Source organism: Pezoporus wallicus, unplaced genomic scaffold, assembly GCF_028554395.1.
Source record: "Pezoporus wallicus isolate ANWC-B61680 ecotype Strahan unplaced genomic scaffold, APGP_CSIRO_Pwel_v1 contig_4191, whole genome shotgun sequence".
NCBI lineage: Eukaryota > Metazoa > Chordata > Aves > Psittaciformes > Psittacidae > Pezoporus > Pezoporus wallicus.
Genome location: NW_026641383.1, coordinates 7,041,599 through 7,112,743, shown reverse-complemented (window position 1 = coordinate 7,112,743; position 71,145 = coordinate 7,041,599). Strand labels below are relative to the sequence as shown.

The window sequence follows — 71,145 nt, the reverse complement described above, 5'->3', positions numbered from 1 at the left end:
CCTGGTCACCAACTGTGCACCTACCTCGGAACTGGGAGGTGTGATTGCAGTGCAGATAATCAAACAACAACCAGCTTTAATCTTCCCAGGGCTCAGGGCAGGCTGGACAAGCCTGCCTGGGATGCGGCATGCATATTCAAGAGCTGGTGCCTGAACATTGTTTCTCCACTGCTTAAGGTATCCAAAGCAGCTAGATTGAAACTGGTCACTATGTTGCTGTCCTGCTTTCGGCTGCAAGGTGGACGAAGGTGGTGTAAGATCACTTGAGCAGTAGGTGTTCTCCATCCCGAATTACAATGGAGATGCTCCCAGTTGCGCACAAACCTCAGATGCCATTGCTGTCACTGCTGGGCAGACAGGCTGCTAACCCAACTCTAGTTCCTGCAGGACCTTCAGTCTGAATGTGCAGGACCTCTCTCTGTACAGGCAGAGATGGATCTGACAGTGGCGTGACTTCTTCATGGCCCCAAGGCCAAAATGATCTGGAAACTTAGGCCAAATTGCCAGTCCAGACCCATAATAACAAGTCGTTTTCCCTAGATCATTAATTCATAGCTGGGATCTGGTTATAGCCCTGTGTTACAAAAGGGCATGAAATACAGAGGACTTGGTCATGGAGAAAAGCAAAGCCGGGGAAGGGTGAAAAACATCTGAAACTTGAGACAACAAAGGAGAGAAGTCTGAAGTGTTAAGATGTAAATACAGATGATGTGTACACAGATACGCCTGGAACAGGGAACTGTGTCTGTGATTGCACAGTACCAGAGGGAGAACATAGTCATAAAGAACATGAAGCTTTCAAACAAGCCCCTGTAACAAGTCAGAACTAACCCTTGGAGTGAGATTGGAGGGAAATCAGCATTGTAGAAACCTAGAGAGCCAGTTAGTAAAGGGTTGTGTAATTAAACCTCGACTCCAGTGGCAGCAGAGTCCTGCATGAAATCATGACTCCACTGATATCAGTGGCAAAAATCCCAGTGATGTCAGTGGAGCAGCTCCTGGCATTCACCCACAGCAATCTCTTCTGGTTCTGCTCATGAGCTGTGCGGCTGTACGTGGTACTGTAATCTATATGAAGAGCAAAGGCTCTTCTTGAAAACCTCTTTCAGAAACCTGGCTTTTTGTTAGGTGCCTTTCTTTAGGAAGTGCCTCTGTCACGTCAAAACATACAGCTCCCGAAAAGCAGTGAGGTTTCCATCCAGGATAACATAATTCATCTCCAGAACCTAACCTGTATAGCCAAAGGGAAGCACGATTTCCTTTCCAATGGGATGCCAGAGACACCATCTGAAATCACAATCCTAAGGGGTTGGCTGGAGTGCTGCAGTGATGTTTTACCTCCCCATCACGTCTTTCAGCACAAAACCCCATTTTGTGCTGTTTTGTGAGCAATGCAGAAGCTGAACTCGGAGGCCTGCTTGGACAAAACCCTGTTTGTCCAGCTGCTACGCAGGGAAAATCAGCTGCTTCCCAGGATAAGCCAGCATCTCGCTGCCTCTCAGAAGGTGCATTGTCACTTCTCCAAGGGTAACAGCACCCCAGGCTGAGTCCCTGGATGCAGGAATCGGCCCCGGGACGAGCTCTTGTAGTCAGTAGAGGGGGACAGAGAGCCGCAGTGGGAGCCGAGCCCGCCCTGGGCTTTGCAGCTTTGTTCGGAGCTGTGGAAGAAATGGCATTTTCGTTCTGTGTTTGTACAGTGAGTGATGTGCTGCAGCGCTGGTCTGGGAGCAGAGACCCTGCAGGCGTTGCTAATACAGATGGAGAATAATAGTCCAACAAAGGAGCATTGTCAGATAAATCCAACTTAAAATAAAGGCTGGTTTTGCAAAGCAAATCCAAAGCCGCAAGAGGCAAAGACTCGCTTCATTTTATCGGCTGCTAAAAGGAAGATGCTTAAGGGCCTGTCTCTAAAAGGCAAAACATGTGCTCATTTAATTGCATCTTTTCTGGCAAGGGGAGAGTGCATCATTATTATTATTATTATTATTATTATTATTATTATTATTTATTAGTAGTAGTATTGTTAGACATATTAGAAAGAGCTGCGTGCTCTAATATCCTTCATCACAACCACATTGATTAGCACTGAGAATGTAGTATAATATTAACAGGAGGCACATAGGACTCGTTTGGCCTGTCCTGTTTGTTACTTAATTAGGCATGTATAAAGTAAGAGGCACAGCACCTGTAGAGGTTCCCAGCACCTCCTGTGTGAAGCTGGGGCAGGAGCTGCAGTGGATGGGAGCAGTAACCAAATCCTGCAAGCATGTTTACATTTTGAACTTCCCAAATCTTCCCAAGTGGAATGCAGGGTCCGGTTTCAGCCAAGGAACTGTTAGCAGTGAGTGAGAGTTAATGGATCAATCTGCTGTCTCTTGTCAGTGCTTTTACTGTTGACTTCTGGAATGTGTTTGATGAAAAGAAAGCAACTTCTTGAGACAGAAGATACAGATGTAGCATGTTAAGGTTGGGACCTACATGAACAATAAAGCAATGTTATCAGTGTTTCGCTTCCCCAGTGCTGCTTGCCAAAACTGACAAAGGAATAGCAGCAAAGCAGTTCTTTTTTTAACTTAACCATAACTGCACATTAACCATTTGCTCTGATTCTTTGGGGGGGACACAGTTGTAGCAGTGTTAGAAGTGAAAGATGGCAGATACGTAAACGTGAGCATGCTGCACAGCACCCTGCTGCCTTTCTGTGGCTGGTGGAAGCTGCTTTGCAAAAAGCTGAATTAAAATGGAATTTGAGGGATCATTCACTCAAACCAAGCCTGCTGGCTCGGGGTGCTTTATGTGCTGCCCACCAGCACAGTGCCTGGTTACCATGTGAATTTCATGGGGTGCACTCATTCTTGGACTCTTCATTAGGGACTGTAGTGACAGGACAAGGGGTAATGGGTTAAAACTTAAACAGGGGAAGTTTAGATTGGATATAAGGAAGAAATTCTTTACTGCAAGGGTGGTGAGGCACTGGAATGGGTTGCCCAGGGAAGCTGTGAATGCTCCATCCCCGGCTGTGTTCAAGGCCAGGTTGGACAGAGCCTTGGGTGAGATGGTTTAGTGTGAGGTGTCCCTGCCCGTGGCAGGGGGTTGTAACTGAATGATCTTAAGGTCCTTTCCAACCCAAACCATTCTGTGATTCTATGATTCTCCCTGCATCCCATCTCCTCTGGGTAGCAGGCAAACTGCTACCCAGATTGCAGCATCATTTTGAGGCACGTGGGCTGAAGCCACGTGGCAGAACACAGTTCTGTATGGAGATACCCAGGCTAGCTGGGAATGCTGTGGTGAGAGCTCTCCACAACCAGATTATATTCCACTCTTGGCTGAAGAGTAGACCAGCACCAGGATATTGCTCTTCCACTGGAGCCAGGCTGTTAAGAGTTACTCTGAGGTGCCCACTTGGTACTATGGATACCCTTGTGCTGTGTAGACATAACCATAGAGGCTAAAACTCCATCGAGGTATTTAGGCTTTTAACTCTCACTGAAATGAACAGGAGTTAAAAGCCTAAATACCTTTGGGGATTTGGGCCTAAGTGGCTTACAGAAAGCCTGTGGCACAGCAGAGACTCAGGTATTTTGACTCAGAGGCTAGTGCCTCCGATCTGAAATCATTCTTCCCCCCTACATCTGGTAGCAGTTTGCATTCACATTTCCCAGCTCGGGCCATCAAAAATATGCCCATGCTTAGGACAGGAGGTGAAGAATAATTTAGGTAATTGAAACTACAGCAGGAATGTGGTTCTGTCAGAGGGCTGTTGCCTGACCTGGAATTTAACCAGACAAGTAGGGATTGGGGAAACAGCACGCCAGCTCTCGCCTTTCAGGTGCACTGAAGGCAGTGAGTTTCTCTGCTACAAGGGGGATAAATAGTTGAGCTTATGTGTCTGCTGTAAAGGAGCCCATATTGCTAAGAATGAAAGCAGGAGCCTTGCCAAACACTTGCCTTGTTATCCTCATGACTGTTTATCGGTTATAACCAGAGCTGAGCCAATAATTCTTAATGGGTAATTCATCTGATGCGTATCTCCCCCTTCCACTGTGTTTGAATGGTGGATGAACCAGCCATTTCTTACAAATATTTATTTACTAGTCACAATTATTTGTTTAATCCTGTGAATAATTCCTGGCTTGTGGAATGTTTTCAGGCAGTAGCCGATGCCCAGGCTCTTTTCATTGGGCAGAGGAGTAAATGTCGCCTTTTTCTGATTACGCCAGTGTTAACTGAGGATAACTTGAAGTCAAAAGGCTGGATCCTCCACTGATGTCATTTGGCTTAGCTCCATGTATTTGCAGTCGATTTCAAACGGCCAGTGTTAATTCACACCAACTTACTCGATGGTCCTGAAAAGAAGGATTGTAAGTAGGAAGAATGACTCTCACACCATATTGTCCCAGGACTGGCTAAGTGTACTGCATTTACAGCCACCTCTCTTCATTAAAATCATCCTAGGTATCGATTCACAAGTTACCTCCAAAAACAGCCTTCGATATTAATATCTGAGTTGCTTGTCAGTGAGTAGCTTTGCAGTAAATTGTGCTTGTGTGATTGTACACACAAAGTGCCAAGTTTTGCAGAGACCGTCCAGGTTCATCTGTAGTTGTAGGGCAGGGGGGAAACTGCTTCGAGGACAAATGTGTGGCTTGTGTTGAGGTGAACCTGAAAAACTTCCTTGTTCAGCGTGCAGGACTTTTCAGTTCCAGTCTTACCATTACAAAATCTTCCCTTATATAAGTCTCACTGACGTCAGTGCAGCTTTGCCACTTGTATTTGCCTTATCAGATTTCCAGTCCTTAAAGCTATTTTAGAAGACGTTTTTAACAGCACTCTCTGTGGTACCCAGCTAATGATGGGAAAAAGTAGAGCAGGGGATTGTGTTGGATTGTGTCTCTGCGATTCTTGCATCTGTGGTCTCTAAGGGTTCTAAGTCAGAAGGATTTTGTTGTAATACCTCATGCCTCGATTGTATCCTGATCTGTCCCTCCCAGTTCCCTTCGTTACAATAGCAAATTATACCTGGTGATACCACCAAGAGAACCAGGAAGGGATTAAAGGCTTGGTCCCAAAAAGTAGATTTCTAGGTCCAGATTTCCAGAGCAGCACTTGAGTCTGGCAGTCAATATTGCTGCAAACTCCCTACCTGAATCCCTGCATATGTGTTCTTCTTTAGTATTTCTTGTTCTGCTCCCAAGGAACAAGGGATGGGACAAGAGGAAACAGCCTCAAGCTGCACCAGGACAGGTTTAGATGGAGCTGAGGAACAATTCCTTCCCCAGAGGGTGCTCAGGCATTGGAACAGGCTGCCCAGGGCAGGGCTGCAGTAACCGTCCCTGCAAGTGTTCGCACACCGTGGAGACAAGGCCTCAGTGCCATGGGTTAGTGGTGGCCTTGGCAGTGCTGGGGTGAAGGTTGGACTTGATGAGCTTCAAGGTCTTTTCCAACCCCACTGATTCTATGACTCTGTGCTGCCATTCAGATTGCCATCGTAACGTGGCTGTGGTCCAGGCCACAGGATCTTTGTGTTATTAGCAAACTGCTTCATGGGAAGAAGTCTTGTGCTTTTCTTCCTTCTCTTTCATCCTTGCTTTTTGGTACTTCTGCTCCACCAATGAGGTGGCTCCTAGAAGTACTAAAGCATCAAGAAAAAAATCACATTGCTTTGGCTGGAGTAGCATAACCAATTTGAATGTTAACGAAGCTCCTCAGACTGAATGTCCAGGTGTGTATCATTGCTCACTACACGTCATTTACTAATGAGTGGATCCAGACAAACAAACTGTGGATCCAGCATGCCCTCTGGCTGCCTGTAAAACCGAGGAGAGATAATGAAGTGATGTGAATCAGGGCCTTTCTGTAGCAGTGAGGCATGAAAAAACTGGAACATACAACAGCTTCTGCTGTCAGGTACCAAATATTACCCTAACATTGGTTCTATAACCAACCATGGGGGCAAATGGGCTTCACCAATGTTATTAGATGAGCACAGTAATATTGGTCATGTCTCAGGTTTCACATTTTTGGATGTCAAAGGAAGTTTCCATTGTGAAATTCGCATAGATTTGGGTTTTGGATGCGCAAAGGTAAGCATGGTTCTCCGAAAGGTGCAGCCACTGACCTTTCTTTAATTACAAGCAAATGCAGGGGGTTGATGGATATTGCCATCCTGTTGGGCTCTTCTGTTGAGTGAACATTGCTGAGCAGCCTCCTGAAAAACAGTGGTGTCTTTGTGCTGCAGGCTGCAGCTCGCTAGGAACACACCTGATTACACCAAGCTCTTTTTAAGCAGAGCCCTGCACAGTGTCAGAGGAAAATGTTTTATTGTATGTGTAGGGAAGAGCAGATGCATAGAAGAAAGGTCAAAGAAGAAGAGAAGCAATTGACCTGCTAAAACAGAGCATCTTTGGGGATTTCTTAGCAGAAAACCTCTTTGTCTTCCAGTCACTGTGATAGTGCAAGCTTCAATCAGGAAGAACTGCAGTGACCTGAAATATATGGTACCCTTTTGTATAAAGACCTTGCAGCCAGTTCAAAGGCTGTAGTTCTTCTTCAGCCATGTACTGTCATTGCAACTGTTTCCTGGACTGTGATTCAGGGCTCAGCCCTGCAAACACTTGGTTTCCCATTTGTATTTATATTTGTATGACTCTCTCTTCCTGAAGCACAGTCCTCAGAGACACAGGCTTGTACAATTGTCCTTATTGACAGAGGGAGTGCTGGAGATGAAGAGCGCACGCACACCGCACAGGGGAGCTGGCTGCCCGTGCGTTGGTACAGCCACACAGAGCCCTGCTGTCAGGGGACACGTGTGTCACCCAGGGCAGAACTGCATCAGGGTTGTGTTATGCTGCTTCAGCAGGACAAAATAGCTTGGGTGTAGCATCACACTGGCTTGGTTGTATTGCTGCAACGCTGCTTCTATAGTGACCTCAGGAGATGCTTGCACAGGAATCTCTGAAGCTTTGGGTGGTCTGCAGTATGTGTGTACCTGTGGACACTTGCCCATGCCCTCTAAAGGTGGGACTGGTATTTTATTTGAGGTCAGCCGTGTGCTTCTGAAATGAGTTTCCCAGTGATCCCCACTTAACTGCACATTCATGTCATGGAGGGCATGAGTAGGATTCCTCTGGGATGACACTGAACTGGTGGATGTGCTTCAGGACTGCATCTGTAGTGGGACAGCTCATGCTGGTTGCTACTGCTGCTACACTGCAGCTGGTCTGAAGTAAAGCGCGTACAGAATGGAGAGGCACAGTGGGGATGTCAAGTCCTGGGCACCAGTTTTTCTCTCTATGTATCCACTCCTCTTATTTTTCATTGTTTTCTATTATAGATGTGGTCAGAGATGCCTCAGTACATTGACGCTTCATCCCCTCCCTGGGCTGGGCCATTCAGGCCATTTTCAATATGAAGGTAAGACTTTGGGAAATCAGGTTGACTTTGATAAAACTTCCTGTATGTGCACAGTGATTCCTGTATGTGAATTCCTTGCTGAACAGGGACTAGTGGGTCAGAGCGGGCAGCAGAAAGCCCAGACCTCTTATACAGCTGCAAAGTTATAAGGTGTTTAAGGGGCAAAGGGTGAACTTCTTTTTTTCTCCCCTTGTTGTATGGTATCTGATCACATCTCGTGATAGTCCCCTTCCCCTTACTTGCACTCATATAATTACCAAACACTGCTCTTTCGTGCTGCCTCTGGAGACTGACACTGTTGAAGCATGTAGTTGAAGTCTCCTATTGACCCTCTGGGGGAAAGATAGGAAGAAACACTGAAATTAAACGTAGGTGGGGTAGCAATGATAATTATGTTGGATCATAACTTCCACTGATCTAATTAATGCCACCTAAGTTGTGGCTTGTGCAACTGCCTTGATTTATTGGTTATATCCACAGTTCACAGAATGACGTTTCTGAAGGCCCGTGGCTCTGATACATGGAGCGATAGAAGCTGTATTTCGTGAACATCACATTGTATAGTTACAGGATGTGTAACAGTTTGAATGCTGCCTGCTCTGTGATGCTCTTTAGAGGCACTGTAAGTTGGTGATCCAGGTAGGATTCAATAATGTAAGCTGTACAGCCCAATTAATTTGTTTCCAGCCCAAAGCCCTTCATGCTGCTCATAAACTGATGTTTTCCTGTTGAATCTCGTATAACAAGCTCTAGGTGTTCCCAGCATTAAGTGACAGTAAAAGATGACTCTCACCTAAGCTCCGGTTTATGTATTTGTTTTATTACTCAGGATATGTCTGGATTTTACAGCTGAGTATGTTAGGAATTTAGTTACAAGTTGAAACCACTTTATAATGCGTGGCTATAAAGATCAAAGGTTGCAAAACCAACATTGGAGAGCCAGGTCCTGCTCTTCCAAGGCTCATCAATCACGACTTAGTTCTGGCCCATCTCACATAATTTTCCACCATGTGCTGTCACTGGGACAAATGTTTACCCATAGCAGTAGACCAGAGACTCCCACAACTCTTAGGCTAAGTGTTGCTGTTCCTTGACAGCACTTCTCTGTTTCTATTTACCTGCTATCTCTTTTTCCGCCTCAGTTTTCTCTCCTTTATCTCACAGTTGATAATTTGAGGTATGTGGTTCCTGCTCATGGCACGCTGGGAGTTCTCCTTCGTTCCAGGAGGACAAAAATCAAGATCAATATAAGATCAAGATCTGCCTTGTTTTCCCCATTGGAACTTGCTGAAGTTTTGCCAGCCCGTGAAGCAGGATTAAGGCAGGAGAAACTAATATAAAGGCTTTATCCAGCGAGTCTGATCATATACTTATATCAGGTCACTAGTGGAAGAGTTGAGGTGAACAAGACTCTTTCTGCACTGCTGCCATCAGTGTGCTCAATAGCACTGGTCATTACTTTTGGTTGCCCATCATTGTTTCTCCTTCTGTCGTGAGCCCCTCAAGTAAGGGGCAGTCTTATGAAGAATGGGGGACCCACAAGCCACGGTATTAAGAGGCCTCTTGATGCCTCTGTAGTAGGGAAAATGATGCAGTTCATCATCCCAGCTTAGCCTGGGAAAACTGGAACTCCTGTTATGAGTTTTCTTATGAAAGATTCCTTGGTGGGAGATAAAAGAACAACTGGTAGGCACAGGCAAGTCTGGGGGCCTTTTAGGTGTTCCTAAATGACCTTTTAATTCATTTATTTCAAAAACTAAAGGGAATTTAAAAGTAAAACAACTTTCTGAGTGGAGAAATTCAGACTTTTCTCCAGCAATATCTAAATTAAATATCTAAATAAAAATGAGCATCTGTACAACAGAGCTCACATCAAAATGTAACACCCATTAACTTTAGGTTTAGTTTTGCCTACTTTGGTGACAGAGATTGAGAAAGCCAGCAGCACAAAATGCGTTCTAGTATATTTGAGACCTGACAGTTTTCCCTCCTTCTGTTCCTGAATGAACTGCTTGTGGAACTCCAAGGAGCAGATTGAGTTTCTGGTCAGTTGTCATGTAAGGTACGGGGTTAGAAATGAGAATTAATGTGAACGGCTGCTCGAATAACTCATTTGTTTCCTTTCTGAAATGCCTGTTCCTGTAGATCCAGCTTCCCTTTTCTCCCCCCATGCTGCCCATTGCTTGTCAGGACTGCTGGGAAGAGTAATGATTGATGGAATTTGCTTGGTAGTGTGGCTGACACCGCTGCGGCTGGAGGGTCAGATGCATCTGTAATAGTGAAAATCCAGATTTCAGAAGCCATCGTTGAGTCCAGGTACTTGTTTTTTCCCCTGTCTGGTCTTTGGATATGTGAAAGGAGCTCTGAGCATTGAGCTTTAATCTTGTCAGGTGCCTGAGAAAGGAGTCGCAGGTAGGACTGTTTCCTGTTCTACTTTGTGCCTTTGAGGGGGCAAGAAAGATGCATCAAAAGGGAAAGCAGCAAAAACTGGGAACAGGGAAGCAGGGCTGCATTCTCATCCTGAGGAAGCATTTTTATGCAAACGCATGTAACAGTTACCATAAAGCTCATGTTATGTTGCCTTTGCCTTTTGTAACTGTCGGGGTGTGACAGGATTTCAACTTTTCATGGCATGCCAAAAATGTTTCTTAACATCAGGTTACTTTGCCTAGCGAATCTCATTATGTACATTACTCACAGGGGCTCCATTTTGTCCTGTGCTTTGTCTTATTAATGTACTTACTGCTAGCAGGAGCTGGGGCCAGTGTTGATACCAGCCTTCAGATGTCCAACCCTGAAGAGTCTGCTGGCGGTTTCATGGAGGAGGACAGGCAGCTGGCTCGCTTGAGGCCTGGGAATGACAGGAGCTCCCTGTGGGATAGGGTAGAGCTGGAGGTAGAGGTAGGATTTGAGCTGGGGCTGATGCAGAGTTGAGGTGGAAGCTGGGAGAAGCCCCAGTGGACCCATAAACTCTGTCTCCAGCTGGAAGGAGCCCTGTGAATTGACACTGGATGGGGCTGGCTTGAATGGGGAACAGGTCTGTGCTGGTCCTGAAGCCAGGGAAAATGAGCCTGGGCCCCAGTGGCAACTCAGAGAGGCAGAAAGAGCATGGTGATGCTTTCATAGGCCTGCTCCTTCCTACTACAGAAATTAAACAATAAATTGATGGATCGGTAGCTGAGTCTTGCTGAGGCTTGGGTAACATGGTTTAGTGTGAGGCATCCCTGCCCATAGCAGGGGGTTGGAACTGGATGATCTTAAAGTCCTTTCCAACCCAAAGCATTCTGTGATTCTATAGTTCCTTCCCCAGCTGTCTTAATTCAAGAGATCTGATCCAACCTAGGAATACTGATTGTCCTCAGGCATAAGGTCTGGAACTGGTGCTAGGATAAGCTCATGTTTGGCAACAGTGGGCTCCTCTGCCTGGATTTCTGCTGGGATTTGGGTTAGGATTTGGTTGTTTAGCTGGTTTCATTGAGGATTAGGTTGTATAGCATCACGTAGGATTTTTAAAGACGCTCATCTAAACATCCTTTACCTTGCAAAAGGGCCAAGTTATTTCTCCCATTGGTCCCTACAACTTTGAAGGAAGCTGTTTTCCTGTCCTCTCAAGGCAGAGCCCCCATGTCCAGGATGCACATCCCCTGTGAGCACACGGGTGCACCTCTCCCTGCCCTCCTGGGCCAGGGTATGGGCAAGATGCAGAGACCTAGAGCCTCGAGTTGATTTAATCTGTACCTGCCTCTGTGACTACGTCTGGCTTCCTCTGACCCAAATTACCTAACTCAGCTGGTATTTCCTTCCTCATATTCCTTCCCTTACATCTACGCATCTCACCTGCTATAGTTTAACTGGCCGCAGCGGGGGAGCTGGGGGAAAGCGTGTGCTAACGCTGCGCCCACCCCTGCCCTTCTCCCCGCCTGGCTTAGAGAGAGACACTGTGTGGATGGAATTTTTAACATCAAAAGTTTCAATTACAGCAGGAAATGTCAGGCCGACAGAGTGCGACTGTTCCAGCTTTCCCATAAGGAATACTCCCACCCTTACTATTTACCCATATGGAAAAAACAACCTCGGATGGTATTTTTTTAAGTTCTCAGGTAAACGGAGCTGAATGGTATCATCACATAAGACGGCAGGCTTGCTGCAGGAGATGAAAAAGTGTAAATCATAGCACAGGGTCCAGAGCCTTTACAGTGCCTTTTTCATGAAAGAAAATCCCGGGATACGGGCTAAGTGGGATGGGGGCTGTTTGAGAGGCAGCTTAACCTCGAGCAAGTTAGCTAAGGGGAAAGAGGAATGGAACAGGATGGAAACACTGACCTCAGAGCAGGAGATGGTGTGGAAAGCAGCATACAGAGTAGCACGTACGCATAATGCAGTGGTCATACTATGACCAGCAGAGCTGTGCACCTCAAAAAGAGCCTGGCTTTGTCATCTTGATACTGTCTCTGAGGTAGCTGAGACAGGAATACGGGCCCCCCTTCATCTTCTCTTCTTGAGGCTGGCTGAATCTAATGCTCTCACAGCCTCTCCTTGGTGGTCATCATGAGCTCCAGCTCCTCATCATCTTAGAATCATAGAATCATAGACTGGTTTGGGTTGGAAAGGACCTTAAGATCATGTGTTTCCAACCCTTCTGCCATGGGTAGGGATGCTTCACACTAGAAGTTGCTCTTTGTTGATGTAAGATCTTGGTTGCTCTCTCCTTGATTCATCCAGAAAATGCATCCCAACATGTGTTATGGGCAGCATCAAATGTAAGACTTCTGTCATGGCCTCAGACATCTCCAGTGGTCTTGGGTCCTGCTCCCTCATATAGAAGCACTGCTGAGACAGATGATACAGCCACTTAATTCATTGCCACTCCTGCAGGGACTCCATCATTTGCCTTAAGCAGGAACAGGTCATGCTTTTAATGACAGCGTTCAACCTGTGGGATTGTCTTGGACATACTGGTTCCTGAAATCGCAACCGGGGCTTCCAAAAAAGCCCGGAGAACTTCAGTGGTCAAATTAAATCAGTAAGCGTGGTAAGGAATTTGGCACTTAAGTCACCTGGCTCTTCAGGATAATTCAGTGCATCCCAAAATCAGGCTCAGTCAGCATATTGCCCAGCAGAAGAGTTGTTACTGTTGAGTTTTCAGCTCTTAGCCTGCTCAGCAAACTGCTTCCTAATGGGAAGTGTTTGTCTCCACGTGTGCTCTAGGTATAGACTGGCACTTATTTACTGGAGGGAAGTTTTGTGTGAAACCTCGCTGTGTTCCTTGCAGGACAGCCCAAGATCATAGCACAACACAGTGTTTTGCAGACGTGGTGGTACAGTGCTTCTGGTTAGGGCAAGTGGGGACACAAGGATTTCATTTAATGGAAAATGGTGAGGTTTCAAATATGTTTCTATGCCACAGGAAGATGAAAGCAAGGCCTCTGAAATGGTGCATGAAATGAAAATGAAAGGGAAGGAGAACTTTGTAAAACAGCTATTAGCTTGCTGGTTGAGGAATTCGCCTGGGCAAAGGGAGCTGTGCATTGGACTTGCTGCCCTCTATGAAGCAGAGCAGGAATTTTTACCTACATCCCGTATGTGAGAGCCTAGGTGCTAGTGAAGAGAGCCCTGTGCTAAGTGGGACTCAGGGATGGGTTATATTCACAGTGCTAGCTGGGGAGAGGGAAAGGGAACATTGCTGTGTGTCAGCAAGCATATCCAACTGTGGGCACATCCATGGCCACTGTCCTCAGCAGCTCAGCTCTGGCTCACATGGCACTGGGAGGACCCTCTAATAACCAGAGGAGCAGGATGAGGAACATGAGATAGAGTGGGAGAAGGCATCCTCTGAAATCCTTATCTCCAAATACAAGTGTAAGGGATGTCCAGGGTATTTGATTTTCTTAATTTTAAGAAGCTTATTAGCTATGGAGAATAATGTAGCACTATTCCCCATGATGCAAATCTGTATAGATTTAAATTGATGGGAGAGATTTGCAACCTGTGTAAACAACTCTGTGAAGTCAATGGGGTCACACCAAATTGTATCAGCTGAGGCTATAACCCATCATGCTTCCATGTAAGAAAAGGCAAGGAAATAGGGCTATGAGGAGAAAATGAACTAAAAACCACAGCACAGGGCTTACAGGGTTTACAGAATCTTGGCCATCACTTTTCTCAGCCTCTGCATGGAAAACATGTGCATGTTACAAAGCACTTTGATGTCCACCGTACAAGCTGTGGGCTCTCCTGCCTGCTGAATGGTCCATTGCTCCTCTGATGTCAGCCGTCCTCACTGGGAACAGGCAAGAAGAATATTGCTCTGAGCAGCTGAACATACACCACCCGCTGGTTCCAGTGAGTTCATTCCACTTGTCTGCAAGTATGAAGTATTAAAGGGTTGCAATTATTGTTCCTTTGGCGATATTAAAGTTTAGAAGCTGCCTCTAATGACTGATGTATAGCAGTCGAACGTAGTCTTTCCGTGGAAACTTGATGGCTACTACAAGATAAACCTTGTGTGGGTAACATAAATAACATCTTTCTCTTAGGAGCTAATGCATGATGTTTGGTTAAGCAGTGGTGCCAAATCCAAAGGGAATATACCTGTAATTATAGCAGGGAACCATGTAACTGGGTGAAACACTGACCGGGAGACCAGCAGAGATGTTTGCAAAGGTCCCTGTTGGGGCTTTATGTCTACATGTAAGAACTTGGCTAACCAGTTCTGCTTCAAGCCTCAGTGCTGGAGCAGCACCGCCTGTGCACACGTGGCGGTCTTCATGTTCTTGTTGCTTATTGGAGGTGTAGGAACAGCAGCAGGTTCCATCTCCTAGGGTCAGCCATAAAAGGCAGCTTAGAACAAGGCAAAAGAGGTGGGCATGGAGCAAAGGATGCACACAAGGACAGTGTACGTGTGTAAAACAACTGTGCTTTTAACTTGTTACAGCAGCTCAGCATCTGACCACTCGCTTGGGATGGGATTCCTCTGGCTCTGTGTGGACGTGTACATAGATCTAGAGGTAAATGGTCTTCGCAGCTGTCAGGGAGCGATACTGATCTTATCCTAAGGGAGGCATCTGCTGTAGGCCAGGTGATTTACTCCCCAGAAGTGCCTACTCACTCCATTAACTCTGGTGGGAGGTGAATGTGGCTGAGCAGATGGAGATACCGACATTGGTGGGAGGTAGGTGAGAAAAAACCCATCCTTTGCTGCAAGGCAAGTGGTGATCAAGCTTTCCAAGGGAAAAACAGCAGGTCAGTGTGTGAAGGGTCAGTCAGACAGGTCTGGGTGACCTCTCTCCAGCCTAGCCTGGTACGTAACTGAATTGTGCATGGGAGAACTGGTCCTGAAATACTCAGGTACCTTTCCCCAGTGTCACACCAAGGCAGTGACATTGTTTATAGGTTGTGTTTGGAGGCAGTTGTGTTGGAAAAAGGCAAAGGCAGCGTCTTGGTATGGTTTGAAATGGTCATCTGTGAAAAATCCTCTTCACTGCTCCACACCAATCCCCATCTCTGCAGCAGAGCCAATTTCAGCAATGACATCAGTGGCAACGTGCATGAAGTGCCATTAAAGCAAGAGCTAGCACCAGGGATGGACTTGTCCCACAGGGAGAACGTTCCCTTTTGATCTGCTCTGCAGATCCTTTGCCTTCAATGAGTGGATCTGTACACCTCGCTCCTTCCACACACTGACATCAGTGGAAACTCTGTGTTTAGGCAGGTGCAAAATAGGCCGTGCTTAGATGCATCACAGCGATAAGGGCTCTGAACTGCCAATCCTGGAGGAAAATTCCCAGTCCTGTTTAATTTTGGGTTACCTCTCCTGAGATCACTGAGTTTTCTGTATGGTGAGACTCACCATCCCAGTGTGAGTCATTTAAAGAGTTCAATTAGTAATTGATGAAACAAATTAGCAAGATATTAAGGGCCTAGTGCAGTGACGTGCTCCTAAAGTGATCTGAGGAAGGACTTGGAATGCAAACTGACGTTTCAGATAGGCAATAATAAAGCAAACTGGTTCATTCAGGAGAAAATAGGCATTCTGTGGTTACCATCCTCTGCTGAAAATACGGCATGGTGGCAGGGCAGTAAGTGAGCAAAAGCAAAGGGGTTCTTTGTGGGCATGGCAATAGTTTGTAGGTTGCAATTAGGAATGTATTAGGGTCCTACTTCTGTGTAGCTGTGAAGTTCTGCAGAGCTCTTAAGGCTGCACCCGGACTGCAGCTGGGTCAGAGGATCCCAGTGCAAGTCACTGTGCCTGGGCTAGCTTTAAATTCCAGATTTTGGGTGCCAAGGCTACTTGTACCATCAAAGGAATGCCCACATTGTCCAGCAGATATGGCCAGGTCCGTTTGTGAGCCCTCCTCAGCCTGAGTTTGGAGAGAGGCATGGGAATACAGGAAGGGAGAGAAGTGCAGTTAATGTCCTGATACATTTGGCCAAATCTTTCCTTCCTCCAGGTTGCCTGACTTAGACATGGGTGCAGGCTACGGTGCACTTCAGTCTGAGGCAGTGTTCCAAACTGGTCCTGAGCTCAGCTCTTCCTCAGTGTGATACTGAGACTTCAGGCCCCAACAGCAGCCAGGCTATGAGCCAGAAATGTGGACAGAAAGCAGGTAAGTCCCAGGCCTGGGCACAGTTGAACTGTTTTGGATCCCACTCATTACACAGTGATGTAGAAATAGGCTTGGATTATGTTTTAAAACTGTTTAGCCCTGACCCACAGCCCAGTGAAGTCAATGGGATGTTGCCAGTGACTTAAATGGGCTCTAGAACAGGCCTGCAATGTTACTAGTGCCTTCAAATACTTCCTTCACCTGTAGGATGAAAGTCCTTCTCCTGAGTCAATGGGCCTCCTTACTTCTTCCTCCCCTCTCAGTTTCCATGGGCCCCTAGCATGGGAAACTCAGCCTTATTCATCTTTGTATTTCCATGTCTCTGAATCAGGCAGGTTCTGGGTATGTTCCACATAGAAGCCTGTTATCTTTTCGAATGGCAAAAAAGAGGGGATTTTTCCATAGTCACATAGTTTTTCCACAGAAATGTATTCATGAGAGTTAAACTTGCCCAAACTATGTTAATGTATGTGGTTGGCTTCTGTGCCAATTTTCATTGTGAATAAGACGCAAAATAAAAGGGCTCTTGTGTCTCCCTTTCCTCCTCCCTCAATCCCTCCCATAATTTTGGAGTTCATAAGCCCATTTTGTATGCGAATCAGATCAGGAGAGGAAAGGCAGGGGGGTTACTTTTGCTTTTAAACTATGCCTTTGCTTTAAACCACTGGTAGACACATGGAAGTTCTGCCTGAACCAAGCAGAGGTCAATGCAATGGGGCTGGCCCTTACAGTTGGTGTAAATTGGGATAACTCCATTTGTCCCGAGTGAACCATGCTGATTTACACCAAGGAAGGACACAGTTCATTGCTGTGGTGTTATTCTAATGCATTTGCATCTGACAAGAGAAATAGTGTCTCTTTTTAATACAGATGTTAGGACTTCTGCAGAACAGTCTCCTTCCTGAGCATGCACCGTGGGTTACTGCAGTGCACACAGCACATCAGTTGAGTTCAGGCAGCTCTGTTAGCCAGATGGCTATGAAACATTCATAATAGAAGCTGTAGCTATTATGAGCCATTTCTCTTTGGTGCATGTCCTGACAAGCTGCTGTTATTAAGTTTCAGTGTATTTCTGTTAATGTTACCTACCTATTTTCATTCCTGTATGCTGTCACACGGAGCTGGTTGGCGTGGTCTTGGGAACTGGGCTTCAAGGCTCCTCCCTGTGAAAGTTGCCAGCTCATTTATTTGTTTCTTTCCAGTGGTTCAAGCTGGTGCGTTATTCAGAAACTTCTGAAAGAGAGGGGTTGGGTAAACCTCTGATTCAGTTCGTTTGGAAGCAGCCTTGAAGTCCTCCTCCACATCTCGCCCTCCTGCGGCTCTGAAATAGGCTTCGACGAGGCTCATTTGGAGCCCGTTTCTGAGAAATCATCAGTGCTTCTGGTGGAAAGGTCCCTCAAGTTGAAGGTTTCCATCCTTTCTTGTAGAGCTGTGGTACTTCTTTGGGGCCTGACTCTCCCTGCCTTTTGTTTCTCAGAGCAGGAGGAGAGGGGTTCAAACACAACATGCGCTGTGAGGTGTTAAGGTAGGGTGGCAAGAAGATCACTTCTGTTTTATCCTTATCCCAGCATCCTTCTGCAGGGGCAGTGGTCACCGGTCCAAGTTATGTTCTCCTGCTGGCTGCAAAGCCTCTTAGCTGCAAAGGATATGAGAGTCTTAAGGGAGCTCTGAGTGCTCACTGCTGTTGCCTCCCTGCGTTTAGCCACAGAAAGAGCTGTGATGCAGGATATGCTCTAGGCTGCTGGCTGGTGGTATGAACCTTCTGGTACAGGCTGTGTTAGATGAGGTGGTTTGATAGCTGTAGGCTCTCCTCAGCCCAGTAGAAAAGCTGCCAGTGCTGCTGCAGCTACACAGGAGCCTGCACACAGCCAACAGCATAGACCATGAGCTGGTGTCTGTATGGATGGAGCACATCTCTACATGCCTGGGCTGAAAGGGCAGTGACAGCAATGAGCTAAGCAGTTACATGCAACTGGAAATACCTGGGATCTAAGTGTCATTCCTGACAAGATACTCAGTTTTGGGGTGTCATGTGCACCTTGTAAGATTAACAGATGGACTAAGGAAGCTCTTTGTAGAACATACTTTCAGCAAACCAGTTCAGTTGGTTTGTTGGTGTATAGCACTTCTATGAACCACCTGCAGACTGGGAGCTGTTTCTTTTTCATATGACAGTAGTGGTCATGTTAGTATCCAAAAAAGTGAAATCTTGAGATTGGCTTAGAAATCCTGAGATTTTAGTACACAGAGCTGGGCAGAAGTTGCCTTCTGGTTTTTGTATCGAAGGTGCTCAGGTCCTTGCATTCACAGAGGGTAAAAACTGACTTTAAATAGGATATGAGGTTCTTAGCTATGAAAATCATTGTAGTGGAAAGTCACGATCTGTAGTACTACCCACTGTAACAGTGTAGGAGTTGGCCATTGTGGAGAATTGGACAATAGCTTCTACTTGAAGAAAGTATTCACAATACAAGGAGAGCCTTTTGTTCATGTGCACCTGAATATATAGCAGACAGCTCTAAATTACTCTCTGCAAATGTCTTGTTACAGTGGTGGGTACAAGACCCTGATGGGATGGATACCACAAAAGTAAGAGGGCACCCGCAAGCTCTTTGATTGCAGTAGCTTCCAGAAGCATCCCCAGGATTTCCTCTGTGTCTTGACTACGTGAGCCAAGGGGCAATGTCCAAAGGGCAAGAGTTCCCCTTGGCAGATCTTGGTGGGTCTCATTTCAGCTGGTGCCTTTAGGAGGGGAGCTGAGAGGGGTGAATGCACGGTGGCTGTTGTGTAATGGGTAGCCTGAGAAATTCCCATCACAGTTGCAATCTGCTTAGGTGGACCCATGTTCTCCTTTCCCAGCCTATGAAGAGAAACAAAAACATCTGGCAGGCAACAACTGGATTGTTTCAGAAACTCCCTGCTCTCCTTTCAAGGAAGTGCTTTTTGCTGTGGTACTGGACTACCCAGTCCTGCAGACATTCCCTGGCTCTAATATCCAGTATTCCTGTGCTTTCCTGGGAGGGGGCCTTCTTTTGCATCTCAGATGTATATACCGAGGTCAGCCAGGTATTCATCCAAAGGAACCAGTGTCTTGGGCTCTGACCCTGAGCTGCATCCAGAATGGCCTCAGGGAGCCACTCACCTACCTCCGGGTGTTCAGGAACTATGACAAGGCTTCGAGTAGGGTGTTTACAGTAAGTACATTTTCCAGCTGCAAAGGGAGAAGGGTTTTCTTTGCAGTTGTATATAAATTGTGGAAATGGAGAGTAATAGTCCTCTTGTTTCAAGAATTGTCACGAATGCTTGGTTTTGAGGCCAACCATTCAGCTCCTCTTATCTCTAGATGCTAATCTGTCTAAATGATTGCAGTGTGTCTCAGGTATTTGAAGGTGGGAGAAAGAAAGAAAGAATCAATCTTTGTTTCCCAAACTATCAAAAGCTTATTAGCCTCAGGCAGATCTTTTTATCTGCAAGGAATAAAGCAGATACGTCCAGATCCTCAGCCAGTATAAATCAGTTTAATGCCCTTGACCCATTAATTTTTCTTTTGCACTTTGTCTTGAGTGGGATTTAGGCTGTGTTTAAGCATCTCCTTTTCTTCCAAGTGTCCAGTTTGAAGCTTAGCAGAACAGCCATTAGCCCTGGCTCTTGGAGAGCTTGCACTGGATCATAGAATCATGGGATGGTTTAGGTTGGAAAGGGCCTTAAAATCATCCAGCTCCAACCCCCTGCCATGGGCAGGGACATCTTACGCTAAATCATATCACCCAAGGCCTCGTCCAACCTGGCCTTGAACACTGGCAGGGATGGGGCAGCCACAGCTTCTCTGGGCACCCTGTGCCAGTGCCTCAGCGCCCTCACAGTAAAGAACTTCTTCCTTATATCTAACCTGAACTTCCCCTGTTTCAGTTTGAACCCGTTACCCCTTGTCCTATCACTACAGTCTCTAATGAAGAGTCCCTCTCCAGCATCCTTATAGGCCCCCTTCAGATACTCGAAGCTGCTTTGAGGTCTCCACGCAGCTTCTCTTCTCCAGGCTGAACAGCCCCATCTTTCTTATGATGCCACTCTGGTCTCCAGTGCCTACAGAGCTGATGGTATGAGGTTATGGGCCTTTTGTCAAGTAGCCAAGCAAGACAATTGCTTTGCAAGGTCAGTGGAGAAATGTGAGCTCAAAAGGTGAAGAAGGTGGTGGAGCTGAGTTCAGGTGACCCCAGGTAGAAGCAGCACACATATGTGTGCCTCTCTGCAAGCCTGATGCAGTTTTATCTGATGTTTAGGCAGAGCTTCCCCTAAGGCAGTGGGTGCCCTGGGGGGCTGATGAAGGTTTAGGCTTCCAGGATTCCCTGCTTCCCAGCTGAATTGTCTGTGCTCTGCAAAGGGGAGAATGTCTCCAGGAAATCTAGTTGCCACATGAAATGGGCAATGTTTTCCTCCCAGAGTAAAACCTACAGCTGCCACTTGGTTAGATTGAGGGACAGAGAGTTGGAAATTATAATGTTCATAGAGATTCTTGTGCCAAGATTCATGTCGAGAAGAGGGTAAGAGCAGTAAATAAGGCGAGATCGTGCTGTTTTGGTGTTACTGGCAGAGCAGAGCCCTCTTCCCCTAACAGCTATGTTAGCCAGGAGCAGTGATGACACCAGGAAATGAGGTGAGGATGGGGGCATCACAGAACCCCTGTGCATCCCCCAAGCAGGACCCTTTCTTAAAGCGAGGGGAAACCCTCCAGTACCCTCAGGTGATTTCTTTGGGGATGGAGGTATCAAACCAAAGCAGGTTATCCCTTCTGTCCGAGAAGGTCAGGTTCCTGCAGTTCTCCCCCCGGCCTTTTTCCTTTTCTATTTTAAGGGTGTGGTATATTTGGTAAGTTTTATGTTTATCAAGAAGTTGATTGTGTAAATAAAATTGCGGCCTTGTGTGCCAAATAGCTGGGTTATGCTTTCCTGGAGGAGAGCCGAGGTGGTGTGTGGGAGCATGCCAGTGTTAATATGTTCACTTTGCTATGAAACACGGCATGTGTGAGGCAGTGATGCTCTTGGAGCCGTGGTGCTGCTTAACCCTTCCCTGGCACAGTCATCTCCATGCTCTGCTGGGCTTCCCCTCCTGTGCTTCATAAACATTCACCAGCAGAAGGGGCTGAGGCTCTCGTGGACTTAACTGGAGCCTGGCCAGATCAACAAGGAACTTCCCAAGGCTCGGGATCCCACCCTGCATTCCCCTCCCATGGCAGGATCCTGGCGTTTCCTACAGCTGGCGTGTGAAGGCCTCAGAGAGAGGGCAGGTCAGGCACGTGCCTGGGGATGCCAGGGCAGGGAAAAGAGCCCTGGGCTAAAAGAGAATAAACTCTTGAGCTCTAATGACTTTATTCCCTATTTACTGTTAAGTGCTACCCAAAGTTTACCTTGTTTCTACCCTGCAGAGGCAGCCAAAGTTTTATTCCGGTGGCTGTTTGAATAGCAGCCCAATCACCGAACAGTTTGGGAGTGTTTTGTACATGGGATGGTGCTGCAGAGCTGCAGCCTCATGTCACTGAAGGCTTTGGAAGCACCAGAATTGTTCTCTGGTTGCTTGTTTTGTTACTTTTCCCCTACAAATCACGCAGTCTCTATCTCGGAGCAGCTCCTCTCATCCTTAGGTCATTACATTCGGGAAGTGCTGGAAACAAATGAATAGAGAAAATGTAACCTCTTGCTTGCCACCAAAGAGGAAATCATGAGTCGGCTACTTCTGCAGACAAAGCGAAAGTCCCAAGGATGCATGAAAGGCCTTCATTTTGCCAAGCAGCAGGGAGCAGAGTTAGCTGTGGTACAGTGGGAGGGGAGCCTGTGTGCGGGGGAATTCTTGCAACTCAGACAAAAATAGTGACTTCCATTATTTCCCTTCCTAAGCCGGAAACCTGCTTGCATTGCAGGCATTTATTGTAATTCCTCACATAGCTGGGGATGATAAGCCCCGCTAACTAGTCATTGCATGCTGGCTGAAAATGATAGTTAATGTACACCGTCCACCCAAACAGCTTCCCTCCTTAACCCTTTCAAAGTGGCTGCGTTTGGGTTGGTTTTGTTTTGAGATGATGTTGCTGCTGATCAGCCTCACCTCAACCCTCCGTCTTCATTAAACTCAGTGTAGTGGGGACTCTTTGATGCAGTCTAATCTATATGGGAGACTTCTCGGAGCAGTTCACACGTCTAAGATACACTGACAGTTATGGCTCAAATTTCAAAGGAATCAAAGGGAGCCGTTTGGCCGACTTCCACTAAATGTCACTGAAATTTGGATGCATAACTCCTATGTGTTCCTTGAGCAGGCTGGATACTGTGGGTTTGAGCCTACTAATGATCCTGAGCCCTAGCCTGCTGCAGACAGTGGAATTCTCTTTGTGCACTAGTTTGTACTATCTGGTGTTCAGACACTGTGTCGATGAGGCCCTCAGTGACATGGTTTAGTGGTGGTCTTGGCAGTCCTGGCATAATGGTTGGGACTTGATGATCTTAAAGGTCTTTTCCAACCTAGTTGAGTCTATGATTCTATGAGACCTCAGAGCAGCTTACAGTGCCTGAAGGGGGCTTACAAGGGAGGGACTCTTTGTTAGGGACTGCAGTGATAGGACAAGGGGTAACGGGTTAAAACTTAAACAGGGGAAGTTTAGATTGGATATAAGGAGGAAGTTCTTTCCTGTGAGAGTGGTGAGGCACTGGAATGGGTTGCCCAAGGAAGCTGTGAATGCTCCATCCCTGGCAGTGTTCAAGGCCAGGTTGGACAGAGCCTTGGGTGACATGGTTTAGTGTGAGGCGTCCCTGTCCATGGCAGGGGGTTGTAACTGAATGATCTTCAGGTGCTTTCCAACCCAAACCATTCTATGATTCTATGATTCTGTTCTATGATCTAGGCCTAAATGCCGAGGAGGTGAAAGAGCTTTGCTCTCAGGGGAGCAAATGAGAGAGGAAGCACCCACCTAAGGGTTACAATTTGGGCAAGGGGAGCTTACCTTTTCCATCTGTGCTTGTGCACGTATCCATGTCTTCCTGCAGTTATTCCATCATAGCTTTGCTGTGTGCTGGAGTGCGCTCAGCTGTCCGGTGCCCTGTCCAACATGGGCTGTCCTCTCAGCATCATGCAGCACTGATGTGCCCATGGGCTTGGTGTGGCACTCCGAGCTCTACACCTGAGGTCAGTGCTGAAATGCCTGATGGAAACATCGATTTCAGTTCTTGGGGGAAGAGAGGGAAGGAGTTTGTATTTGGGCTCCTGCCCAATGCTGTTTGCACCGGGATGGGGCACCACATGACTCCCAGCAGGCTATTGTCTTGGGATGTGGCAACATCCAAGGTACAAGGTGCACGTTGATGTTTGGTACCAACGTTATATAAATGCTGCTTGTGCAAGCCCAGCAGCTGATTTTACAAGACATGGGGAAAGACGCATCTTTATCCAAGGGCAGGATTTAGCCCTAACTGCAACATCTTCCCAGGTATGATACAATAACAATACTTAGCAGGCATGTAGTTCTTAACATCATCAAAGCAATGTACAAGCAGCAACTAATTAATCCTCACAACACCCCTGTGAGGCAAGTATTACCATCCCCATTTCACAGATTGGGATGATGTGACTTTGGAAGGTCAAATGACTTGTCCAGAGCTAAACAGTCTGCAGTGGAGCTCATTAGTTCCTGGCTCACAGCCACCACTCAGTGTACTTGCCCAGCCTATTACTGTATTTTATTATGCAAATCCCCATGGAAATTAGAAGCCCAGAGCAACCCACAGATCTAAACATGGTGCTTAGATCTAAATGCTGGATCCATTTGGTTTGAAATTGGTTCCAGAGACCTGCCAGTAATTTCACTGGATTTTGGGTGGCAATGGAATAAAACAGTGACTGTCATAGAATCACAGACTGGTTTGGGTTGAAAAGGACCTCAAGATCATCCATTTCCAGCCCCCTGCCATGGGCCAGGACACCTCCTGCTAAACCAGTGGCGTTCCCTGTCATGCCTGGAAGTCTCCAAGACAAAAACAGAGGTCATGGAGACGTGTATTGATGACTGTCCAGCTTCACCCTTGTTTGCACAGGCTCTTCTGAGGCCACCAAATAGTCCCAAGCTAGACAGGGTGTCACCAAGGTGAGCAAAATGACAGAGTTCAGCCTCAGTTCCTGCAGGTGTATTGCAAGCAGTGCATGGAGACGTGTCTGCCTAGTCACTGGAAGACTCTTTGGCTACAAGGTTATAGCTGGTTATAGAGACAACTCAGGAAAGCCAGCAAAAAGCAGCGAGCTGGGGTCTAGTTCAGGTATACATGGTTTTCTTCAGTATTGGCAAGCTTTGCTCAAAAGCTGATGCTGTCCATGCAAACTGGCACTGTTTTGGTGAATCAGAAAATCAGCCAAACCCTGTCTGGCTTGCACAACTGCGGTTCTTGTGGAAATCACCATGGCTTTTGTGTGTGCAAGGAAAGGAAAGGATATTCACCGTGTAACGTTGGATCAGGACTGGTTCTTGGCTCCTTATTTCATGGGCTGACAAGTGCACTGCTAGATTTCATGAGGGTGTCATCATACCACTGAAAGCTATTTACACTAAGTCACCCTCCAGGAACTGGGTCACAACTTCTTCTTTCATGAGACTTGGCAGTGATCTCAGGGTTTTACTAGGAGCTGAAGAGAGGATGTCTATGTGCAACGCCAAAACCAACTGAGATGCAAAGGGAGCTGGGCCCCGTGCCACTGATCAGTGCGTGGCACATCAGGCTCTGAAGGCAATGGGATGGGACTTCGCTGCTTTGCAGGTCCAGCGGTTGCTGATGGTTGCCTTTTGCACTCTGAACAGGTGTAAATGACTACCCAGAGGCAAAGCAGGGCAGAATCAGGGCCAGATCTTCAGCTAGTGTCAATCAGTGCCTCGGCTTCAATGGGGCTGCATCAATTTGCCTTAGGAGAGGGTGTAATGTGGGAAACAGAGATAAGGGAACTCATGTTCTAGCACCCTATATCCTATATAATTGCTTAAGTATGAGCACAGCCCAAAATGGGTTTGCCAGATGCTGGGGTGGTGCAGAAGCCATCCCATGGTTTACGGGCAGGGTTATACACCCAAGTGGAGGAAGCCTGTGGCCAGGATGGGCTCACTTCCTGCTTGCTTCAGGTGAGTCCATCCTGGGCTTGGGTACCAGCTGGTGGGAAGGATGTGTTTACATAGACATATAGGAGGCCTTACATTCTGGATGCTGGGCTGTACTCAGGCCATGCCTCCATATCAGCTGTGCTCCTATGACCCACAGTAGCTGGAGTGAAGCCAGCGCAGGTCTGTGAGATGGAGCAACAATCATACCTTTGTTTTGCAGGGCAGATGAATAGATAGATAACAACGAGGTAATGGACAGCAGCCCCTTCCCCCCACAAACATCAGTCCTATCACTCACCTCCTCCCCCAGCAAAACGAGGCCTCAGGGACAGAGAAAGAGCACAGAGATTAAAAACGAACCCCTTGCTTTGGAACTCCTCAGCGAAAGGGGCTGATAAGAGGAGGGCTGAGATCAGGCATCAGATTTCAGGGGTGAACAACCACAGAACGGAAGGATGCCGAAAGGGTTGTCGGAAGGGAGCGAGATGCTGAGCACGTCCCAACAGCTTCTCTTCTGACAAAAACAAGAGCAAAGGTGTTTCTCTCGTAGCAGCAACAGACACAAAGAGCTGTTCAGACACTTTATACCCATTAAGAACCCCGGAGAGACGTAAGAGCATCCCAGAGTGAAGGTTTGTAAGCTGTTAGTCAGGTTCTGTTTCAATGCTGGCAGATTCCTGGGAGCTGTAAGCTGTAAGGTTCTGTGCTCTCAATGGGAAGCGATCAGCACTGGAAAGACTTGGGTGTAGTCAGGGCTCATGGAGCAGGCTGTGCCTCAGGCTGGGCAATGTAGTTTCAATTTTGGAGCTGTCCCCTCAAAAGCCTTCATAAAAGCAGCCTGAACATAAAAGACCATGTTCTTACAGCTTGAAACATCAGGAAGACTGTGTCCCCCCCTGCCTAGAGAGGAGCAATATTCAGCAGCGGAGGCTTCGCTGAAGTGCTGCAAAGGTAAAGTTCACATCTCTGCATCTTCACATCTCACAAGAAAGATGTTGGAGTCACTGTGTGATCCAAGTAGTGCATTGCCCCTGCTGAGACATGGGCCTTTCGTGTATTCTTTGCACAGGATAAGTTGTTCTTATCGTATGAAGACAGGCTGAAAGAGTTGGGCTGTTCAGCCTGGAGAAGAGAAGCTGCATGGAGACCTCAGGGCAGCTTCCACTGTCTGAAGAGGCCTACAAGAAATCTGGAGAGGGACTTTTTACAAGGGCCTGCGATGAGAGGACAAGGGGGAATGGCTTTAACCTGAAAAGGGGAGATTTAGATTAGACAGAAAGAAATTCTTTACTATGATGGTGGTGAGGCGCTGGCACAGGGTACCCGGAGAAGCTGTGGCTGCCCCATCTCTGGCAGTGCTCAAGGCCAGGTTGGATGGGGTTTGGAGCAAGCTGCTCTAGTGGAAGGTGTCCCTGCCCGTGACTTGCTGTCTTGCACTCCAGTGGAGTGTGCAGGGGGTTGTTCAATTTGGAGGAGGAGTCTTTGGGCCAGGCAGCTATGGCAAGGTGTCAGGGTTGCTCCAGCAAGCACACGGTTAGCAGGTTTCTGCCCATTATCTGAGTGATCTGATCGAAGCTATGAAAGAGGCTAAAACCAGGCAAGGAAGATCCTGGGGCCTTGACCCTCTGGCTGGCGTGGGATGACCTGAGCTGGTTTGGATTGTGTCTTTAAAACTAAAGGTAAGCCTGAGGAAAGGGAGGAGGAGGAATTTTCCTTTGGGAATTTGTTTCCCCATTCCCAGTGGGTGAGCCCGTTTACTTACTCACTGGGGCACATAGTAGTTAATACAATTTTCTTGATAATAATAGTTTGGGGGCTCTGTAAAGCCAGCAGGTGGGAGCCAGATAAACCAGTTGTGAAGGTGAACACTGACAGCTCTTCCGATGGCCCAAGCCATCTCCAGCAAGGCTGAGGCAGACTCATATCTGACTGCTCTCAGAGCCTGTGAGCTCCCTTGGGGCAGCACCAAAGCAACATCATCGTGGTCAGCCTCTACATGTGTCCTTTAGCTGCCCACTTGAGTGGTGAATAGGCCACAATTATGGTCTTTTCCTTCGTCTGAAGTTCTGGATTTGGAGCCCACATCAGTCCCCTGGTTTTGCACCTTCAGCGTTGCTGGGTTTAAGTGTATTTAGGCAGGCCCCAAGGCTGGTTGGTGCCGTGGCAAGGACAGGGGGGTTAAAAGCAATACTGGGTACCTTAAGATTTGGGGAAGAGTTGGAATATTAGACAGTTTTCCTGGCTGCTACTCTAAAAACCACTTATAGGCCTGGCTTACATGAAATTCATTACAGTGAGGGTGGTAAAACACTGGCACAGGTTGCCCAGAGAAGTGCTGGATGCTCCATCCCTGGAGACATTCAAGGCCAGGCTGGATGTGGTTCTGCGCAACCTGATCTAGTTGGAGATGTCCCTGCTCAATGCAGTGGGTTTGGGCTAGATGGTCTCTTCCCACCCAAACTATTCCATGATTCTACGATTCTATGAAATGGAACATGATACAATATTTCTATTATAATTCTATATTGATGTTTTTACCACTGGTTATGTGGGCCAAGACCTCACATGAATGCAGTTATTTTGAAATCAGAGGCTTACGCCATACAACTCTTCTTTCCAGCAAGAGCTGTAGTACCTTGACTGTTCTCACTACATTCACTATTCCCATACACTGAAAGATGCACTACCTTTGGATGTAGATGAGATGTTAATGGCAGAGACTTCATTGCAGCACAGCGAGGGTGAGCAGGAAGGTAATTATAGTCTTGCTTTTTATTGTTCTTACATAAAGCTGCTGTGGCTATTTTCCATCCCAGCTGTGCCTCCCAGCCTGCCCAGTCTTACTTTCCATTGCGGTGTGGATTTTGGATCCCACACATTCAGGGATACATGGCAAGATCCCACAGAATGGCTCATGACCACGGAGGTGCAGAGGCAGACCTGTGCTTGCAGATTTTGTCTGTGCATGGAGCCAGGGATACTGTCCTGCTTTTTTTTCCTAGTGGTTTTTCTAGAACCAAGGAAGGGCCTGACCCCAAAGCTGGATTCTTAAAGCAGCAGATTTTTAAGGATACTTGAAACCTGAACCTGGATTTCACCCCAAATCTTGTGAGCAGCTTTTGCACTTATGATGAATGAGATCTGTATTCTGTGGTCAAGAATCATAGACAGAGTAACAGATTGATACCTCAAGTGCTTGCAGGTGAGATATCCAAGCAGGGAAATCAAGGGTAGAAAACAAGACATACAACAGCTTTTCATAGGCTGTGTGTTATCCTGCCTGGGAGTTCTCGACAAGCTCTGCAAAATGACTTTATGAAACCTTTCCAAGGTGAGAGTATTCATGCAGAAATCTCTACAAGGTCCTACAAGGCCCTTCACACCTGATGAAGTACTAGGGAATATGAAACCAGCACCCATTCTTTAGGGTTTCATCCCATGTCCAGCAGAGATCCCATCAGGAATCTTCCACCTGAACAATCCTCATGGTTGCACATTTAGATCTTCCTTTATTCCTCGGGGACATAACAAGGGTTAATAGCACACATCCCATGAATAGCTAGGGCTATCAAACTTCTCGTCTCACCACCTCTGTGATGCTGGGTCACAAATCCTTTTGTTATATGCATGTAGAAGAACTAGCATGTTGGAACCTGTTAGCACTAACAATGGCTTTATTAGTGGCATTACTCCTATGAACACCGCTACTGTTGCTAATATGTTAATGAGTCATATCATTAATAGATTAAGAATGAATTATGTACTGAGGTAATGTATGTTACACTTTGATTTCAAGTGAAGGTCGTTTGCAGATGTCATGCATGCCTTGCTATGGGGATGTATTGCCCTGCTTAGGAACTCCAGTGCTAGAAAAACATTTGGCATTGCTCCTCTTTTCCTAGAAGTTTTCCACAGCATTGCTGTTTATTAAATGGTGTTATTTCTCCTGCTCTTGCTTTTGTTGATGAAGTAAGAAAGAACCTAATTCTGTATTTTTTGAGGCCCAGCATTTCCTGATAGTTTTGAAAAGAGCAAGGAAGAAAAGGAAAAACACAGGGAGCTGGTGTTCAAATGTGCTCTTTGAGGTAGGAGGTAAGAGACAGTGAAGCAAGCTCCTTGGGGCTGTTCAGCCTGGAGAAGAGAAGGCTGCGTGGAGACCTCACAGCAGCCTTCCAGTATCTGAAGGGGGCCTATAGGGATGCTGGGGAGGGACTCTTCATTAGGGACTGTAGGGACAGGACAAGGGGTGATGGGTTAAAACTTACACAGGGGAAGTTTAGATTGGATATAAGGAAGAAGTTCTTTACTGCAAGGGTGGTGAAGCACTGGAATGGGTTGCCCAGGGAGGTTGTGAATGCTCCATCCCTGGCAGTGTTCAAGGCCAGGCTGGACAGAGCCTGGATGAGATGGTTTGGTGTGAGGTGTCCCTGCCCATGGCAGGGGGTTGGAACTGGATGATCTTAAGGTCCTTTCCAACCCAAACCATTCTGTGATTCTATGATTCTATGATTCTGACTACTGTGATTTCAGAGGAGATTCCCAAAGAACCTCCTTTGGCACCGTAATATCTGTAATCTACCTACCGTGGCCAGGACAACGCTTCAGCATCATGCATCACACAAAGGAATATTCCTCAGTGTCGGCAGGACGATATTTGATTTATATTTGGGGGTTTGAAATTTGATGCTGTGATTTAATTTTTGGAGGAACTCTGTTCCCTTCCAGGGGAAATTCTTGTTTGAGAAAGAAAGGAAGGAAGAAAGGAAGGGGGTGGGGGAAGCAAAAAAGAGAAAGGAGGGAGAATGATAGAGGTTACAATAGTATTACGTTACCGATCGGATAAACTGACAAAACAGCCCACTGTGACTCGGAGAGCTTAATTTTGTGCATTTTGGCAACTTCTTAAAGCAGAAAATGAGAGCACGACTGTCAACAGGGCTTTTGATATTTCTCAGTGTTTATACTAGAGATGAAAGTGCATTCTGAATTAGGGTGGAAGGCAGCAGGCCAGATTCTGACTTCGGCGACAAGAGGTGATAAACGCTGCAGATCTAACCCCCCTGTAACAGCGGGTAGGAAATGGCTCTCCTGTTGCACAAGGTGTTGTGAGGTTTCAAGGTTTTTCCATTCTGCTTGAAAGGCACAGGGGCTGTAAAGGGGTTTGGGGTCTTTCTTTTTACTGCAGTAAACCAGCAGATAGCCAAGTCGCTTGGTGTATGGGAGACCCAGCATCATGTTCCTGCTCTTTCTGGTTCAGTGTCTTGGCCTCTGGGCTTACAGAATTGGTCTTGATGTTACATACATCCAATCTGAAATGACTCCTACAGGAAAGCAGCATCCATGAATGGCCTCTTGCCTGAGGGTTATGATATCCCTCTTGGATTTAGAAGATCCAAGTTCAACAACCTCATCTGTATCAGGCCTTCCAATGTATGTCTTCTGCGCTCCAGATGAATGCTGAAGCCCTTGGCTGCTTTAGGCAGTTTGTTTGTGTGTGTTTTGACCAGAAGTTTCCTCCTGGACCAGAGACCTTTTCCCAGTGGAAGTTTTGCTGAAGCTGATACGTATAAATAACCAGAGAGACATACTGGCGTGTGTGTGTGTGAAAAACTATCAATTCTGTGAACAAACATGGGTTAAGACATGTTTGCCAGGGATTCAAATTAGTGTCTGTGCCATTATGTCCTTTTGCTGGGATTTAATGGAAAGAGCTATAAATTGTGGTTATGATTAGCCAGCAAGAAAGGTATCTGTCAGGCAAGTTCTGCCACCCTTACTCATGTGCAGTATTTCATTTCACAGGTTGTCTTGGCTATTTTGCTGGACCATCCTCTCTGCCTCCAGCGGTGCTATTAAAGGAAGGAGGGAGCTATGAATTCCCGCAGTCTTTGGTAAGCTACAACTTCCTTCCTTGCTCACAATTAATGAGAAAGCTTCACCTCTTCTCCAAACCTTCATGGCTGTTTATTTATAGAGGCCAGCATCCAGACAGTATGGGTAATACTTCAAACCAGACTTGGACCTGGGATGTAGGCTGATCCAGCTTAGCTACACAGTAGAGTTTTTGTTGGGTGGAGGCATCTTAGTGTCCTGCTTGGGACATAATATCTCACCTCTAAATAAATGGCCTGCCCTGCAGGGTAAGGTGATTCTCACCATGAGGGAGGCTGGTGGAACTGGGCTTATAAAAATATCTGAGCAGTGGAAGAAAATAACTGCTCTTTTCCAAGAAGATGCATTTTTCTATTTTAATTTCTTGAAGGCTGTGATAAAATAAATGTTGTCTATGATGTCAAGGTGAAGGGCTGACCAGAACTTCCTTTGTGGTCAAGCTCTTTCTTTATTGATTGATTTTATAAGGCCTCTATATTTGTCAGGCTCGCAAGTGCAGCGGTGACTTAAGTTATAAGAGAATGTTTGTGTCTTTAAGGAAAAATACAGCGACCCCTCCTACCCATTGCCCTTCTCATCCGTGCAAGGAAACCTACACTTGGCCAGAATGTTTTTGCTCCCTTAGTGGAAAATGTTGATTAAATATTCAGAGGAAAAAATGCAATTAAACCCCCCAGACTCCTAAATCCCAAGAATCTTTCATGGCAAACTGCTGTATACGGAATAGTTGCATTATTTGGGCTGAAAATGCAAATTGTCAGGTTTTGGTAGAAGCTGCAAAACTTGAAGAGAAATGTCTTGGGGGAAAAGGTCTCTTTTCTGTTGATAGAAGGAGATATTTTCCAAGCATTTCCATGCAAGCTGTTTTGCTGTTGAGTTGGTTGAGCAACCCCATAGCCACGTGGTTGTGCTGCTGAAAGGCCCATGAGTGACTTTCCATACTTATTTTTTCTTCCTGAGCCAGAAGTTGCTTTAGTTCAGCATTTTGGTCATTCTTCACACCAGGAGACACATCAGGGTTTAGGCTGGGACCATTTGAGTGGTCAAGCCCAGTCTTGTCACACCACAGTGATGCTGCTGCTGTCAGCCCCTCAGGGTCTGGCATCAAGCTCTCGCTGCACTTTTGGGGCACATCTTTGCTTAGCTGGTTTTACTGGGATAAAATTCCTCCTGTTATTACTTCCCATTGGCGTAGACTGCTTTAGTGCTGACTCCACAAACAATGTGCAAGTGTTGTGTGTGGAGGTACAAATGTGAAGTGACCAGGTGAGATGACCAAGTTATGGCAAGTCAGTGACCCGAAGAGCAAAGCTCAGCTGAACTCTGTGCAGTGAGGTCACCAAATACTCAGTCCTCAAATAACACAAAATTACCCATCTTCCTTCAAAATTCATGCCTCCTTTTGAATGTGGAAATATATGGAACCTGGATATACGAAGTGAATTCCAGGGAAGAGAAAAACAAGGAATATAAACATGGAAGAGCTTTGCAAATCCACGTAAAGCCTGCACTGTTTCTCATTCCCTGGGCTTGCTGGCTGCTTCTCTAGTGCATTCAGTACTTGGTTCTCTGGGCTTTCTGTGTTAGAGGTCTGATCCCTCTCCCACCTGACTGGGTCTTGCTTCTGGAAACTGGCAATCTGCAAGACTGGAAAGAGAAAACCTGGAGCCGTGTTTTAGTATCAGTTGAGTCGATTTACACCATTTAGGATGTGGATTTCTCTGTTTTGTTTTCCCTCAAGGAAAAGAGATGATACAGAGAACTTGAAGTTGCTCCTGCGTGTGATGGTACAGCCAGTCAGCAGCACAATCAGCCATGTAGATTGCCTGTGGGCCTATTTCTTCACATTGACTCAGTTTAGCTGTTGTTGAGGTCAGTTTTTCCAGGGATCACTAATATGGGAGCTGAGGTTGGCCATTCCTCATCCACATCCCAGTTGGCGAGGGGCCCTTATGATTGCCAGGATACAGCTCCAGAGTAAACTAGATGCTCACAAGGTACACAAGGCAGTTTTAAGTGGCACTAAGGGAAAACAGGTAACAGAAGGGGATGTGATTTCTTTCCACCGACCTTTGTTTTAAAGGGTGTTTTGGGGTGCGAGTTAACCTTTCCTTGGGTCTCCTGCCAGCAGGTGGGAACCTTTTTAAGTTGTCCTTTTTCTGAGCAGGGCTGAATCGTCCGCCCTAAAGCATCCCTTAATGCAATTAAAACCAGCAGTACTGCTTCTCCAACACTGGGGCCTCCGATACTGGGAGGGGAAGCGGTGGCTCTTCTTTGAAGTCCCACCTACGTGAACATCAGTGGCAGGACTTCAAAGGGAAGCTGCTATTTCCTGTTGGAGCTCAGCCCTGGTGCTCAGCACTGCTAACAAAGCAGTCGGACTGGTTGTAAAGGCACCGATCCAGCAGAGAACTTAAGCACATGCTTAAGTCCCTCAGGACTTAACCGCATGTTGGGTTGGGACTCAGCTTGTCTGGAGACTGGACTCATGGTCAGGGTTGTGTCTCCCAGGTCAAGTTTTCAAGGGGAAGAGCCAGATTAGAAAGCTTTTCACAAATAGCTCGATGGGTGCTGCAAAGCTGGGCTCATCATTCATAACCCAATGACCTGGGGCACCTGCGCGACAGCAGGAGGTGGGAATACCACAAGGAATCCGACTGGATTGAACAAACAACCTGGAGACAGACAACAGGCTGCACTAACTACCTGCAAACGCTTGTAAATCGTGAATTCAGAGCTAGCATTGGTGAGTTCACCTCAGTGGCCAGGTGAGGATCTGGGCTGATAAATGGAGTTGTAAAGATGGGAGTCTATTTGCAAGCAGGTGCGAAATGCTAAAGGCACCATACTCAGCCCCATGTTTTGCTGAGTAATACTTTATTGTAGTGTTATTCCTCTGCTGTCTGTGGAGCTGTTTGCAGACTAACGGATGGCAGAACTCGGATGTAATTTTTAGCAAGGATTATTTAGGTAATTCATGTAATTTGCACCAACTTATTCTCTCAGTTACTGTCCTCAGGCTATAGACAGACCTTGTGGTCATGATCTGCAGCTGGTGCAGGTACCACACTGCTAGCCCTGTTCTCAGCATCATGTCATCCCCTCTTCAGTAGCAGTGCAGTATGAGAGCTTCTCCCCTGTCACTGCCTACACAAAGGCCCGTGGTTGCCTCATGTGTGGCAATTAAAGGGTGTCTGGGAGATGTTCCATGCCAGCAGCCTGGATATTTGCAATTGGAAAGGATGGTTCTGTTTGTAGAATAGATGTGTTGGATTGAACATGGTACTTGTGTAGGCTGCAGAGATAAACAGGTCATGAAGCCTGAGAAACCCCAGCAGTTTCCAAGTCCTGCTCCCTGAGGTCCTCCTGTACTTGGGGTAGCACAGCCTGATGAACCTGATAGTAGACTGCAGTTATCCTCCACCTTGCCCTTCTCCCTGTAGTGGAACCCATTACCTAGTTGCTAATTCCCCATCCCAAGAAAGTGAATTGAGAACAGTGTCCTGGGGATTTTCATGTGAGCCAAACTGGAAACACCTTCACTTGGGTTATGAAAATACCTATGAAACTGTTAGGCCACTGGGTTTGGATGTCACCAGCAGATATCTGCCCAGCCATTCAGGTTCCCAGAAGAAACTTCTGACATATCTTCACTGTGTGCATGAGCACTGTGTAGTTAGTGCTCCCCAAAGCAGCAAGACTTTGCTCAATTCCATGCTGACCTGCTCTGTTGCATGCAGAAAATAAGCACTGATCAAAAGTAAGGCCCCAACATCTCCCCTTCTAGGTTCAGGTACAGCGTGCTGGTACAGTGCTAATGTTACTGTTAGCACTGCGTGGTATGTCCTTGACATACTCCCTGCAGGATCAGGTTGGTGTCTCCACTGTGATGTTATGTGGCGGCATGGTTTGGAAGGACCCCCCTACAAAGAGTAGAGATGCTCTGTTTTGGATGGGTAGGTTGGATGTTGACAAACAGCAGCGTGACTCACTGCTCACACCTGAATGCTCTGCAAGGGGTTTATGTTCCTGAAAACGAGTGTGGTCACCGCACCTGAGAGTGAATCTGGTGACCACAGAGCGCTGAAGAAGTTCAAACTCAGCTTTTCTGCACCTTGAAAGTTCACAAGAAGCAGGTGATGTGATTTCTTGGGAAGGAAGCCTTGTGTTGTGACCGAGGCATGTGACTAGTGCAAGAAAACCATTCAGTTCTTGGTGGTGACACAGGTGTCTTGGGTGGCCTTGAGTGGTTCATTTGGTCTTTGTTCCCTTTGGTCTCCCAGCTATAAATTAGGCTAATAGCTCCTTACCCATGTGGCTATTAGCCAGCAAGTTATTCAGGTGAAGGTATATTGTGTGTTGTACAGGTACTAGGTTTGCTCTTGCTCAGGGTTCTCCTGTAAAATGAAGAAGCAATGTGAATAACCAAGTGAGGCAGGATGGGTTTTGGGGAGGCTTTCTCCCAAAGGCTCTTTGCCTTCAAAGAAGGTGCATTTTGTTAATCTTCATTTTGTGTGGTTTCTACCTGTGGATTAGGACTGAAAGGGTTTTATCCGATGCAGGGTGTACATGCAAATATTTCTATTTGAATAATACTGGAGAATAAATTTAGAACTGGTTAAAGAGGGGATGAATGCCTCAATCTGCGAGGTGGAAAAATTACTACTTCTTGTGGGTAACCCAACCTGTTTAAGTTGCTAAAAACATACCTGCCTGAAAAAAGAAGAGCAGGAGGAAGAGCTGAAAAGAGAGCTTTAAAAAAAACCCCAACTCTCTCCAGATTTCTAGTTTAATATTTCAGTATTTTCATAACTGCAGCTTTTTTTGGGCTGAGGTGGGGGGAAATGAGAATATATTCAAGAGCTCTGGAAACCGCTTTCTATTTGTAAAGCATGTTGTGTGTGTATCGTAACACCTACAGTACTTGTCGCTCTGCCAGGTTGTGCATCGGCTGCCAGGGTTTTCCTCGCTAAATGACATTATACTACTTTGTGGGTATTGAAAACAAATATGTTGAGGGGAGGGAGCCTTCTCATCCACAAAGCAATTGCCAGTATTTAGGCATAGTGTTTTATTTGAAGGCTGCTGCACTTTTCAGCTGCTTCCCATAAGCCAAAGGACAGGTTGGATGAAGGTCTGTGTGCTCTCTGTTCATTGGCGTGTATTCTTTGCAATACAGCAGCACCTAGGGGCTCTGCAGGAGATGAGGACTGTGGGATGATGGGCACTGTGTGAGCATGCAGTAGGGGACAGTGGGGGGGAATAGAGAAATGTGGTGGTTATCCTCAGAAGTGCAGCTCCAGAATAGTTGTTCTCTCACAAGGAGGTGTTGGGAGGGATGTGAGGTCACCTGGCTGGGTGGATGGAGTGAGGTAGACAGTGCTAACGGGAGGTATGATAGGGTGAAGCCATGGGGCTCTGCAACAAGGACCTCTGGTATGGTGTCTGGTAGTGGAAAAAGAGATGGGAGAGATGCATTGCTGGCTGGGTTGCCACTGCTGAATGGGTTATGCAAAGGCTACAGCTTTGCTATGAGGTGCAGATACGCTGCAGATATCTCTAACCAGATGAGGTTATCAATTAACCCAGGGTCTCCCACACTCTTGTGGTTTTGAGGGTGACACAGAAGCATTCCATTGCCAACATGAGATGAGCCCTGACAGATCCCGCTGCGTAAAAGCCAGTAGAAGAGGAGCGAGGAAGGAGAAAACAGGATTAGAGGCTGCTGAGGTCTCCTCAGTTCAGCTGCTGGAACAGCCTCTGTCAGGCTGCTGCTGCTGTGTATGAAGTAAAGCTGCTTTAAGACTGCTCTAACTTACAGCCAGGGTTATACCCCAACCGCAGCCTGGTGCAGAGCTGTTCCTGTGCCAAAGCCCGAGAGGAGCACGGAGCGTTGCCCAATGCCCGTCAGTGCCTTGGTGTCATCAGCACATCATGAGCTGCGTTTGCCAAGCACTGAAGTGGAGACGTTTGCTGACTTCTATATTATGTTTCAGTGGCACTCCTGTTGTTGTTTGACGTGGAATCCACAGTTAAAATGTAAGCTAATCAGTAGTTAGTTATTAATATCTACTTGCTTTTTAATAGTAATAGTTGTGCTCAGTTTTCATAGGTATAAAGAGCTAGTGTCCTGCTCAAAACTGTAGCATGCTTTAACCCGCAGCTGAGCAATTTTCTGTGACTGGAGAGAATTTGCTATTAGAGATGGTTGATTAAAATAGAAAGGAAATGGAAAGATGTTTGAGAGCCAGTTAGGAAAAAATCTTCAGGAATGGACTCTTCTGGGTTTTTTTTACTCTCCTTCTAGAAATTATATTATCTGGGATGGATGGGGTTGCTCCAGAGGCTTCAGGGCACATTAAAGGGTAATAAGAAGGGCATGGGGTGAGAAAAAGGTTCCTGCTGGGTTAAAGAGAGACACATGATAGCTCATCTGGGAGCAGAGAGTCAGGTTTAATAATGTTCTTGCTAAACACAGTTAATAATTGAGGTCAGGGCCCTGGGTGAGGGTAATAAGGGGATAGTCTCCCGTGTGTGGAGTGATGGGGTAAGGACAAGCTGTTCAGAGTGCACCAGTGATGCTGATAGCAGGCACAGAGCGGAGCTGGGCTGGGTCACTTGGGACCATGGTGGCAGTAGGTAGTTCACAAAACACTGCTTTTTGTGTGTCTTCCCTTTTAAAACATCAGATAATTGCATCATTTGCAGAATAAAGGAGCACACAGTGTGCTGGCTTAGCACAGTCAAATGCTAACTGATCAGCTGGTAGAGATCTGGTTAAGACAACAGGCTTATCTTGCTCCATCTTGCTGATGTTGTAATGTATAGCTGGAATTAGGAACTAAAGGGCTATAAATGTTTCCATCAGAAGGATTGGGTTTAGGTATCTGAGGCTCATTACAGATGCTGCACATCAGAGTCCCTTCCAAACCCCAGTGCAGTCATCCTCGGAGCGCTCTGCTGAAGGCAGGATTACCTTTGCCTTGTTGAACAGATACCTATCAAATACCCAAGAGACTTGGCTAAAGCTGCATAGGGAACCTCTGTCAAAGCAGAGTTAGGTTTTTACTCTGAGCAGCGGTGCTGCAGTGGTCATGTTCAAGACATTTTTGGGGTTACAAATGAAACTGAACTGTTAGGAGTAGAATAAATGTTACTTTCTCGTTACATCTAGTTGTCACCAGTCTAAAAAGCCCAAACCACCTCTGTATGGGGGAGATGATGTCTTCAGCCTTTACCTGAGAAACAATACTTAATGTGTTACTTTGCATAGTCTGCACTTCATGGCTCTGATTCTGCCACGTTCTGCAGGTGGAATAATGCCTATTGGTTTTGGTGGGGCCATGGGGCTTTGTGGCACAAGGCACGCGTCATTCCTGGCACAGCAGGGAAGAGCGAATGCAACCCACCCCAGCTTCTTCCACCTCATGGCAAAGTTGGAGGGAGGATGGGAAAAACCCCACTCTCTGATTACAGCTCATGTATGTGCTTTGGCAGAGAGAACACAGCGTAATTGTGGGCCAGAATTCTGCGACTAAGAGGTAAATCCTTGGAAACTGTAATTCTGCAGGCTTCAGGCAAAGGAAAAGCATGTTCCTTGGGTTCGTACTGAGAGATGGGAAGAATGGGAACATGTTGCTGGGGGGAAGAGAGATGCATTGTGGTGCTGTGTAGGTCTGGGTTCAGCTCCACTTTCTCCTGCAGCATGGCCCCCCCACGCACTTGATCAGCCAGCGCCTTCATTGCCCTTCCCATTACATAGAAGGGGGAAACTACCTCTGCCTAGCTAAAAGGTCTGGGAAAAGAACACCCTTTTCCTAGTCAATCCATTGCCCAGCACAGCATCAATCTGTTGCTTAGCACAGGCAGGGTCCTGTGACCTGCTGGGACTCCTGTGCCAGCAATTAATAATAAATCACGAATATCATACAAGTTCTCTGACAGACCCTTCCTTCCTTCCATGGGCTTGTACTGAAGGTATGGGGTAAGAAAAACAAGAAAGGAAAGAAACAGCTTACTAAATAGCCAGATTGCATTAGTTTGGCAGTCTTTGCTTGAAAAAAGGCCTGGTAGCACATGAAAAATTAATCAGTATGTGAAGGGCTGGAACATTAGCCCAAGATCTAGTAGGCTGATGAAGGACTGAAAATACTGCATGAATAAGTCATTCATAGCTTATCATCCCAGTAATCGTTTCCTCAGTGATAACCACTTTTTAGAAAGCATTAAACCGAACATGGCATGGACTTCAAATTTAAGATAAATCCAGGGCACGTTTTGGCTGTCTGTGAAGGTGGAATGGCAGAGGGGGGATGGCAGGAAACCGCGTCTGTGAGCTCTTTGTGCGGGGAGCTGTGCTGGGTATAAATCCCCAGGGTCAGCAGCGCCCAAAGGGGCATCTTTTAAGGGATCCAGCACAATTCCTCTCACATCTAAATGCTGTGGTCATCCTGTGTCAGTAAAATACTTGACATAGCTTGTGGCTAGCTGGGGCTTCCATGTCCCTGCTCCTGAGCAAAGGTCCTAGTCCAAAATACAGTAGGCAGTCCATAGAAAATACTATCCTGTGAGGCATAAGTTAATCTTAATTGCTGCGTTTCCTCACTTTTTAGGCTTGGCTTTGTCACTGCTGTAATGTTCTTTTAATGTTGTTATTGTTTCTTACATACATGAAGTGTTCTACAAATGATGGATGGCTGTGTCTCTCTGATGTTTGGTTGCAGCAGCTCAGTTGCGTGTACTGCCAAAATGTTAGCCAAAGGAGACGATTAAGAGTCTGTGTGTACAACTAAGAAGGATTTGGGGCTTCTGATCCTCTGGCTGGGTGTTTTCTGTCCTTACAGGTATTAGCAGCCCAGATTACACTGTTCTACCCCTGCTTTAACTTCTGCATTACTCCACTATTCCCAGAGGAGAATTCATCCCTGCTAGTGGTGGCGGGTGCTCCCCAAATCACAGAGTCCCAATTGTCCTCCCTGCGCGATTCATTTGCCACATGTTTAAAAATGAATGTAGCTATGTGAATAAGAGGAAAAGTTCAGGCAGAGGAATAATTTATAATTCCCAATAATATTGCTTCTAGCTACTGCTCTGTAGTGCCAGTTCCTGCCCAATGTGGTTTAAGCAGCTAACAGCTATAAAAGTTTGTTGACCCGAGAGGCTTAGTATCAACCATAGGTACAGTCAAAGTCAATATGGAGGCTGAAAATCCAGTGCTAATAGAAAAATAGAAGTCAATATTTAGGATGTGAGTCAGGAACTTAAAATAGGAAAGTGAAACAGATGAGGGCTGTAGCTGCAAGAGTGCTGGAGGTGAAATGTTTAGATCCAAGGACCACTGCTGATTGCTATCTTCCCCTCTAACAAGGTTGCTCATTCTGCTTCAGAAATCCATTTCCAGTGGCCAGGCCACCTCCCTGACCTATATTCCTCAGACTGCCATTACGTCAGAGCCTGCCTATTTGGGGTTATAAGTGAAATCCTCTGTCTTCTAGGTGAAATCCACAGGTAATTATATATGGGGCAAATATGGGCTGGGGCATGGAGAGGACAGGAGAAGAGTTTGGCTTCGCTCTGTTTATACTGGAAAATCCCCTTTCTAAGGCTGCACTGTTGAGTCTTGGAGAGGAGGGGGCACAGGGGAACTCCCCCCATCCAAGGCGGAGGCTGCTGGGAACAGGGATTTCACAGTGTGGCTCTTCCAGGCGGAAAAGTAACCAGCTCTAAGTGGGGGTTTTCAGGCCGGACAGGGCAGGAGGCACTGAGAGCTCTTGCCCACAAATGAGAATGATGTGGCCTTATTTCCACGATGAGGGATAGGGAGCAGTGCCCGAGCGCGCTGATGATGAATTTATATGCCCTTCGGTGAGGTGGTATTTTAATTTATACATCCTTCCCTCAGTTTGGTTGCAGTGGACCAGATCCCCAGCAGATGTGAATCTCTCCAGCTCCATTAAAGTCAGTAGAGCCTCTTTCCTCCAGCTAGGGACTGCATCCGCATCTTCTGGTATGTAAAGAAGTTGCCATCTACTGGGTTCTCCCATTGCACTTCCTTTCCACAGAGAGAACTGCAGTTATTAAAAGGGGCCTGTAAGAACGATGGAGAGAGACTTTTTAGCAGGGCCTGTTGCAACAGGATGAGGGGTGATGGTTTTAAACTAGAAGAGGGGAGAGTCAGGCTGGGTGTGAGGAAGAAATTCTTTCCAATGAGGGTGGTAAAACACTGGCACAGGTTGCCCAGAGAGGTGGTGGATGCCCCATCCCTGGAGACATTCAAGGCCAGGCTGGATGTGGTTCTGGACAACCTGATCTAGTTGAAGATATCCCTGCTTATTGCATGGGGGTTGGACCAGATGCGCTTCGAAGGTCCCTTCCAACCCAAACTGTTCTATGAGTTCTAGTAGCTACGAAGGTTTCTTTGGAGTCACACTGACATTATTTTGCTACTGTAAGAGGATCCCATCATATCCTCTGATACACACGATGACATTCCTTTGTTTTGGCTTGGATGTCATAACATTGTTTTCACAGCCTTGCCCTGATCTTGTTGTGACAAGGTCAAGTCCCTTTCAATTCAAGAGGAAAGTATTAATACCACAGTGAAAACCCCTGGTATTAATTAAGCTCTGAGCGGTGACTTCAGGCAGATGCTGCTGTCTTTATGTCTTGCATGCAAAGTGCTTTGGCCAACACAACTGGTTCATGGTGCAATCCTAGCTTTGATTAAAAATGATGTATGTACTCTAATGAATGATTGCTGGGAAGGAAGGAATCACATTAAAAATGTGGACTGTGCTCAAAAGTGACACTAGCAGTAGCAGGGAGGTAAGTCTGACACACTGTGGTGCAGTGCAACGCAGCTGAGTGGGAGAATCTGTTACTTCAACTATACTTTCTTAATGAAAAGTAAGGTTTGTTTCAACCAAACTACCTGAGATCTCTCTATAAATTTAAGCTCTTTATTTTTAAACCCAAGTGCTCCAAACCTCAGCTATTTAAGCTGCAACAGTTTGATTGTAATACGGTTCCTGTTTCATGCTGCCCCATCTGACTATTGTGAACCGCACCGGGTTTTAATTTAATGTAATTGCAGACGTCTATAATTTGCTGGCATTATTGTAATATCCAGAGTGTTTGTTATTTTTTCTGACCAAGTACTCGGGCAGTATGGCATGTCAGCACATCCTAAAATATATACATTGGGTTATGCAATGCCTAGTAGCTATTTAACTTAGGATTTCAGGTGTGGAAACTGAGGCACATTGCAAGGAATGATTTGCCCGTGGTCCTAAATGCAACTTGCTGTAGACTCAGTATGTAACTGGATCCCAGTCTGATGGGCTGTTTCCCTGAACTAGAACTCCATACTCCCCTTTGCTGCAGCCTTACTTTTGCTAAGGAGGAAACAAACTGATCTCTGTTTGTCTTACCTTGGGGATCAATATTAAAATGGATATGGCACCTTTCAGCCAAGCTTTTTCAGCTGGAGACTTCACCAAGATAAGGCATCCTTAGAGATACATTATCTGTACTGAAGGGTAGATGTAGAGGGTTTCCTTAACACTGGCAGAAATCCAAGGATTCTGTTTCTCAAGAAACTGCATTTTCTTTCCCTTTTTAACTTCAGGTAGAGCAGCAGCTCTCAGTGTTCCTTCTGTAGCAATCCTGCTGAGGCTGTATTTGATGCCTTTCTGCCCCTGAGGGGAAAGTGAATGTACTCTTAGTCCCCCGACTGCCCTTTGGCTTCTTGATCCATCCCTGCACAGCAACTTGATGGGTGTTGCCATTGGTATTTGAGTGGCTGTGCTATGAACTGAGTGATGGGAACTCGCTGCTGACCCCAGCGTACCACAGAGCAGTTTTCAGCATCACATCTCTCATGGTAGTCCCATGATTTTAGAATAGATGAGCCATGAGTCAGTTATAAACAGTATAAAGACCACTGTATAAAGTACTGAGTATGTGTCAAAGGCTTTGAAGATTTTGGTTAAAATATAGCTGGGTATTGTAAAATGTTCTTGTTATACAGATTTCCTATCCTCTAGACACAAATTCAGCAGCAGAGATTTTAAAGGGATGGAATGTCCTAAATTGACCTAAAATTGTTTTATTCTGCATAAACATGTCATGATTTATAAAGAACTTGGGCTCTTTCATGGACAGAAACTTGGAATTTCTCCCCTCAGACATTACAAAGCTTTCCATTGTGAGCTCTGACGAGTCAGGAAATATTGGATCTTAAACTTATCACTCTTACAAGACTGGATATTGCTGAGAAGACTGTAACTTTGTAGAGGTGCTACCCATTGAGAAACAGAGCTTGAATCACTGGCTTTATGTCTAAAGAGAAGTCTCCAGGGAGGTCCCAAGGAGGAATATTGACATCTGTTTCCTTACTCTGGTTGCCAAAAAGAGGATGAAAAATAAAGACATAAAGAACATTGCAAGACTGGTCTAAAAATGAGTTGCAAGATAAAACAATTCCTTTTTATGAACCCGTGGCTGCTCGGAGTAGAAGGAGACAACATTGTTCCCCGCCGACCCAATACAAAGAAACAAGTGCCTGGATACGTTAAAACATCATCTGTATTTCCCAGATCATAGAGCCATAGAATAGTTAGGGTTGGAAAGGACCTTAAGATCATCCAGTTCCAGCCCCCGTGCCATGGGCAGGGACATTCACACTAAGCCATGTCACCCAAGGCTCTGTCCAACCTGGCCTTGAACACCGCCAGGGATGGAGCATTCACAGCTTCCCTGGGCAACCCATTCCAGTGCCTCACTACCCTTACAGTAAAGAATTTCTTCCTTATATCCAATCTAAACTTCCCCTGTTTCAGCTTGAACCCATCACCCCTTGTCCTATCACTACAGTCCCTAATGAAGAGTCCCTCTCCAGCATCCCTATAGGCCCCCTTCAGATACTGGAAGCTGCTATGAGGCCTCCACACAGCCTTCTCTTCTCCAAGGAAGCATTGCTTCCAACAAAACTGATTGTGAAAAAGAGAAGAGAAAAAGTTAGGAAGTAAAATAAAACATCTCATCCTAAGAGTCTATCTGACACACAAAATCAACCCGAAACAGTTCAAGTGAGAGGAAAAGAGCCCTCGCATGCTCCTGAGTAAAGCTGGAGAAACCAAACCGCAGGCTCCTGGGGTAACCTGCTGCAGGTACATTTGACCCTTTGCCCAAGCTGTATTTCATTAATATATCTCAAGGAGGATGGGCTGTTAAATGATTCAAGCTGGATAAGATTTGCTGCAATGGAAAACTTGTATGGCTCTATGCCTCTGTAGTTGAAAAACCATTAGTAAAAATAGATCAGCGAATCATTGTCGCAAACTGGACCGTTAACTTCAGAGTAGAAAATGCAAGGGGATTTGAAACTGCATTTTAATTTGTCACCTTTCTAAATAATTCATTGTACATCTCAGTATATTGAAATTAAAACCTGAAGTATGACATACAGTAAATAATTCAGGACGGCTCTTTCATCGAGTGTGAGCTAGGTTATTGATACTTCATTTTAGTTAGATAGATGTCAATGTCGGCTCCTGCTGGGGATCTCTCTGTTGACTAATTTTGCTTGTCTTGGTACTGGTGGAAAATTTAGGGCCACAAAAATGATCGGAGGGATGGAGAACCTCACCTATGAGCAAAGGCTGAGAGAGGTGGGGTTGTTCAGCCTGGAGGAGACTCCAGGGAAACCTTATTGTGGCCTTTCAGTACTTTCAGGTGGCCTATAAGAAAGATGGGGAGAGACTTTTTAGCAGGGCCTGTTGTGATAGGATGAGGGGTGGTGGTTTAAAACTAAAAGAGGGAGATTTAGACTAGATATAAGGAAGAATTTTTATGTGATGGGGGTGGTGAAGCACTGGCACAGGTGCCCAGAGAGGTGGTGGATGCACCATCCCTGGAGACATTCAAGGCCAGGTTGGAAGGCAACCCAGTCCAGTTGAAGATGTCCCTGCTCATTGCAGGTGGGTTGGACCAGATGGCTTTTGAAGGTCCCTTCCAACCCAAACTATTCTGTGATTCTGTGAAATCCTCCATTAGGCAGCCTGCAATCTCACTGTGCTTAGTACTCATTCAGTTCTCCTAATGAAATGACTGTGAGGAAGACTTCCTGAAGTCTTCCTGAGAAGCCAGCAGAAATAACCTCCTCTAAGGGTGTAGCCTCACGTATACTGCAGGAGCAGCCACACTACCTTGAGGGTAAGGCTGCAGGTATTGATCAAAACCTGATCATCTCCATTACGCATCTAAGATGCCCAAGAAGCATGTGTACAGCACACAGCAGCCACGGAGCCACGCGCAGGAGCGGTGTGGGATTTGCAGATCAATGGCACGTGCTTTCACATTGGCAGAACCAAATGCAAGCATTACTGCAAAAACTGTTCTTATTATTTGAGATTGAAATCTTAACAACCAATTAGTATCTCATTAGGGTTCTATTTCCATAGCTAATGAAGATAATTTATGAGGAAAGAAAGCATTTGAGACTCTCCAGCACAGTCAGTTGATTTTAACTGTGGTGAAGCAGACAGCAAACTGCAGTTAGAGCTTCCTTTTTACCTGGATAATGGGGAGAACAAAAGGACATTAACCCACAAGCAGAAAACAGCCTTCTATGGTGAGAGAGCAATACCTCTGTGCCTGAGAGTCCGCTAACCAGGAGCGGTGAGCTTTCCATTCCCCACACACTCTCTGTTTAGAGTACTGGCTTCTTTTGAGCAGAAAATGTGTGGTTTTCCTTTTATTATGTCTATTTTTTAATCTAAAATATAGAAGAGGAGTCATGGGACCTGTTTGAAGTTTGTGGGTCAGTCCTGTTCAGCCCATCTCAGAGGAGGTCTCTACATTATCATAGGTAATCCAGAGTTTACTGCGGGACAGTGTGACTTTGGCTCTCCCAAGGTTTGGGAAAGATTCACAGAATGAGGTTATGAGTTTAATGGAAGATGGTATTTAGAGAATGATCCAGTACACCAGACCCCTTGGTGCTATCTGTAGGCTTAGAATTATAGGGTTTACTAATGCCTGGAGGGCACTAGCTCAGTCCTTAGGAGGTGGGAAGAAGTAGGGGTTGGAGGGATTTGGAGGGGTCTTAGCAGCTCTGGTCTTGTGGAACTGCAGCTTGTGTTTGCAAGTAGCAGAACAGCAAGGAAATGGAGCCTCCATCTCCTATAGCAGAGGGAAATCAAACGACAGGAGCTGTGCACTGTTGGTTGTGGTTTCCAGTGCCAGATCAGGAGTTAATCTGATCGGGGCCTAAAGCCTTGCAGCTGCTTCTGTGCATGTTCACCATAAGGCTCTACAGAACAAGCCATGACCCAGACTACGTTGATGTGTAGCACCATGTTTCTGGCAGAGGACAGAAACGTGTGTGACACTGCACCCAGGTTCATTCCCACAGCCTCAGGAAGTGACTGAGAGAGATGGAGCTGTGGTTGGAATTGTCTAGGTCAGTGCTTTGGGTGGTTGCTCTTAACCTGCCTTGGTGCTCAGATGCTCCTCTGCTTCCTTGGGAGAGCTGCTCAGGGTGAACAGTCTTTTAAGAGCAAGAGAAAGGAGGCACTTGCTTCTTATCAAAACTGAATAGAGACATTTCCTGCCTGTTAAAACTTCTGTTCTTGAACTAAATCTGAAGCTAGAGTGACTGTGGGCACCATGAGAGACTGTCTTGAAGGGAAAGGTGCTGGTTTCTTGTCATCTTTAGGCAGAAATGCTAACATTTTGTAACAATTCTTTTTAGGATGGGCAAGGTCCTCAGCTGCTTTGAGTATGCACTGATTTAGCTGAACTATACAAGTTCACTAGATTTAGACTTCATACTTGAAATGAGGACACTGAAAATTTGCCAACCAAAGTTGAGCTAAAGCAAAGTGTCTTGTGTTATACTGGTACATATTCAGACCCAAAAGAAGCTATATAAAGCTGTATACAAATGTGAATCTGTATTTATGATCTGATTGTAATTGCACTTGTAGAGGCAGAAGAGAACTTTGGTAGACCTTTGGGTGGGCACAGGAAATTGAATATCTAATGATGACATCTGGGCAATAAAAAGAAGAAACAAACGTATGAAAAGCAGAAACAAGCCATCTTCTTTCCTCACTAATAACTCCTTAATCACTCATGGTCTCCCTGGGAAGTAACCTTGCTGAAGGTAAACGTTTATAGTGAGAGACAGGTAATATAGTGGATGGTGACACCAAACTGTGAAATGCCTGTATGAGGTATGTGTGTGGCTGATACTCATGGAATGTGGAAATATGATCCCATCCTTTTCTTTTTGCATCCATATTCCATGAATGAAATACGTTCTTCACAGCATGGAAGTCACACAGAGGCTTCGGCCTTGCCCCCCTTCCCCATAAGTGGCTGGAAAACTGTTTCAAGTTACACTTCCAACACATGGTGCATGGTTTGCGTTGGAAAGGACCTTAAGATCATCCAGTTCCAAACCCTGACACCTCACACTAAACCATGTCAGCCAAGGCTCTGTCCAGCCTGGCCTTGAACACTGCCAGGGATGGAGCATTCATCAATCACTTCTTTGGGCAGCCTGTTGCAGTGCCTCACCACCCTCACACTAAAGAACTTTCCTGCAGGAGGGTTTCAGTGGGGTTATTAAGCTTGTGCTTTGCTGGCTTCTGCTCCCTTTGCCATGTATTTTAATGATGCTGTGGAAACTCTTCATTCTCGTGCTGTTGCTGATCCAGTTGGTGCGGATGATATGGGCAACATTCCCAGGGTTGAGAATCAGGAAGGAAGAAATCAGGAAGAGAAATCAGCTTGGGAAAATCACTGTTCTTTCTTCAGACATCCTTGTTCCTCTTTCCCCCATCCTTGTATGTGTGTGTGTCTCACACTAAAAAGAGGGGGGAAAAAGGCAAAAAAAAAAGCAGCTTTGAAGTCTTAAATCTCAGACATGAGCTTACTTGAGCTTTTACTGCCCTTTTTTTTCTAATCCAGAAAAGCTTATGTTCACTCAAAAAAGGCAATTACTTGAATCTAACTGGAACCATTTTATGGAGCTCCAGACTCGTTGCTTGATCTCAATAATAGATGAACTTACAACATACTTTTGCTACTAAAGGAATTGTAGTCAGGCAGGCCAGGTCGTCAATCATGATTGCCTTTTGTAGGTTTAATATGAACCTCATTTGATTTTGAACAAAGCAATGTTAGCTGACAAGTTAGCTACTGCACCGTCAGCTGCATGGGGATCCTATAGATTTTTAAGTCCTGGTTCACAAGCTAAAGCTTTTAGCAGAGATTTCGTTATTAAATGATTCTACATTTCATTTAAACATAAAGGGAAAGAATGTATTTGTGGTGTGGAAGTTCCAACTGAGAGCAGGACCCCTGTACTTACGTACTCAAAGAAGAGTTTACTTGTCAGACAAACCAGTGCTTTGAACCTGCTTACCGCAGGAGCACTGGTGTTGGGAGAAGAGATGGAGCAGAGGGGGGTGGCTGGGGCTGGGAAGGAGGTATCCAAAAGGAGGGATAGTGGCAGCCTGTGCTTTGGTCAGCTGAGTTGTTTGGGACTGTATTTTTGGCGTGTGGGCCTGCTTCAGGATGTTCCTGTGCTGAATAGAGAGCAGATGGATAGTGGAAGGAAGGATCCTTCTACTCTGGGATAGATCGGCCACTGGAAATACAAAGCTTGAACCCAAAGAGGTGTTACCAAGCTGCAGGGTATATGAGAGAATTGGCTTCACCTTGGTTGTGCAGGTCAGAGTGCAGATAGTGCTTAAGTGGAGATCACTCCTAACTTCTGCTCAGTTTATGGCTTGATCATGAAGGAATACAAGTTGAATGGGGTTTGGCTTTAGTGAACAGATTGCTTTTGGGGAGGGATTTCAGACCATGTGTTTGTCTGGTGAACTGGATCTTTACTCCCATCACTGAGATGTTTAGAAACAAAACTGAGATAAAAATATGCCCAAAGAGGTGGTGGTCATGCATCCTCATCTAGCATCAGTGCTTTCTGCCAAGCCAGCTGCTCAGCAGAACAGCACGTGCAATTGCTCCTTACCCTGGTGCAGAGGAAATAGTTAGAATTAGCTTAAATGCCTGGAGAAGTTTCATCCTAACCTGGGGAGACCTGAGTTAGGGGGTGGCTGTGCATGTGAGGTGGAGGAGGCACTAAGCCTCAGTGAGGATATGAGAGGAAAAGGCAATCCTTTTCCCTGCTCCCTGCAATCAGAACAGGGTTCATGGCCATAGTGTGATGCTCTGATAAAGAGGATGCCAGTCACAAGTAGGTGCCAGTTTGGACCAGTTTGTGGACCAAATGCAATGCAAAATGACATTGTTGTATGTGCCGTTTATGTGCCAATACATAGCTCCCTATATCCTGGCAAGCCTGGGCACAATTCACAGCAAATACCCTTCAGCCCCTCAGTGGGAATGGCTGAACAGAGCCCATAGCACCTCAGGAGCCCTCAGGACTCCTCTCACCCCAACACAGCCCAGCAGCACGCTGGGATCCCACCCCATTTTGGTCCAGGCCTGCCCCAGAGCTGCTCTCTGCATCACTGCAACTCCTCTTTCAAGTGGTTTCCCCTCTAGGCTGCTTTAAACGCTCTTATCAACAGCTCCTGCGCAGATAAAAGGTGCATTCACCAAGTGTATGAAACGAGGATCAGCTGACTGAAGTGATGACAGTGGCAATCTAGGTCCTGCATCCTCCCTGTGGTACCGGGCAGGCAGAGGTAGGCATGGCCTTGGGCTACACCTGCACTGGGAAATAAAGTAGTGCCTGGGAATACTTTTAAACCCAGCCAAAAGCCCAAAGTGACTGGTTGTAGTCTCCGGATGCCTCCGGGATGCTGTTGGACCAGGCCAAGCAGCTCTCTCCCAAAGAAACTAGAGCCGAGGTTTGTTCTAACATTCCTGGGACCATCCCCAAGCAGCAGTTTGCATGCAGCCACCCCGGTGCGGAAGCTAGCAATGAAGCAGGCTTTTCCATGCCAGCTGGCCTCCATGCCCAGGAATGTTCCCAGGCACACTTAATTTACTAGAGTAAATTTCAGTAGGGATGTAGCCTTAGAGGAAGAGGGATATGGGTCTAGCTTGCTCCCATGGAATTTTGCCCTGGGCTCTGAAAGGAAGAGGATTTTGCTTCTCTGGAAATGCATTTGGGTCCAGGAGGAACACGGAGCAATGTGCTGAGGGAAGGGAAGGGAAGGGAAGGGAAGGGAAGGGAAGGGAGGAAGCAGGGAATACAGTACATTTCTTATTGCGTCTTTGAGCTTGGGCAGTGCTACGACAGGTCACTTTGGTATTGCTGAACCTGGATTTCTAGTTTATGCCCTAAGGTGGATGCAAATAGTTCCTTCAGCACAACTGAAGTAGAGTTACTGGGGGTAAACTCTGCCCCCCGAACCTCAGTTTCTGCCTTGAAAGCCTTACTTTGTGTTGGCTCTGCAAGCCCAGCACAGTGACTGAAGCTTTCCAAGATTCAGGTACTAACCTCCAAATGCCCATGCTACTTGCTGTTACCCTGATAAGGCTGAGATAGGGATTCACTTCATAGTATCATAGAATCCCAGACCGGTTTGGGTTGGAAAGGACCTTAAAGCTCATCCAGTTCCAACCCCCTGCCATGAGCAGGGACACCTTCCACTAGACCAGGTTGCTCAAAGCCCTGTCCAGCCTGGCCTTGAACACTTCACCACAGTTAACTTTGGGTTTCATTTCCTCCCCTTTAAATGGGATCCAATGCTGAGATTTCTTCAGCTTTTAAGATGTGAAATACTACAATAAGAGAAAAGCTCTAAAGCCTCCTCTTTTGGGTGGGTTGTTTAGCCTTTCTTGGCTTATTATACCATTCATATCAAAGCAGTGGTACTACAAACCCCTTTGTCAGTAGTAGGGCCAATGAAGGGATTGCCAGGAGCAGTTATACCCCTCTTGAGGGACACTGAGAAATACTATGCCTCTGAACACAATGGGGATAGCCCTTCTGCTAATCTGCTGCTCTGCTTACAAATGGTTCATTTAAATGATCACCATGTGGCAGCTCAGGAGCCTCCTTTCCAGATGGAGTTTTGGGAAAGCCACAGAGCAGATCAAAAGCCAAAGAGATGGACTTTAGACCCTAAAGCTAATTGCTGCAATAGCTTATACCCAGCATATTGAAGCTGACAACGCACTGTAATAGAGGCAGCATCTGTTTGAGTTACTTGGGTAGCTTGTACACATCATATGTAGCTCTTCTACATAGTGAGGATTTTCAATCTGAGAACCTACAAGGCTTGTGAAGTAGAGAAGTATTTTAAATAGAAGCCATCACCATGATCCAGTGTAGGGGAATTTTGTATTTCTAATGAAATGTATTTCTAAATGTGCTCTCGTGAGACCTCACCTGGAGCATTGTGTGCAGTTCTGGTGTCCTCAGCATAAAAAGGACATGGAAGTGTTGGAACAAGTCCAGAGGAGGCCGCGAGGATGATCAGGAGACTGGAGCACCTCCTGTATGGAGACGGGCTGAGGAAGTTGGAGCTGTTCAGCCTGGAGAAGAGAAGGCTGCGTGGAGACCTCATAGCAGCCTTCCAGTATCTGAAGGGGGCCTATAGGGATGCTGGGGAGGGACTCTTCATTAGGGACTGTAGTGACAGGACAGGGGTAACGGGTTCAAACTTAAACAGGGGAAGTTTAGATTGGATATAAGGAAGAAGTTCTTTACTGTGAGGGTGGTGAGGCACTGGAATGGGTTGCCCAGGGAGGTTGTGAATGCTCCATCCCTGGTGGTGTTCAAGGCCGGGTTGGACAGAGACTTGGGTGAGATGGTTTAGTGTGAGTGTGCCTGCCCATGGCAGGGGGGTTGGAACTGGATGATCCTAAGGTCCTTGCCAACCCTAACTATTCTGTGATTCTATGAAATTAGAATTCATTCTTTCTAATGAAAACAGACATGTAAGATATGTGTACAGCTGCCTGGATACACATGGTGCAAATGGCATTCAGTCAGCCTAGCTGGGAAATCACTTCAGCTTAGGGGAAAGAAACCTTTGTTCCATCATACATGTATATATCCATTTGCAGAATTTATAGAAATGAGGTTTTACAGTTTTGGCCCTGGTTAATCCAGCTTCTTTTATCAGAACATGTCCAGCATCATAAATGAATGGAAAGAAAGAAAAAATAGCTTTTACATATTATTACAGTGCTGTGGGTTTTTTTTAGTCTTTCAGAGTTCCATAGTATTAATGTCTGACATTGTAGAAGTTGCTTAGGGAAAAAACAGATACAAACCAGTCTAGTTCTTATTAAATTCCTTTTGATAGGGAACTATTTTCCCACCAGAAACAAATGTCACATTCAGTTGTGCAACTTGGGATTTTAATTTTCCACTGGTAGGGACAAAGTGGCCCTGATTTCTTCAAGGTTTTATTCACAAACTTAGTTTTTAGGTCCTCAGGGCTCTTCCTAAGCTGTGGGAGCATCCGAACCAAGACTTACAGCATCCATTCGGTCTGTTTGGAGTTATCTGAGGTAGTGATTTGGGGCTTGCAGTGATGTTGCATCTTCCCTGATTCATGTGCTGCTCACAGTAATTCATGTGAGAGTAATTCTCACTACAGCTAACTGAAAGGAGGATGGAGCCAGGATGGGGCTGGCCTCTTCTCCCAAGGAACAAGTGACAGGATGGCCTCAAGCTGCACCAGGGCAGGTTTAGATGGAGCTGAGGAACAATTCCTTCCCCAGAGGGTGCTCAGGCATTGGAACAGGCTGCCCAGGGCAGGGCTGCAGTCACCGTCCCTCCAAGTGTTCACACACCATGGAGACGAGGCCTCAGTGCCATGGGTTAATGGTGGCCTTGGCAGTGCTGGGGAATGGTTGGACTTGATGAGCTTCAAGGTCTTTCCCAGCCTAGCTTATTCTATGGTTCTGTGTGCTGCCTGCCTTTTCTGGCAGTCAAAGACAGGCAGGGTAAGTTTTGGGCCAGTTCCTTTTTCTTTCCCAGTGGCTGTCAGAGCTGTCTGTAGAGGTTTGGGAAGTACACAGGGGGGCAGAGAGCAAGGGAGGTCACAGATGTAGAGTCAACGGAGTTCCCAGCTTGTTTGTTTAGTATTCGGATTTATTTGAAAGGAATTTATGCCATGGTGGACTAAAGGAATGTTTGCAGTGTTTAGTATACCCACCTTGAGTGGATGGGAATGTTTATTGAGTTTATACACCCAAACGCTGTACAGCAAACAGAAAATGGAATAAAAGGCAAATCACTTACAGTAACACAACGCCAGGATGCATAAGTCCAGTTAGAGAACACAGAAATGATGGGAATAATGGAATTAGTAATTGGACGATGCTGCACATCACAAATGTTTTATGGTACTGCTTTTTCAGCCAGATCATGAACAGGCTGAGGGATGGGCTTAGTTTTACAAGCACATAAACTAAGGGTACATTGGTCATTGCAAGTTTCAGAAAGAAGCAAGAAGCCAAGGTGTGGTGAGGGAAGGCAGTTGGAGGTATTAAGGCATGTAAAGGATGGAACAGGCTTTCCCAAAGCACTAAACAGATCGGCTATGCAACACCCATCCTGCTGTGGGGCCTGGAGAACAGAGAAAGGCACAGCAAGCGAGGGAATCCACTGTGTACCTCTCCTACAGTGGCTGAGCAGGTTTGGGAATAAAGCTGCGTGTCTGTACCCTGACCAGTATCTTTATTGTCCTCATCAAGGTCATCTTTCTTCAGTGTAGAGAGACTCTTGCAATATGAGAGCATTTCTCCATAGTTGAAATACGCTGATGATATTCCTGCTAGGATTTATGGTTGCAGTAAGAACCGTGGACAAGGCACTGCAAGAAGTCAGCAGGAAACTATTGGGTAATAGATTTGGTATTGGGCTTGTCAAAAGTATCTACGTGAGCTGAATACTTAACGTCACACTGAAGTTTGGGGAGTTTAACCCCAAAACCGTGTCTAACCTGATTATGCATAATCGAAAATGTTAGTGTGACCTATATAGATCTTTGGGACCCCCAGAAAAACAGCCTTTCACTGCTCTGCCCCTCTTCCCCTTCTGTAAAATGGTGGGAGCAGTTCTTCCTCCTCTTGGAGAGGAATGGAAAGGCCACATACAGGGAGAGTACTATGACTTTGGAGCTACAGATATTCCAGGGATAAACAGTGTCTTGAAGCAGTTCAATATGTGCCACTAGTAACTCATTTCTACAGTTCAGAGCGTGCTTTCTGGAATGCTGCAGAGGGAACGCTGGAGCAGATGAGAGCCTGGGAACGCTCAATGGATCTTGTTCTCCTAAGACCCCTCCGAGGCACTCAGTTTTGCAGCACACAAGCAAATGAGCTACTGAATAGAAGTTCCAGGGTGATGTTTGAACTGAGGCCTGTGCCCGTCAGAGCTCCTCTGGAAACTGGGCAGAGCTGGGAACAAGGGATGCGATTGAAAACGACTTGCAAATAGCTTTACTCGCAGTGTGAAGCAGGTGCAGCGGCTGATCGCTTGTGCCGAGCACACGGCACGGAGCAGGCACAAAGCTTTACTATTGCTTTTCTGTCCTTCTGTCTGGCTTTAAGAGGATGTTAAAGAATCGAAATGATAATGACCTGAGAAAACTTGACTTTACAGCAGAAACTAAACCTGCAAGCAGTCATTGTCAAAGGCACACTGGCGAAGGAGTGTTAGTGAACAAGAATGCCTTGGTGATGCAATGTTTTTCATCCTGCAACTGAGCACAGAAAACCTTTTCATATGCCCTAAATCTGCAGCTACAATAAAGCCTTCATACAGACAATCTGCTTAAACAGAACGTCATGCTTGCCTTTATTTTATTTTAATTGCAAAACATTATCCAGCTGCACTGCTAAAATATGCACTTCTTAAGGCAATATGCGCAACTTTATATTATCCTCCATTTTACTTGACGTCAAGATCTCTGCTGTGATGAAATTATAAGCTCCTGAAGTGGACCATCTATGACGCAGCCATTGCTCTTTTATGTGGGGGAACACCCTCACCTCATTGTCTTCCCAACAAGACTTATATAATTAAAAAGCCCTCTTTGCTCTGAATCTTCTGACTGCAATAGTTGGCATCCCTGGCTCTTCATCACTTACACACGTGATCCTGTACCTCTGAAACCAGCAGGGATTTTGCCACTGTCTTTCAGGCAAGATTAAGCTCTGGGATTCCAGGTATTTGAGATTGCTATTGGCATTAAGCTAGTATTTAGCCCCAAACAATAGCAGTGCCTAACTCTTTGTGCTTTTACCTAAAGGTCTTGTAGGGACTTACAAGTGGGGTGAGCGTGGACATTCCCATTTCCAAGGTGGAAAAGCAAAGGGAAGAAAAAGGACACTTCTGTCACTGGGAATAGAACTGAGGTCTCCTGAATCGTACTCACTTCACTGCCTATGGAATCTCCCTAGCCCGGCAGCCTGTAACTATTCCTACTCCATGTAATTAAATGTACATAAATGGTGGCAGTGCCTTGGAATCTGTCCAGTGATTGCTCAGTTGTTCTCCAGCCTGTACAGAGGCGTTATGGCATTTTGTCTCCTCTTAATGATAAAAGCCACAGGTCAAATACTGGATTTTGACATTTGGAACTTTATAGCATCAAGGGGAAAACAGTAACGTAAGAGGTTGTCACATTAGCTTCCTTTTTGTCCTCTTTCCCCAGCAATTTTAGTACAGGTTGTAGGAATTTGTCTTACAATTTAAAGTTGCACAGCCATGTGAACCGATCCCTACAGCCTGTATTTGCAGGCATAACACTGTTGAGAGCAACTGCTTTTGTTCACTGGAAACGGAGGCATACTGAAAATGTAGAAAAATACTAGGTCTGCATTGTATTTCCTGATAAATTCCCATTTCCCTGCCACTATGATGGACGGAAAGCTGCGAGTTGATGAAGGAAATTGAGACTTGCAGTGAAACAGAGCTTTGAAGAGCTGCCAAATTTCAGCAAAGGTGAATAAGAAACAAACAGACATTTCTGAACGAACTGCCTTTCCCCTCTTCAAAACCAGATCACCATCTTGTACATTACCTTCTCAGGTGAGAATCCATCCTTCAGGGGACAGGAGACAGCCTGCACAGCAGAGACAACTGATAGATGTTAAAAGACAAACCACCAGAAGACAAGTATGTCTTCAGAGAACAGTGCTAAGGAGGATTGTAAAGAATGGCCACACATCAGATACACACAAATGCCAACAGGAAGCACAGTTCAGGAACAGAAAAGCTTTCAGATAATCTCCACCCGTTACGAAGCCAAAACCTCAACATCACTAACACATCTTAACTCATTTTCAGAAGCCGCCTCTCTAGCATTTGATGCTGTACCATGTGTATGTTTCATGCTTCAGCACGGATTTTTATCAAGAGGGTTATTCACTAAAACGTGCAACATCCATAGAAAAGCTCAGTGCTGTTAATATTTCATGTGTCACGTACTTATCATGTCCAGGGGACAGCGGTGCAAAGTGGGAATTTTCACTAATGCTCAGCATTGGTCTAACTGCTCTGGGGAAGCCAGGAGTAGAAGTGTTGACCATCAACGTGGATAGAGCATATAAGTGTTCCTGCACACCTTTGCCTCTAATCCCTGGCAGTGCTCAAGGCCAGGTTGGATGGGGCTTGGAGCAACCATGATCTAGTGGAAGGTGTCCCTGCCCGTAGCAGCGGGCTGGAACTGGATGAGCTTTAAGGTCCCTTCCAACCCAAACTAATCTGTGATTCTATGATTCTATAATAGACCAGAAATAAGGTGGCTTTGCTAAGGATTACAAGTTACAGTCAGAAACCCTAGTGAGAATTTCTCATTTAGGTCTTCCAGATGAAGTCTTTTGCTTGTAGCCATCAAGAATGATGGTTGCAATTTAATGAGGTTGGTAAAAAGGACACCACGTGGTGGCATCATATAAATGTGACTTGGTAGAGTATTTGTAAGAAGGAAATGCTGGGCTTTAAGGACTCTGTGTTGTAAAACTTGACCTTATTTGGATACTTTTCTATCATTTTACTAAGAAAACCCAATGACAGCTAAAGTTGAGGTCTATCAGCTGTGTTTGGGTCCTGGAAATAAACACCTGGACCTGAAACCTTAGCAGCAGGTGCCATTAGTTGAGTTACTGGCTCATCACCTCTCAAAAAAACTCTACTAAACACTAAACTTAATTCCACAGACCAAGTGCTGCATTCGTTATAGCTAAATACACCTGTGTCTGATGTTCTTTGTTATGACAAAAATACTTCTCAGCTTTGAGCTCAGGTGTGCTGATGCTAGAGATGCAGCAGGAGCAGGCTGGAATGCTGTATTCAAAGGCAGTGGGCTCTACGGAGGGGTATTTGGTTGCTTCTTGTGCTGATGAGGCACAAACCGTAACCAGATGTTCGTGGATGACACTTTGAGGGCCTTATTCCCCATATTCACCAGGGCACTGGCTGAAGGGGAGCCAGATCTGCTTTGGTGAGAAATCAAACGTGGGGCAAGTGCTGGAGCACGGCTGAGGTTCTGGTGTGGGTGCCGGTGCGTTCAGGGAGGATGTAGTAAGTGCTTCCATGTTGTCTTTTGGGACGTCCTGGAAACAAGTGGGAAGGCAGAATCACTGCCCCAGCAGCTCCTGATCTAAATAGGCAGAGAGAGGACAAACTAGAAGGGGAAATGTTCTATGGCCAAGAGAACAGAGGACTGTGAGAGCCTATTTATGTTTAAAATCAGAAAGGGACAAACCTACAAGACCCTTTTGACATCAGAGCATCTGCAGGCCTTCAGAACAACCACAGGCACGTTCCTCCCTCACAAGGCTCATCATCCTAATACAGAAAGCTCCTGGAGATAACATGAAGCTGGGCATACAGTACAGCCTATGCTCCAGGCACAGGGAGTAAGCGTTGAGGCAAGAAATGACTTTTTCCTGGCATGACCCACTACAGATTGAACTGGAATGGCAATTAGAAGTTGAAGTGCTCATTTAATGTCAGTGATGTGTAAACTACGTTGCCATTGTTATTTTAGTGCTGATTTACATAATTGGCATACCCTGAAGTCACACTGCACAGCACTTTCAGCTCATGCTAAAGACTTGCAGGAAGTCATAAAATTAAACATTATCTGCACTGGAATGCAACGGAAGAGTAGCTACACTTTTGAAGGATTTCACCTTGCTCCATCGCCTCTCCCGCTGTACTCACAGCGGAGAGTGATAATCCAGGTTAACAAGTGTTGGGAGCTGTTGGTAGGAAGGAGCTTTACCAGCTCTTTAATTAGACTGGTGTAGTTCTGAGGTGGTTTCTTACTCTGGTATGTAGCTCTCTGTGTGAGCTCCTCATCGTGCAGTGATGTTTGGCAGGTAGAGCTGAAGTCACTCTAACACTGTGGAAAAGCCATGGAGCACAGGAAGAATTACTCTGGTCCAAATCTGCTGAATTTCTGCCTCAAATCGGTGGCTTCCCTACAGCTGGAAAGTAGCAAGATGGAGGGAAAAGGCCGCTCCCAAAGGAGGAGCTGGTGATGGAGCCATCTCGGTTGTTATTGCTTTAAATCCTCCTCCGCAGTAATTCAAGGTGTCAAAGGCTGGCTGTGCCTTTTGCAGATGAAGCCCCTGAGAGGTGTTTGGGTGGAAGAGGAGATGCAGCACAAGGCATTCACAGTGCACTAGCACCGGGACCCCATGCAGCTGGCTTTGGCTTTAAGGACTGCTGAGGGAACTGAGGGGGAGAAGGCTCAGGGGGGACCTTATCACTCTCTGCAGCTACCTGAAAGGAGGTTGTATGAGACAGGCGGTGAGATGAGGGTTCCTTGTCCCAAGGAACTAGTGCTAGGATAAGAGGAAACAGCCTCAAGCTGCACCAGGGGAGGTTTAGGCTGGATATTAGGAAAAATTTCTTCACCAAAAGGTGCTCAGGCATTGGACAGGCTGCCCAGGGCAGTGCTGGAGTCACTTGTTCCTGCAAGTGTTCAAACACTGTGTAGATGAGGACCTTAGTGGTTTAGTGGTGGTCTTGGGAGTGCTGGGGTAAAGGTTGGACTTGGTGATCTTAAAGGTCTTTTCCAACCTAGTTGATTCTGTGACCCAAAATTGCCGGGTGTCACATACCTGTGCAACAAGGGCCGGGTCCTGCTGCGGAGCCAAAGCAGGGGAACAGGAGGTGGGACATAGGATGCATCCCGCGGCACAAATTAAATAGCATCGGGATGAAGAGATTTGCCCATATCAGCAAAGGGAGCTCGGACTGGGGGCCGAATCTCACTGAACATGTGCCTGCCTTCTTCACCCCCGCTGTCCTACTCCGTGCCTGGATGCGCTGTGCTCCCGCAGACCGGGGCGCTCCGGTGCGCACCGGAGGCAGGTGCCGGGCTGAGTCGCTGGGCTGGTTTCTGATGGCGATGCCGGGGTTTGTGTGCCGGAGATCCGCCGCATTTCCACCACTGGAGGGCAGCCACATCTTAATAAAAACCCCTTCACACCAAACCCCAAACCCAGCCCTCCGCTCGGCTGGGGCTGAGCCCGCAGCAGGGAAGGAGACTCCTCCGAGGACAACGAGGAAACCCCCGGCTCTCCAGCCCTCTTCCCGCAGGCTCGCACGCAATAAAGTAACTATGTATGTTGTTAAAGTGCTTTTAGAGCACCGGGATTCTCCCGATACCTTACGTGACCTTCACACCTTACCACCCCAGCCGGCCGGGGCACGGTGCTAATCCGATTTGCGGTACAATGGGGTATTGTACGACCCGATCCCGCATCCCGATCCGGGCGGCCGTGCCCCTCCGCCGTAAGGAATGGGATGCGGGGAACTGTGCCGGCGCTTCCCACAGCTTAACGGGGCGGGCGGGCAGCTTCAGCGAGGGAAGGAGGAGAACGGGTGAAGGAGGAGGGAGGGAAGGAACGAGGGAGGGAGGCGGCGTCTCCTTTAAAAAGCCGTGCGGGGCCGCAGCCCGCTCCCACAGGGAGCTGTGATTGGAGCGGGCCTGCGAGCCTCCGGGGTCGTGACATCGCCGCGCAACAAAAAGCCCCGGCGGCGGGCGGGCACCCCCGGCAATGGAGCGGTGCGGGGCGGGCCGGGCACCGGGCGCTGTCCCCTAAAGCCGTCGCTCCCCACCCTCTTTTTTTTTTTCCCTTTCCTTTTCCCCTCCTTTCTCCTCCCTCTTTTCTTCTTTCTTTTTAAGGGAGCGGGGAAAAGTCAAGCTTCGCCTTAATGCCGCTGCGGGAGCCTCAGTAAATGTCCATCTGTCCGACGCGGGTGATGCAAAAGGACTTTTTTGTTTTTTTTTTTTGCTTTGAAAAGGAGCTTTTTAACTCCGTAGACACATAGGGACCCATTCACGGGCAGGCACACGCACACACACTCGGGGAGGAGGAAGAAGAAGAAAAAAGAAGCAACAACTTTTCGATCGCTGCTTTTAAAAGAGAGAAGCCCTTCTTCCCTGGCCGGGACTTGCCTTCTGCCTCCTCACCCAGCTGCTAAAAGTATGTTTCTGAGGCGGACCGTACTTCAGAGAACTTCTCTTTTCTGCTCGGCAGCTGTAGAGGAGCAGCAGCGAAGTTCGGAGTAACACCAAGTGATGCGGGAAAAACACCCCGAGAGCAGAAAACCCTCCTGCAGACACAACCCCTGCTGCTGCTGCACACAGGTATAACCCCGGCGGTCGCAGACCCGCTGAAAGCCTCCTCCGCAGGATGACTCCGTGGGCCACGGCGGAGGTGCTAGCGCTCTGGAAGAGAGAGGGGGGACGGGACACTAATCATAACAATTATAATAACGATAATAATAATAACCCAGCGCAGAGTTTCACGGGGGAGAATATCACCCTGTGGGTTTGGCTAAGGACGTAGCAGGATTTGTGTTTTCCTCCCTCCCCTTCTCCCACCCCGCAGAGGGAAGGTAGCTTGTCCCTCTCTCTCTCCATTGGGGAAAGTCGCTGCCCCTCCGGGGAGCGGCGGAAAGCGGAGCCGGCCCCGAGTCCCCTCGGGTCGGGACGGGAGCGCAGCGGGGAGGTCGCTCTGCGCGGCGGCGGGGCAGCAGCCCCAGCCTGGTCCCGGAGCGGCCGCGGCGGGAGGCGAGGCGAGGCCCGTCCCGTCCCGGCGCACACCTGCGCCCCACCGAGGGCAGCGGCCCGGCCCCGGCGGTGCCCCCGTCCGCCCCTTTCCTCCCCTTCCCCGCCGCGCTCCTTTGTTGCGGATCGCCCCGCTCCGCTCCCCCGCCCCGTCCCGTCCCCTTTGATCTCCTGCCACGGGGATTTTCGTGCCTCGCTCCGCCGCCCGCCGCGCACCTGAAGCGGCCCCGCGGGGGGCTCCTCCGCGCCTCGGGGCCGGTCGGAGCCGCTCGCCATGGGCTCCGCGCCGAGCCCCTCCGGGGTAGGACCCACCTGCGGACCGTCCCCGTCCGCCGCCCCCCCCAACCCCGCGGCGCGCTCCCCCGGCGCGGTGTCCGCGCTGACTGGCTCCCATCGCCTCCTCCTCCTCCTCCGCGCAGGTTGATCATGGTTGCCGCGACCCGCTCCCTCCTGGCGCTGCTGCTCTGCCAGGCGCTGCTGGGCGGCGCGGCCGGCCTCATGCCGGAGGTGGGCCGGCGGCGTTTCACCGAGCCGGGCCGCGCCGCCTCGGCCGCGCAGCGCCCCGAGGATCTGCTCAGCGAGTTCGAGCTGCGCCTGCTCCACATGTTCGGGTTGAAGCGGCGGCCCAGCCCCGGCAAGGACGTCGTCATCCCCCCCTACATGCTGGACCTCTACCGCCTGCACGCCGGGCAGCAGCAGGGGCAGCCGCCGGCCCTCGGGTACCCGCTGGAGCGGGCCGCCAGCCGCGCCAACACCGTGCGCAGCTTCCACCACGAAGGTACGGGCTCGGGGGGCCGGTGGCGGGCGCGGAGCGGAGGGGAAAAGGGGGAGGGCCGCAGGAGGAGGAGGAGGAGGAGCGTCGGGGTGGATTCCTCCCCGGGAGCGCCGGTAACGCGGGTGTGTTGGATTCATCGGGGCGGCGGTGCGCTTCCAGCCGGCCGCGCTCCCACGGCCTCGGCGGCAGGCGCCGGGGTTGCTGCTGTGGCGCGCAGCCAGCCTCGCTTCTCCTCCTCCTCCTCCTTCTTCTCCCGACGAGAGGCTCCCGTTTTATTTGCTAAAGCGGAGCGGCTCCGCGCTAAGCGTTCCCCCAGGTGGCTTTCCCTTCGCGAGGGTAAAGCGCAGGGAAGTCTCCCCGAGGCTGCGGGGGTTTCTAATCCTTATCTCATCCCCGTGAGAGATCGATGCAACGGTCGGTCGCGCCCTCCTCAAGCCCCCTCCCTCGCCCCGCTGCCGTTGAGGAGCGGTTTAGCCCGGACCCAAGCTATTCCTCCCCAATCAGCAGCACCCCGGCTGGTAAAAGCCCTGTGGCCAGATCTGGGCTCTCACCTGCAGACAACCCAGCCCAAAGCGGAACGCGGTGACCGGCTTCATCCCTATCCCTCCTGGCCTGCAGCCCACCGAGGCCAGGGACCCTCTAAGCAGCTCGGATGCGTTTCTCAGCCCACGGAGCTGAAACAGTGGCCGTGGCGTTGGCCACGGCACGGGCTAGGCCCGTGGAGCCGGTGGGGCGCGTGTCGCTCGCGTGCTCTTTGGGAAACGTTTCCCCAGGTTGTAACTGTTCCTGAGGCTGCTCTTCTCCAGTGCTGGCGTGCAGTGGCCCCGCTGTAGATGTAATGAAAACGCAGTTTTCCCCATGCTTCTGAAGTGAAACTGCGTTGGGAAAAGGAATCGGTTAATATTGAATGTTTCCGATGGATGAAAGAGGGGGTCTTGGAGAAGTGGATGTGCTGTTTGGTGGGAAGCCGTATCGTGAGGAAGGAGATGGATGATGAAATGTAACCTCTCATCGTCCGCATTTCCCTACGCGGAAAGAAAACACGTAGCAATGAATGGAGAAAAGCCGGTGTGGGGGTTATTCACATTAGCGTGGTAGGCAAGGGGCTGAGCAAGAGAGGAACTCGGAGGGCAAAGTTTATGATTTCTAGGCAAATGTACAAACCTGCAGTTTGAAGTAGTCAAAAAAGCAAAGTTTTTGGCATAAAAGCTATTCTATAATTGTCACAAAGTTTAGAAGAAGATCAATACCATTCCATTTTTTCACTGAGTTCTCACCCTGTTCCTGGCTTCTTGAAAGCAGGATTTGGTCTTGTGACCGCTCAGAACATCTGCATGTTTACAAATACTGATCCGCTCCCGGAAACCTGAGCCTTCCCCTATCCAAAAGTTGCACTGGACTCAACAGGGAATGGTTATGTGACCAAGAACTGCTAACAGCACTTAGGGCTTCCCCTTCGAAAGTGAGTGTTTCTCCAGGATGCTTAGCACCCAAAATAGAAACCAAAATTGATTTGAAAGAGGATTGCTTTGGCAAATACTTGTAACTACTTCAGTGGTTGTAGCAACAACCTTAGGTACATTTTACTCCCTCTGAGGCTCCATTCAGTTACTTGTTGACTCAAAGGCGAGAATGGCCTGGGGTTCAGTGACTTTTCAGGTTTATTTTTTGGTGTGGTTTTGAGAAACCTGTTGTTCAGAAGCAATTTTACTTCATTATCCCTTCAGCATCCACCCCTTTTCAGCTCCCGCCATTCTTCATGGCCCTTTTGGGTACATCCTAGGGAGCGCTTCATAAAGCGCTGTTACAGATGTTTAAGTTCACTGTTTCTAATCAACATACAGGAATCCAGAAGTTAATATTTCTAAGTCACCTAAACTGTGGAATGATATTTTTCAGGGTGGAGTTTAAGGGATTGATGTTAGAGCCACCTTCTTGAAAAGGGCAGAAATGCAACAGTTGCCTCAAGTCCTCAACCAGTTGTAACGATTCACATCAGAGCCGCGCTGTCAGGCTTGAGTTTTCTCACTGATGTCCTTGGATTCCAGCATAATGCAGTGTGGTTCTTGCCACTCATTCATAACCACCTGGAATGCAGAGGGCACCGGTGTGCAATCAAAATGCTTGACAGTGAGTGAAGCACCCTTAACTCCATGCTATATGTGCTTGTGTAAATAGAGGAAGACAAGGGAGGTGGCGTTTCCCACCCGAAAGTCTTGTGTGTTACATGCGTTAGCTATCGTTTGAAAGCTGCCAGAAGCAGACTGCAAGCGGTTTGGTTGCTTGTCTCAGTTCCTGATTTTTCTTTCTTTCTGTTTTCCCTGTTTAATCAAATTAGAAGTTTTGGAAGAACTGCCAGAAACAAGTGGGAAAACAGCACGGCGTTTCTTCTTTAATTTAACTTCCATCCCTAATGAGGAGTCTATCACCTCAGCTGAACTCCAGATTTTTCGGAAGCAGGTGCACGGAGCCTTTGAGAACAACAGCAGCTACCATCACCGTATTAATATTTATGAAATTATAAAGCCAGCCACAGCCACCTCTAAGGACCCTGTCACAAGACTTTTGGACACCAGGTTGGTGCATCATAATGCAAGTAAATGGGAAAGTTTTGATGTAACGCCAGCTGTTTTGAGGTGGATTGCACATGGACAACCTAATCATGGGTTTGTGGTAGAGGTGGTTCACTTGGACAAAGAGAACAGTGCCTCCAAGAGGCACGTTAGGATTAGCAGGTCTTTACATCAGGATGAAGATAGCTGGTCTCAGCTCAGGCCATTATTAGTAACGTTTGGGCATGATGGCAAGGGACACCCGCTCCATAAAAGAGAAAAGCGTCAAGCGAAACACAAACAGCGTAAACGCCACAAATACAGTTGCAAAAGGCATCCGTTATATGTGGACTTCAATGATGTGGGGTGGAATGACTGGATTGTTGCCCCACCGGGGTATAGTGCCTTTTACTGCCACGGGGAATGTCCTTTTCCACTGGCAGATCATCTAAACTCAACAAACCATGCCATTGTTCAGACTTTGGTCAATTCAGTGAATTCCAAAATCCCCAAGGCTTGCTGTGTGCCGACAGAACTGAGTGCTATTTCCATGCTCTACCTTGATGAAAATGAAAAAGTTGTATTAAAGAACTATCAAGATATGGTTGTGGAGGGTTGTGGGTGCCGCTGACACAGCAAAAATATATTAGACAAATACAAAAGGTTAAAAATACCCCCCCCAAGCTGACACTTTAATATTTCCCAATGAAGACTTTTATTTATGTAATGAAATGGAAAGAAAAAGAAAAAAAAAAAACACAACTATTTTGAAAATATATTTATGTCTACGAAAAGAAAAAAAAAAGTTGGGAAAACAAATATTTTAATCAGAGAAATATTCCTTTAAAGATTAAATGTATTTTAGTTGTACATTTTATATGGGGTTCACCCCAGCACATGAAGTATAATGGTCAGATTCTTATTTTGTATTTATTTCCTATTATAACCACTTTTTAGAAGAATAGCTAATTTGTATTTATATGTAATCAAAAAGAACAAAAAATATAGGGTTTGTACATAATTTTCCAAAATTGTAGCTGTTTCCATTGTGTGTATTTAAGTTGGAGAAGAAAAAAAAACCAGAATACATGGAAGGTTACTATGGCAAAGTGCATAGCACATTTGCTTTCTGCTGTGCTACTGTTAAGGTCACAAGTTCAAGTCCAGAAAAAAGAAGTGGATAATCCACTCTGCTGACTTTCAAGATTATATTGTACAATTCTCAGGAATGCTGCAGGGTGGGCTGTCCAATCCATGAGAACTGGCGTCCTCTTTAGGTGGAACATTTGGATAAGAACCAGACGTTGCTGAGCTAGTATAAATACTGCGATTCCCACCTAATTTGCAGTGTGAATTTAAGAAGGGCCAATAGAAACCCTATGGGAGGTGGGGAGGGGGTGGGGGGAAGGCTGAATCCTTTCTAGACCTACAGAAAAGTGAATGTTTGATGTTTCCTTTCAAAGTCCTTCCTTTAAAAGTCCTGGCCAAATATAAAATAATAAAAACTAAAATGTCATCTTTTTTTTTTTTTTTTTTTAATTTTGGTGGTTATGTATTGCTAAAGAGGAATTGATGCTTTATCTGTACCAGCCCTTGTCTTTACCAGTTGGAAGAGCATTGCATACTTCCTCACCTCAGAGGAGAGCTCATTTCTATGGTGTGTTGTAGTGACATTAATCTTCAGGTTTTGCCCTACATGCAGCAAGCTGTTGTCGTATGCAGCCTCCTGTCTAACCTCAGCTGGTGGGTTTGCTGGTTTGCAGCTTGGCTTGCCTTCTTTTCCAGGGTTTTGTGTTTGAAAGCCTTTTTTCCTCCCCTTTTCCCAAATGTTTCAATCCGTGTCAGATAATAAATCATAAAACTCTGATCTTTCTTTCTGAAAAGTCCAGTCTGTAAGGAAAAAATGCTTCACTTGTGCAGTAATCACAAGGATCACTTGTGCTTATAACTTCTTGCTCTTCAAATCCTTCCTGTAGGGGCAAAAGCATTAAAGCTGATGCTTATCGTGCCTGTTGTAGTTGAAGACTGGTAGGGCAGTCAGGTTACTAGCTGTAGAACCTGGGATGAGCATGTAGAGGCTGGGTTGCTTATTGTGTGAAAGCTGTGCTAAAGTAGTAGAGTGGGAAAGTAGCTTAAACCGGCTTCTTGGCAATCCACTGTGGAGTGCACTGAAACTGGGAATGGAATGAGATTGTGTTAGACTGCTGGTGGTGAGTTCCTGCCTGTTTCAGGAGCTCTCCACTGTGTTCAGAGGGTATATAATGACTGTGGTGATATCTCCAGAGATGTCAGAACTCCCCTGTGTTCTGTCACGGATCCATTTCTGGATTTGGTGAACTGAGGCAGCACTTCCTAAAGCCATGTGTGCAGCTGGCCCATTAGAGACCTCTCTAAGGCAATTCTGGGAATCTCTGATTTGGGTCTCCTACTAGCCTAACTTTCTATTAACAGAACCCTCCTCTTTCTCACTGCCCTCCCCAAACTCCTCCTCCTTCCCTAGAATTGTCCGAGTTACAGCAAAGGTACTGCACAGGTTTGTTGATCAGAAAGGCTGACCTGATGGCTTAGAGGTCTTCATATAGAACAGTTCTCTAGGGCTCATCATCACAAAAAGCAAGGGGTACAGAGAATATGAGAGAAAAACTGATTTCCTGTTTGCTGCTCCCATTTTTCTTAAAGGTTTCTTAGACTATTTGTAAGCTTGTGTGGCATGATAACGACTTCTGTGTTTCTTTGTACCAGCAGTATTTCTGAGAGGTAGCTGATGTTATTGTCATGCTGATGCTACGTGGTAGTCTACAGCCTTGCTGGGTGGGCAACCTCTGCTTTATCAAAAGAGCAGTGCTGTTTTCTTGGCTCATGTGTGTAGGGGGGAACATGACATATGCAGAACTTTAGTTTGCCTTTTGCTTGTTGCCAGTGTGTGACTGGTGATGAGCACTTTATGGCCGTTGCTTTGGCAAGGTTGTTGGGCACAGGATATGCTGCAGTGAAGGGTCTGCAAGGCTGAGAGTTGGGGTTGTTCAGCCTGGAGAGGAGTCCAGGGGGACCTTTTTGCAGCCTTTCAGTTCTTAAAAGGGACCTATAAGAAAGATGGGAGAGACTTTCTAGCAGGGCCTGTTGTGACAGGACAAAGGTGATGATTTCAAACTAAAAGAGGGAAGATTCCGGCTGGATGTGAAGATAAAATTCTTTCCAATGAGGGTGGTAAAACACTGGCACAGGCTGCCCAGAGAGGTGGTGGGTGGCCCATCCCTGGGGACATTCAAGGCCAGCCTGGATGTGTTTCCAGGCAACCTGATCTAGTTGAAGATATCTCTTCTCATTGCAGGGGGATTGGACCAGATGAGCTTTGAAGGTCCCTTCCAACCCCAACGATTCTGTGATGCTGTGATTTGTTGGTTGTCTGCAATGCACAGTTGTACCAGTCAAGTTATGGCAGTGCTAATGTACGCTGGAGCCTCAGCTTGCAAAAGCTGGACAGAAAGTGCTGAAAAGTTGAAGACTGCACCATTTCTGTGAGCAGGAAGGGTATGATCCCAAACCTACTGAGATCTGTAAAGAACCCACAGCACTTCTAACCAGGTCTTACACTCCAGCGTTGTAAGGCTTCCGTTTCACAGCTCCCAGCCCTTCATCTGTGACTAGGTTGAGGGAGGCTTTTTACAGTGGTGACTGCTTTACTTCTCCTGTAAGGCATGAGAGCACGTTGATGCTAATCTTGTTTCACAAAAATTGGCTACGGCGCTTGTCTATGCATGAGCAGTAGCTGGCTCATGGCGTGATGCCGCATTCCTTGTAAAGGCAAACCTCCTGTTGCTTGAGAAAGACTTGCATCCTTAGTAAAATACACTGAGGCCAATGTGTAATTGTAAACCTATTAAGACCCATTCTTGTAAGCATTTCTATACCTGCTTAGTGTTAGTCACAGGATCACCGGTTCTGTGCTGATTTTGAGGAGGAAATGGGCATGTGTCAAGCTCAGCACATCAATAAATTTCTGCAGAATTGGTTTTGTAACGTACCTTAAATCCTTAACCCCTCTCTCTAGATTGTGAGAGTGCTGCACTGAAGAGCTTGTTTGGGATTGCAAATAGAAGAGTTGAATCAGACTGTCATACAGGAGTAGTAGAAAATTCTCCTAGAGATCAGCTGGGTTCCTGAACCCTGCAAAATAGGATTGATGATCAGACAGTCCTTCCTGAAGGTTTGGGCTTTCTGACACAGAATCATCGTCTAAGTCTGGTAGTGAGTGCTAAATAGTCCTAAAAACTAAAGGTATGCTGTTACCACAGTGCTCCAGTGCTTTAGTTCTTTAGTAGGACTTACTTTTGTTCTGTAGTCGCACTTACTTTAGTTCTTTAGTAGCACTTCAGTTCGTTAGTAGTACTTAGTGTTATAGTGCTCTACAAGAAGAAGTGAGCTTTTTGGTCTTATTTTCCTCTTTAAGAGGAGAAAAAGCAGAAGATCTGGAAGGCAAAACTGCCTTTGTTACCCTATAGCCTGTTTTCCCCTAAACATACTGCTTCTAGGCACTTGTACAACCTATATAGCTAGAGATTGTGATAGATAATATCACCCTTTGTGCATTTCAGATAAGAATCTCTCTAAACACAAATGTGATCAGCATCTCCCCTTGTCCTTTTGAGACTCAGTAACAGCTTTGTCGAGTGGCTTGGTAATTTTGGGGCACAATTCAGTTGGACTCCTGTGCTCAGCAACATGTAGAAATGCCGTGGGAAGATCTTCAGTTGAGGTAAGCTCTCCCGAGAGCATTGGCCATTTTCAGCAGAGCAGGATCTGCTCTGCTGCGCTGACCTGGGCTCATCATAGCCAGGCATTGAGACCTTTCCTGCTCCTATGATGACTGTGTTTGGGGGTCCCCAAACTATCACCTGCTTGCACTCCATTAGGCAGTCAGAGGTCCTGCTTGTACAGTCAGTACTGATGAGGCTTGGAGAGGAACATGATTTATTGTACTCTGAGCTTTGGAGAAGGAGCTCATCTGGATTGCATTTATATTAGACCCGCTATTAGAAGAGGATAATTATTGAACTATTTTATTATGGAGCTATTCCTAAACTTGTTGATTTTTGGGGTTTTCTTTTATTGATTTCAGGAGGCAGCTAATTGCCATATGGCAGCTTGATGTTAATGTTTTATGAAAGAACATAACGTTAATGTTTTATGAAAGATCAGGAAACAAAAGTTTATGAAAAGCTTTTGTATAGTAACTGCAGAGTTTCAAGAACTGTTTTATACTTCCTGACAGTGCAGGTCTGGCTTAATGGTTTGTTTTTATTGCTTAAGAGTGTAAACCTTTCTTTAGCCGATGTGTGGAAATTATATCCTCATCCCGCATTACGCATTTCTCATTGCTCATTACTCATTCCCTGCTTTCATTTCTGCCATCTGTAATCAGAGCTTTACTGTTTCAACTGCATGCAAAACGCTCCTGTCCTTTGCTCAGTGAAGAGGCTTTTCCTTAGCACCCACCCTTCCAAAAGAGAAAGGGGAGGGGGAAGGAAAAGGGGGGGAAATAAAAGGGGTGGGGGGAAGGAAAAGCCTACTCTGTCTATATTGTTTTTCTCTGTTTTGGGTGGAGTCTGCCTTAGATTCTGGTTGCTAGATGGTTTCTGTAGTAACAAGCAGAGAAAAAAATCCAAGGCTGAAAAGGCACTTTTAAAGGTGCCATATCTTGCCTGAAGTATTATTTATCTAATTATGGATATGGAATGTTTATCTTCTCCTTTATGTTAAGGCTACCCTTTTTGGTAGGGCAGGCTGCTGCTATGAGAACTTGATTTGTTGTGTTCTTACAACACGAGAACCACGAATCTTGTTCCCAGTTGACTTAAGCTGCTGAAAATAATGATGAAAAGCCAAAGGCATTGAGATGTATTTTTAAAGACGTTATAAATGGTTGTTACAGGCACAAACCGCTTTGTTTTTAGTTACACAGGAAAGGAAAAAGGAGCTGTGTTCAGAAGGATACGTGAATTTTACATACTATTGCCATAAGGGTGTTGGAGGAAAGCGTCAGACTTTTGTTTTGTTAGACTACTATGTACAAGGGGAAAAACCATCCCAGCCCCTTCAGAATATAGCCTTACTGTGCTGAACTCCACAGCTCTTGTTTAATCCTCCTAAGAGGTTTTGCAGGTGTGTGAGAAAGTAACCGTCTGTGTGTGTCCACTGCACTTGCCTTGCTTGGGCACAAAAGGAATTGCAAACTTACTTTAAGATTCCTTCTTTCCTGTCTCTCCGGTACTAATCCTTCATTACCTGTATTCCTCCCAGCCGTGTCTGCAATGAGCAGTAATGGTTTCCCAAGGTGGAGTTTCCTCTCTTTTTGGAATGGAGTCACCTGTCAGTGCCCTCTGGGATTTAGCAGTCTCCTGTCTGCAAGCCTTGTGCAATGGTCACTTAGCAAAGCAGGTACACTGGGTTTGTCCTGGCTCTGTGTCGTTTAAGAGACAAATCCATCCCTGCCTCCAGCAAGAATCCTGGTTTGGGAAGGGTCCGAAGGCTTGCACCCAGTGTGTGCAGCAGAGACACCTCACAACACCAGGGATGGGGTTTGTAGCTTGCCAGAAGTCTGAGGGCCAAAGCTCATTTGCATCTGTATTTACATAGTGCTGTGAAGGCACTCAGCTGTAATACCTGCCTGGGCTTGTGTTGCCCTTGATAGATGAGCAGAGGCTGAGCTGTGGGACTTCTCCAGAGGTAGGAA

The 71,145-nt window shown here is 46.7% G+C and overlaps 1 protein-coding gene across 2 annotated transcripts; it reads left to right on the top strand.

Moving 5' to 3' along the window:
- The first annotated feature begins 30,954 nt into the window (after positions 1-30,954).
- BMP2 (bone morphogenetic protein 2) lies at positions 30,955-65,435 on the top strand. Of its 2 annotated transcripts, none has more exons than XM_057423472.1 (4): positions 30,955-31,040; positions 60,198-60,662; positions 61,505-61,863; positions 64,199-65,435. In XM_057423472.1, exons 3-4 carry the CDS (start codon positions 61,512-61,514, stop codon positions 65,041-65,043), a joined length of 1,197 nt encoding a protein of 398 aa, XP_057279455.1. In that variant the 5' UTR covers positions 30,955-31,040; positions 60,198-60,662; positions 61,505-61,511; the 3' UTR covers positions 65,044-65,435. The 2 variants fall into 2 exon arrangements, with proteins under 2 accessions (XP_057279455.1, XP_057279454.1); XM_057423471.1 differs by lacking the exon at positions 30,955-31,040 and adding an exon at positions 59,327-59,624.
- The last annotated feature ends 5,710 nt before the right edge of the window (positions 65,436-71,145 follow it).

Coding starts and splice junctions, on each gene's coding strand:
- BMP2 (XM_057423472.1), top strand. CDS start 61,512: ATGGTTGCCGCGACCCGCTCCCTCCTGGCGCTGCTGCTCTGCCAGGCG. Junction 61,864..64,198: donor GCGCAGCTTCCACCACGAAG/GTACGGGCTCGG, acceptor TAATCAAATTAG/AAGTTTTGGAAGAACTGCCA.